Source organism: Anomaloglossus baeobatrachus, chromosome 4 (assembly GCF_048569485.1).
Source record: "Anomaloglossus baeobatrachus isolate aAnoBae1 chromosome 4, aAnoBae1.hap1, whole genome shotgun sequence".
In the NCBI taxonomy this organism is placed as follows: Eukaryota; Metazoa; Chordata; class Amphibia; order Anura; family Aromobatidae; genus Anomaloglossus; species Anomaloglossus baeobatrachus.
The window spans coordinates 446,704,386-446,776,474 of record NC_134356.1 but is presented as its reverse complement, the minus strand read 5'-3'; positions in this window follow the sequence as shown (position 1 = coordinate 446,776,474).

Below are 72,089 nucleotides of genomic sequence, written 5' to 3'. Positions count from 1 at the left end.
GCTGCATCCATTATATGCGACTGTCCCGGGACTGTACCCGGCCATCCCGAATTGCCCTGGTGCGGTGGCAATTGAGGTAAGAAGGAGTTAATGGCAGCAGCCCATAGCTGCCACTAAGTCCTAGATTAATCATGGGAGGTGTCTCCCCGAGATACCTTCCATAATTAACCTGTAAGATTAAGAAAATGAAGACATACACCCAAAAATCCTTTATTTGAAATAAATAACAAAAAAACAACCTCTTTCACCACTTTATTCAAGACCCCAAATACCCTTCTATGTCCGACATAATCCACAGAGGTCCCTCGACGCTGTCAGCACTGCTACATGGGAAGCTGACAGAGAGCAGTCACAGACCACGACCGCTCTCTGTGAGCTCCCCGCAGCGACTGAAGTGAGTCGCGCTATCAGCGATGACATCACTCAGGTTACCCTCGGCCACAGCAGAAGTCCTCCTGCTGAGATCTGTGGCTGTGGGTAACCTCAGTGACGGCACCGCTGATAGCGTGGCTCACTGCGGTCACTCAGGGGATTTGCGGTGAACGGTGAGACCTTCACCAGTGACCGAAAATCAGGCCATGCCACACAGACAGAGCCGCGGGATGACAATGAAGTCGGGTGACGTTCATCCGACTTCATTCTGGTCGTGGGGCTCTGTCTGTGTCTGCTGTCAGCGGCTATTCAGCTCTGCTACATGGCTCTGTCTGTGGCTGCTGTCAGCGGCCATGTAGCAGAGCTGAATGGCAGATGACAGCTGCTGAGAAAAAAAAAGGATCACACACGGATCACACACGTATTACACACGCCATGCAAGTCATTAAATAATTAAAAAAAAGCATTTCACTTGCGTTGCACTCTGACCTAACGTGAACTAAAAACGGCCGAGTTTTTTTCATGCAAGTCGGACCGATTTTACACGCATAAGTGTGTTTCCAGCCTTATATATAGTCCAGCAGGGGCGTAACTACCGCGGTCGTAGAGGTCGCCATTGCTACTGGGCCCGGGAGGTTAGGGTCCCGGCGGCTGCCCGGCAGATCAGCAGCCAGCTCCTTTCAGTGAGAGAGGAGCTGCACTGTTCTGTCACAGACCATGCAGCCGCTATATGACTCAGTGCCGCCACTGACACCGGGCCCCCCTGCCCTGTCACCGTGCACAGTAATGATGAAGCATAGAGCGACCGGTGCTACTCTGTGAATCATCATTCTCCCCCTGTGCCTGCACAATGACGTCACTCCTGTGCGACTGCTGTGTTGAGTGCACAGAGTGCAGGACGGGAGGATGCCAACCGGAGCAATGGGAGAACGAGGAGAGGGGAGGACGGAGCAGCGGTGGAAGAGGAGAGCAGTGAGGACAGCAGCAGCGGGGAAATGAGGAGAGAGGTGAGGACAACAGCGGTGGAACGAGGAGACATTAAGACAGAGCAGCAGTGGAAGAAGGAAGAGAGAGGTGAGTACTTGTTTTTTTTATATATATATATATATATATATATATATATATATATATATATATATATAAAATAGTGAGTACACGGTGGCCAGAGGCCTGGAGAGGCTGCAATATACATGGAGGCCTGGGGAAACTGGCTGCATTATTATACATGGAAGCCTGGAGAGGCTAGCTGCTATATTACACATGGAGGACTGGAGAGGCTGATCCTATATTATACATGGAGGCCTGGAGAGGCTGGCTGCTATATTATACATGGAGGACTGGAGAGGCTGGCTACTATATTATACATGGAGGCCTGGAGAGGCTGCATTATTATATATGTAGGCTGCATTATTATACATAAAGGCCTGGGGAGACTGGCTGCATTATTATACATGGAGGCCTGGAGAGGCTGGCTGCTATATTATTCATGGAGGCCTGGAGAGGCTGGCTGGTATATTATACATGGATTCCTGGAGAGGCTGGATGCTATATTATACATGGAGGCCTGGAGAGGCTGGCTGCTATATTATACATGGAGGCCTGGGGAGGCTGGCTGCTATATTATACATGGAGGCCTGGGGAGGCTGGCTGCATTATTATACATGGAGGCTGCATTATTATACATGGAGGCCTGGAGAGGCTGGCTGCATTATTATACATGGAGGCCTGGAGAGGCTGGCTGCTATATTATACATGGAGGCCTGGAGAAGCTGGCTGCTATATTATACATGGAGGCCTGGAGAGGCTGGCTGCTATATTATACATAGAGGCCTGGAGAGGCTGGCTGATATATTATACATGGAGGCCTGGAGAGGCTGGCTGATATATTATACATGGAGGCCTGGAGAGGCTGGCTGCTATATTATACATGGAGGCCTGGAGAGGCTGGCTGCATTATTATACATGGAGGCCTGGAGAGACTGGCTGCATTATTGTACATGGAGGCCTTAAGAGGCGGACTGCATTATTATACATGGAGGCCTTGAGAGGCTGGCTGATATATTATACATGGAGGCCTGGAGAGGCTGGCTGCATTATTATACATGGAGGCCTGGAGAGGCTGGCTGCATTATTGTACATGGAGGCCTTAAGAGGCTGACTGCATTATTATACATGGAGGCCTGAAGAGGCTGGCTGCTATATTATACATGGAGGCCTGGGGAGACTGGCTGCATTATTATACATGGAGGCCTGGGGAGGCTGGCTGCATTATTATACATGTGTGGCGCCCCTGACCTGGTCAGGCACCACTGAGTACTGCACCCATGCTGGGGACAGTACAAACAGGTAATCCAGAAGGCTGACCGAGGTGTGACTACACAGGCGCATAGTGATCAGGTCTCACACATGTACCTTTGGGAGGACCCCTGGGGATCCCAGGAGGGGGCGAAGCCGGTGCGAAGCCTCCATCTCCACTCAAGGGGTGTGGTAGAGAGCCTGGTTGCTAGGTGGCGTAGGCAGGCACAAAAGGGAAAAGAGAAGGAGGAGTAAACAGTCTGAAGCAGAGTGTGGAGGAGTGAGGAGCATGGAAGTGGAGCTCAGACAGGAGCAGCAGTGCAGGTCCCACGAGTGAGCCAGTTTAGTGCAGCAGTCCAGGAAGAGCAGAAGCAGACCCTGGAGCTGTTGCAGTCTAACAGCGTCCGCGCAGTGACTACCGACGGGGGAGAACGGTCACCTGGTAGTGCTGCCTGAACCCCACACACAGCTAGAGAGAGCAGCGTAGTGGAAAGTAAGGAGACTGTCAGGGAGTACCAGGCCCAAACGGGCGGCAGATCCCGATGCGGGGATAGATCCACCTTTCCTTGCTAAACCTGCCGGTGTGGGGCCCTTAAAGCCCACGCCACAACACCACAAAAGCCGCAGCCACGTAGCCACAGTTAGGGCCCATAGTTCACAGGAGGCAAGCAGCTGGAGTGATCTGGTCCAGGCGACAAGCAAACGGCGAACAAACGAGGGGAGCAGCTACTTCCCTGGGTGACCCCCATAGGGACTAAAAGTCGGGGTTACCACAAACCACAGAAGGGCTAAGGAAGGCGAGTCGGTAGCCACCCTCATCAGTCAGCCTGAAGGACACCTGGTTCCAGCCTGGTTCATCCCAGCTACGCCCAGGTTACTCACCCTGCCATCTTCAGTGAGTAAAACCCCTGAAAGACATTCTGCCTGTGTTGAGTTATTCTGCGCCTTGTGGTTCTACACACCTACACAGGGCCCTGGGGCTTGCCTCACTCTCAGGAGGCTATCACAACTGACTGCACCCACCATCAGCCCCAGGCATCCCTTAATCTGCAGTGGCGGTCCCCACTGACCGCAATTCTGAGAGTGGCGTCACGACAATCCTAAAAGAAGATCTCCTACCTGTGACAAGATCCAGCTGAGTGGAGTCCCTGAAGGTAATGCACCGACACAGCACTTGTGGGGCTTCACACATGGAGGCCTGGGGAGGCTGGCTGCATTACTATACATGAAGACCTGGGGAGGCTGGCTGCATTAATATACATGGAGGCCTGAGGAGGCTGGCTGCATTATTATAGATGGAGGCCTGGGGAGGCTGGCTGCATTATTATACATGGAGGCCTGGGGAGGCTGGCTGCATTATTTTACATGGAGGCTTGGGGAGGCTGGCTGCATTATTATATATGGAGGACTGGGAGGGGCTGTATAATAAACATGAAGGACACCTTATACATGGACTATAGGGGGGTATTATACATGGAGGAGTATGGGGCTGCATTATACAATATGAAGTTTTATGGGGTTGCATAATAATACATATAGGACTATGGGGGCTACATTATAATACATATAGGGCTATGGGGGCTACATTATAATATATGGAGGACTATGGAGCCTACCTTATACATGGACTATGGGGGTGCATTCTAAAACATAGAGGACAATAGGGCTATATATGGAGGAGTATGTGGTGCAGTATAATATATGGAGAACTATGGGGTGAATTATAATACATAGAGAACTATGAGAAATTCATTATAATAATTGAAGGGCTACTTTATACATGGAGGATTATGGGGTGCATTATAATATATGGAGGACTATTTGGTGCAGTATAATATATGGGGGACTATGGGGTGAATTGTAATACATGGAGAACTATGGGAAATGCATTATAATACATGGAGGACTATGGAGGTGCATTCTAATATATGAAGGGTTATGTGGGACCCTTCATACTATTTGGAAGGCTCTGTGGGGGGCCATTATAGTATTTGGAGAACTATATACAAGGGAGGACAAAGATACAAGCATGGGATGGGAACGTTTTGTGCTGAGGGAAAAGGCTCTTTCCTTCAGCACCCAGCTTCCCCATGCTCTGCTATACATCTTCTCTCCGCACCCAGCTTTTCCATGCTCTGATATGGGAAAGCTGGGTGCTGAGGGAAAGATGTATAGCAGAGCATGGGGAAGCTGGGTGCCGAGGACAAGATGGATATCAGAACATAGGAAAGCTGGGTGCTGATAGAGGGATTTAAGATCATGGGAAATCTGGGTGCTGAGGGTAAGAGCCAAGTGTCAGCATCATTATCCTGTACCCCGAGTGTCAGTGTCATTACTCATTATCCCCCACCCCAAGTGTCGGTGTACGTGGAGAGGGGGGGGGGGGCAGGTCTGAACTTTGCACAGGGGCCCATCAAACTCTAGTTACGCCACTGTAGTCCAGGGGTAGCCAGAGACATAAAAGGGCCCTGTTCATGAACAGTGAGTATTTAATCGAAATGCACCACTTTAAGTACTATTTTGGAGGTGGAAGTGCGCACTATTACCTATTGGACCTCTGTGAGGTTGCACAAGTTTCACCAATGGTATGTCCGCCCCTGATATAGTCATTGTCTTTCACTCCCAGTACATAAGATTGTAGAATTTCTAATCCTATTTAGATGATAGTCTACACGGTAAATCTCCTTAGGGATTCCAGTAAATAGGCCAGATCTCATCTGCATTTCTGTTCTATAGCTTTCCAAATCTGTATCTAGGTCAGAAAATAAAGCTTATTGCTGTAGTTCATTTGTGCACTCTATACCTTAAACTCAACTAAAAGAATATTCATTAAAAGTGAAAGAAAGCTAAAAAAATAAAATGAAAAGAGAGCGTCTTTGTCCGTTTCTGACACAGCCCATGACATGTCCCCAATTTGCACCCTAATGCTGTCATATGCGTCCCCTCATAGAATGAGCTGCTGCCCATTACTGGACCAGCTGAGATTTTCCATCCAGTAAGTTCTGATCACATTTGCTATAGAGACTCCATGACGACAACCTAACAAACCCCATTATAGTCATTGGTGTTTGTCATGTGATAGATCTGGAATTTCCTTAATTCTCTCAGTTGTGCACTGATGTTGTAGCAGAAAAACAGAAACAAAAGCACAAATAAAAAACAGACTTTAACTTCGTGCACAATTTTTCGGACTATAAGACGCACCGGACTATAAGACGCACCCTGGTTTTAGAGGAGGAAAATAGGAAAATAAAACTTTAAGCAAAAAAATGTGGTCATGACACACTGTTATGGGGCGAGGATCTGCTGCTGACACTGTTATGGGGGTAATGTCCCCAAATTATCTACTAAGGTACCCCATCCTGGTAATGATCCTCCTGCCTTGTATATGATCCTGCTATAAACCCCCATCCTGCTCATATACCAACATCCTGCTCATATTCCCTCATCCTGTTCATATACCCCCATCCTATTGATATACCCCCCATCCATCCTATTGATATTTCCCCCATCCATCCTGCTCATATACTCCCATCCTGCTCATATACTCCCATCCTGTTCATATACCCCCATCCTGTTCATATACCCCATCCTGTTCATATACCCCCATCCTGCTCATATACTCCCATCCTGTTCATATACCCCCATCCTGTTCATATACCCCCATCCTGTTCATATACCCCCATCCTGCTCATATACTCCCATCCTGCTCATATTCCCCCATCCATCCTGTTCATATACCCCCATCCTGTTCATATACCCCCCATCCATCCTGCTCATATACTCCCATCCTGCTATATGCCCCCATCGTGTTCATATACCCCCATCGTGTTCATATACCCCCATCCTGTTCATATACCCCCATCCTGTTCATATACCCCCATCCTGTTCATATACCCCCCATCCATCCTGCTCATATGCTCCCATCCTGCTATATGCCCCCATCGTGCTCATATACCATCCTGGTATATGGCCTGTATCCTATAAGACAGAGAAAAAAAACCAAACGTTTATACTCACCTCTTCCTCACTCCCTCCAGCACCGATCATCTTCCTCTCAGCGGCAATGACCTGTGTGTGTGGAGCCGTTCCCCTGCAGCGTCGCGATGTCTTCCTGTCTGTGCCGATCAGCTGATCAGCACAGATCAGCTGACGGGCACAGACAGGAAGACATCACGTGCTGCAGGGGGACGGCTCCACACACGGGAACGGGTGAGTACACTGATTCACTGCACCCCGCGCTGATGATGACGCGCGGGGGGCAGTGAATACAGCCGCACATGATCACTCCAGGCTGTAATTGCCAGCAGTGATCATGCGGACCGGCTCTTTACTATGCGCACGTCCCAGCTCATCCTCCCGCCCACCTGTAGCGCCGGCTTCAGCGCTGAGAGATGGGTGGGAGGATGGGCGTGCATATGTAATGAGCGGGCCCACGTGGTCACGGCAGGCGCTGCTGCTGCCTGCTCGTGCCCCCGATGACCCGCTCCACTGCAGCACCCTCGTTCCCGGCCGCAGCCCTATAGTCAGACCATAAGACGCACCCCCAACTTTCCCCCAACATTTGGGGGAAAAAAAGTGCGTCTTATGGTCCGAAAAATGCGGTATAGATAAAACATTTTCATTTACACGCTTTTTCACAATGCCATGTTTTTATTGTCATAATAAAATTTTAATCCCATGTGGAGTCATCAATTATTAAAGAAGACAATGTCCAGAATAGAGATGATTGAATCTTTTCAATCATCTCTATCATCTCTTTACAAAAATATTTGCAGTGAATCAATTTACCATGAATTGTCAGTTCTACTAAGAATGTAATTGCCCACAAATGATTTCTAACACTATCAGGTCTCCAAGCACTGTATTGAACCACTTTTGAACTCTTTATTGGAAGGACAGCCTTAGGAATTTCAAAGTGTTCTCAGCATAGAAATAACCAACTGCCTGTTTATCAACACACAACACTAACGTTTTTTATGCACTTGTAATTGCAAAAATGGTCCAAAAATTATCCCTTTTTTACCTGCTTTGTAGGTGTTTATAGACAGGCAGTTAAGCCTGCTTTACACGTTGCAATTTCGCATATGATATCGTATGCGATTTGCAACGCCCCCATCGTATGTGTGGCACGTTCAATTTGTTGAATGTGCCGCACAAACGATTAACCCCCATCACACGTACTTACCCGTCCATACGACCTCGATGTGGGCGGCGAATATCCACTTCCTGGAGTGGGAGGGACTTTCGGCGTCACATCGACGTCACGCGGCAGCCGGCCAATAGAAGCGGAGGGGCGAAGATGAGCGGGACGTAAACATCCCGCCCACCTCCTTCCTTCCGCATTGCCGGCTGAAGACGCGGGAGGCAGGTAAGATCTGTTCATCGTTCCCGGGGTGTCACACACTGCAATGTGTGCTACCTCGGGAACATTGAACAACCTGACGTGCAATTCGTCAGGATTCAACAACGTGTATGCGATGGATGTTTTAACGTTCAATCGCAATCGCACGTACCTGTCACACACTACAATGTACCTTACGATGCCGGATATGGGTCACTTACGGCGTGACCCCGCCGAAACATCGTAAGATATATTGTAGCGTGTAAAGCGGGCTTTAACATGGTAGAAGATGTGTCTTTCTCATAACAGAGGGTGCAAAAATTAAGCCTGTTTTGGGGAGAATCAAAAGGATTGTTCTTTACTAACTGAAGTGATGGCTTTTTCACAAGCAATCCAAAAAATTATCAGTTTTGGGATCAGTAGACAGCAACATGTTCACTGTTTAAATAGAGAAGAAGCTATGGAAAGTTGTTGACAAGCCATACAAAAATTATTCCAATATTCAAATCTATCACAGGTTTGCTACTTGCAAAAATGAAGACACAATGCCATATTCTCAAACCGTACACAAAGTTCATGTTTACTTAGAGGTTAGCTCTTTTCAAAGAGAACGCGCAATGACAAACCATGCAAAAATGATACTTATTTTGAAAGAAAATTCATTTTTGTGTTACTTGAAGAAGGCACTCCTCCCAGCCATAGTACAGTATAGCAGTACAACACACTGGGTAAGCACAAAATATATGTGACATCGACTGGCAGTGGCAGCAATTGCACAGTATAGAGTATGATATGCCAGGTAAGAAAATATCTGGTTGTGTAGGGTCTGCTATGGAAGTCCCAGCAGCAGCAGTACAGTATAACAGTATAAATCACAGTAGGCAGACAGGAGATGTGTGTCTCACATGGCCATCCAGCGGCTTTTACAGTGGCAGTGGCAGACGCCACACAGTATAGTGTGACACACAGCAGTGACCCAGGGTGTGCTGGGAAGCAGAGAGTGTGTATTTGCCTTTACAATAGGAAAGGAGTGTCTGTTTGTCTCGCTCTGCAAAGAAGGTGCAGTCCTCAGAAAAGTAGTGTATGTGTCCTGAGAAAAGTGAAGCTACAGAGATCTGCCAGTTCAGGACAGAGACTGCCAGAAGTGGAGAACAGCTCAGTATAATTCAAAAGCAAACTCTGTTGTGTAGCAGAAGTATAGTGTAGTGAAGTGACCACAGGACTCGCCACTCCCCCCACCTCACTGCAATGATTAGGTACAGTGTTTTGCTCTGTGTACATCCAGTATGTAAGGAGAAAGACTCTGTGTAAAGAGAGAAGATAATCTGTGAACAGACTGTCATATATGTTACTCTGGAAACCCTTTGTGAAGATTATTAATGCCTTAAATCTACTATTGCCTGGAACAGTGTTATATAGCTGTGTGTTTGCTGAAAACTGTTACAACATCCCATCCATAATAGATGCTGGTTAAAGCTAGTGTCGAGGGCGGAGGCCAGCTTTCCATGTCGCGGGGGCTGCTCGGGTAGACCGCGCTCGGATCCGGTGCCTTCTCCTCGGTGGCTTGAGCGGGCCGGACCCGGGGCTCGAGCAGCGCTCCTCGCCCACGAGTGAAAAGGGAGGAGAGTTGGATTTCTGGGGATGGATGGAGTGTTCGTGACGCCACCCACGGGTTGGATTCCTCAGGATGGGTTTTGGCAGGGTGCAGGGTCGCGGTGCAGCGCAGCGCGGTGCCGGATGGCACTGGTGTACTCACTCAGACACAGATGGACAGAGTCTCTGGTAAACCAAACGGCTGGATGGACGGGGCCCGCAGCCGGCTGAGATGTTCTCCCTGGACGGGTTGATGGTGGCTGTCGTTCCCTGCATCTGTGTTTTGTGTTCTGACTCCAATGCCTGGCCACCGAGAGTCCGCTCCCCGACGTATATGTGCCGGAGGAGCCCTTTGCCCGCAGACGCTGGCCCTTTGGATCTCTGGCCCTTGGCGGCGGCACTTATCCGGAACGGTTGGGCTATTGCCTTCAATCGGGACTTGGGTAGGAATGAACCCCTGAGGTCCAGACAGCACTCAGAGAATTTGACTAGAGGTTGGCTTTAAGCCTAGTCGGGGTCTGAGTACCCTACCTGGTGCTTGGCTCCAATCTGCTCCCCGGTTCGGTACCGGCGGGCCACCGCCCGACCCCGGTCCTACGGTTCCACTGACCTTCGCCAACTCCTGCAGACGGCCACCACCGTCTGCCGACCTTGCTGGATGTGCCTGGGTTCCGACCCAGACACCAACAGTTTTCACTCCTCACTCACTACAGACCACAACAGGACTACTGTGTTTTTCCCGCCTCCAGACTGTGAACTCCTCGGTGGGCGGGGCCAACCCACTGGTTCCGCCCCACCTGGTGTGAACATTAACCCTGGAGGGTGGCAACAAGGGTTTAATGTTTGACTGGTGTTCCCTGTCGAGGGAAGGAGGTGTCTGGTGTTGTGTAGTGACCTGTGACCCCTGGGTTCCAGGGCATCACACTAGTTTCACACTTGCGTTGAACGGCATCCGTTGCATTGTGCTGTGTGACGGATGCGTTGCATATACAATACTTCGTGCTCAAAAACATGTGCAGGAGACTTATCCAAGTATAAAAAAATTTATTTTCAAATAGACATACAATAGTTAAAAAGTTTAACTTTCCATATAATGACATTACATGAGGTAGCAGGTGGATTCTATCATACCCACCCACCAAAGAACTAGCGCAGTTTATCTCATCTCTACTCCATATAGCTTAATAGCATCATGGGTTAAATAACAATTTTGTATTAATGGAGGTACACTACAGGATCATATATTAAGATTCAATTACATAGTAAATAATCTTGTGAACTTACCCATAGTGTGTAGATAGGAAACCTAATAGTGCTGGTTCAGAGGTGGGTGAGGAATTGACCTTATCTCGGATGCACGTGTTGCGTATGCTTCATCAGCGGGCTGACTCGCACGTGTTTTTGAGCACGAAGTATTGTGTAGAATTTGGGAGTAAATTCCACATTATATTATCCATACAGGGAGTTTGATATAACTTAGTATGATGAATTTGAAAAATTACATATATCCCGTTTGGTCTATGACCTATTTGATAGCGGATGCGTTGCATATAGAGGCACAACGGATGCAACGGATCATACAAAACAACGGAATCTGCTTTTTTTTTTCTTTTTTTCTTTACAGTTTTACCGGCGGCAGACTAATGTGAACGATCAGCTGATCACCCGGCTGCCGGGTGATTAGCTGATCGCTCACAGCAGCCGGCCACCGGGTGATCAGCTGATCGCTCACAGCAGCCGGCCACCGGGTGATCAGCTGATCATTCGGCCGCTGAGAATGTGTGCGGGGGGCGGAGTGCGGGGTGGGTGGAGCGGGGCCATGGCGCTGAGGACGTCAGTGCCAGGGACTGCATGGCTGGGGACAGGTGAGTGTGTGTGTGTGTGTATGTGTGTGTGTGCCCATGTGCATCTGTGTGTGTGCGTGTGTCTGTGTGTGTGCGTGTGTACATGCAAAGTGGAGTGCGGGAGGGGGCGGAGCCGAGCGGGGAAGTGTCGGGCTTCCTGCAGATGTAGCCAGGGTAAATATCGGGTAACTAAGCAAAGCACTTTGCTTGGTTACCCGATATTTACCTTAGTTACCAGCGTACACCGCATAGCGCTGGCTCCTTGCCCACGTAGCCAGGGTTAATATCGGGTAACTAAGCAAAGCGCTTTGCTTAGTAACCCGATGTGTACCCCGGTTACGTGTGCAGGGAGCCAGAGAGAGCATGCGCAGCGAAATCCTAAGGATTCCGCTGCTCAAAAAACGTTACATGCTGCATTCCTTCCGCCCGGTGGAAGCAACGCAGCGTCGGCCAGCGGAAGCAACGCAGGTCCCTCAGTCGCAATCCGTCATCCATACAAGTCTATGGGAAGCAGCGGAATCCGTTAACGGATTCTGCTGTTTTCCAAAACAGTGAAGGAAAAAAAACACAAGGGTGAAAGTAGCCTAAGTGTGCCCTGAGTTAATCCTCCAAATTTTCAAAGAACTCATGTTTACTTTGCCTAGCCTCCCAATACAGAGTGGTGGACATACAACAATAGGATATGATGGGGTACACAAGGAGTTACCTAGCTTTGTGGGGCGAGCATTAACAGATGAAGCAGCAGCAGTACAATGAAAAATTCATAGTTAAAGATGTTCAAAGAGTAAATGCCCAGCTGGGTATGAGCCATTGGCACTGGTGGCAGCAGGACAGTGTAGAAGACAAAAGGCAGGCATGTAGATGCAACAATCGATCTAATCATTGGCATCAGGTATAGGTGAATGGGAGTTGGCACTTATTCATTTTGATAAATGAAATAATTTCTATGTTTGCCCTAGATAATCTGGTCAGCTTGAGCATGACAAAGTGATCAATCTTGCTGCATAGCCCTTCTGACAGGACACAGGAGGCTGATCATGACAGTACACCCATAGCAAACGGAGTAAGTTCTGTTGGAGAAAGAACATTTTCCAGATACAACTGAACCTGGCTGTTCCATCTATACTGACGTGCATCAGGTTGTCAGCACCAGACAAATAATCATGTCCATCGTGTCAAATCTTTTGTAGTTGATGCTGCGGCCTCGGCTACGTGTTCCCATTTATAGTGACACAGACGGGATTGCATTGGTTCTCAGTGAAGTAGGATCTCCTTGTCAGCCGTGGATTTGACATACATCTGCTCAGCTTTGCCAATTTAGGCTGGTTTCACACATCTGTTTTTTGCCATCAGGCACAATCCGGCAAAAACATGAAAAAACGGATCCGGCGTCTGTTGCCGCCGGATCCATTTTTTTAAACTGAGCATGCTCAGTATCACGGATCTGTCAAAAAACTGAAGGAACTGATGGAAAAAACTGATGCAACTGATCCGTTTTTTCGCCGGATCCGTTGCATCAGTTTTTTCGCTGGATTGTGCCTGATGCCAAAAAACTGATGTGTGAAAGCAGCCTAAGGGCTTTCGTTCTCAAGGCACAAAAAATTCACCCAGTGTGCTTTAAAGAATGTGACTCACCCCAGGGCTATGGGTTACTCGGTCCTGGTCAGTGTACTACTGGGATGTGTCACTGGGTGGCCGTTGCCTGGTTCCATGACCCTGGGGGTCGGTTTAAAAGGGGGTTATTGTCAGGGGAATGTTTAATAAAGTTTGTCATGACGCCACTTGCAGGTTGCAGTTATAGAGATAGAACCGCCACTGCACAGTCTGTCCGCTGGGGCTGATGTTGACGGCAGCCTGGATGTTGGGCCCTCCGCAAGTAGGGCCAGGGCCCCAGGGGTAGATGATGGAGTTAGGCGCGGAAAGAAGATAGGCCACACAAGGGATTGCAGTGTAACTGGTTCTCTTTACTCACAATGGTTGGTAACTGGGGGTCCCCTCCTGATTGTCTCTCAGTCTCTGGTCCGTACGGCGGGCAGTGTGAACCCTGTAGGGACGGTGGTTGGTTCCGGTCCTTGGTTCTCCCGTTGCTGCTGGTGATCCTGGACTTCTAAGGTCAGTGAGGTCCTGGATTGTCCCCTCACTTGGCAGATTTTATCAGGTCTGCCTGGTGCGTTTACCTGACCTAGGGCTCTGTACTCCATTGGTGCAATGTTTCCGGGAGCACTTCACCGTACTCCACCGGCAACCACACGCCTAGGCCCTCAGGTCTCCATTACACTCCCTGTTAGAGCAGTTACGTCCGTCTCCTCTCACTTCCACTTACTAACTGTCTGACTGTCCGTCCCCTCCTGCATGGTTGTTGTCTAGTGGACTGGATTGGCTCCACCCCTGGGTGGCCATCCATTGGGTCCACTCTAGTCTGTCACCAGAATGTGGATGGGGAAAAACTGGCATTTTGGTGTGTTTTGCTGTTACCGGCACTGGTCTTCAAGGTCCCTGGGGATAGGCCATGCATCTTTGACAGGATGCAGTACCTTGTAGCTCCCTGATGGGTTCAGGAACGCTACACATGCCTATCTATTAGTCATCCCTTTGCTTGATAGTAACGATATGCCTGTTGTCCAACAATCATTCTAGCATGCAGCTTGCTATGCTTGCCAACAAGTTCAAAGGCCCTGTTGGTTAACTTTCTGCACCCTGTTGCATCAGTTAGTCATCATCATTTTCACTCTGATTCACAGTATTGTCCCTTCCCAGTACCATGGATGACTCAATATCCCCCTCCACATCCACCTGCTGCTCTATCTCGACCTCCCCTTCTTCCACATCCTGAAGCATGTAAAATAAACCTTTATTGTCTTCAACAGCCCCAGGACAGCAAGGAACATGTACAAGTTACTGTTCTTCCTCCATCACATACCATCCTGGTGTTTTTCCAAGATCTATATAAGGAAGACAACATTGTTGATGCCACTATTGTCCGTAATGACAAATTTGATGGTGGTATTTCATGCATCAGAAGTGAGGGTGGGAGCTGTATTGTCTCAAAGTCCATCTCTTGGCAAACTGCATCCATCTGGCTTCTTGTCTAAGAAATTATCTTCAGCGGAATGTAATTACGATATTGGTAACAGGGAATTACTTGAAATCAAAATAGCATTTGAGGAATGGTGACACTTTCTGGAGGGAGTTATCCATCCTGTTACAGTAATTACCAACCATAAAAACGTTCTTTACCTTGAGTGTGCTAAACGTCATACACCGAGAAAAGCTCAGTGGTCATTGTTTTTCAATAGGTTTAAATTTTTTGTAACTTATCACCCTGCATCTAAGAATATTAAAACCAATGCTTTGTCCAGGAGGTTATTGGGAAGAGGGGGAATACTGTGAGGGACCTGTCCCCATTCTTCAAAAGTGGGTTCTGGTGTTGGCGCTTAGTACTGATATTAAGTCTGAAATAGGCAAGGCTCAAGGTGATGTGCTGTCTGGGGTTCTAGTGAATAAGATATTTGTTCCCCTTAATCTTGATCTTATGATTCTGGGAGATGGTTCTGTTTTGACTGGTCACCCTCAGGTTAAAGGTAGTCTTAATCTCATATTGCGTCGCTTTTGGTGAACCAGGATCTGTAGCGATATGGTAACCTATGTGTCTGTCTGTGCCACCTGTGCTCGCTGAAAAGCATCTCACCTGCATCTTTTGGGATATTTGCAGCCTTTGAGTGTTCCTAGCCAACCTTGGAAAGACATTTCTATGGATTTTACAATGGATTTACCCTCCTCTGCTGGTCATTTTGGTAGTGGTGGATAGGTTTTCAAAGATGACATATTTTATTGCTTTACTGTCTTTACCTAATGCTAAGAGGTTAACCTAGGTGTTGTATGATAGATTGTCACACTCCATGGAGTTCCTTCTAATATTGTTTCTGTGGCGCCCTGGGCAAGCCAGGACGTCACAAGTACTACACCAACACACCCCACACTCCCGGTCAGGCACACCGAAGTCAGACAAAAACCCTTGTTGCCTTCCTCCAGGGGCTGATGTCCACACCAGGGGGTGGGCCAGGCGGTTGGTCCCACCCACCGAGGAGTTCACAGTCCTGGAGGCGGGAAAAGTAGAGAGTTGAGTTTTGGAAGTGAAAGTGAGAGGAAGGAAAGTGGTAGAGGAGCAGAGAGAAGTGGTACGGGTGTGTGGCCTGGACGGATCAGCAAGGTTGGCAGACGGTGGTGACCGTCTGCAGGAGAGGCCTATTGGAGCTAGCCGTAAGGACCGTGGATGGGCGGTGGCCCGGCGGTACCGGACTGGTACACAAAGAGAAGCCAGCACCATCCGGCAGGGGCTTACGGACCCCGACAAGGCTAGGAGTCGCTGTGAATTTGTCAAATCCGTTAGCGAAGGGAACCTCCTGGGTTTCCCAGCAGCCAAGTCCGGACAGAAGGCAACCGTCCAACCGAGAGAGGGAAACACAGTCACCGCCAAGGCTAAAGTTCCCAGGGCCAGAGCCTGAGGGCAAAAGGGGCTCCTTCAGCATCCTTCAAGCTGGGGAGCGGGTTACCGGTGGGAACCCATTGGAACCGTACACACTACACAGGTGCAGGGAAAGGCAGTCACCATCAACCTGCCGGAAGGAGAAACACCGCAGCTGTCTGTGGGACCCGTCCATCCAGCTGTTTGTTTTACCGGAGACTCTGTGTACATCATTGGCTGAGTGAGTACCACCGTGCCGTGCGGCACAGTGCTGCCCCCGCGACCCTGCACCTCGCCAGGCCCCGTAACCCGCCTGCAATCCATCCCTACCCCATCACCGGGGCCCCGGGACAACCAACCCCCTACCCACGGAGGGGAGAACTAACATCCAGGCTGCTCCCTGTCATCGCTCCCGGGATCCCTGTTCAGAGCAGCGGTGGTGTCACCAATCTCACCACAACCGTGGGTGGCGTCACGGACAATATCAAATCCCCACAATCAATCCCCACCCTTTTCACTCACGGCCGAGGAACGCCGCTCGAGTCCCCGGGATCCGGCCCACCGCTCGAGCCACCACCGAGCAGCAGCCGCAGCAGCAGCAGCCGGACCCGAGCAGTGGGAGAGCGCAGCGTCCCCTTCTCCGCCAGCGACATTTCAGATAGAGGAACTCCAGTTTATTGCCAAGTTTTGGAGAGTTTTTTACACTCGGTTAGGGATTAAGCTATCTCATTCACTGGCTTTCCACCCTCAGTCTAATGGGCAAACTGAACATGTATATCAGAATTTGGAGCAGTATTTGTTGTTTTGCACCTGATAATTAGTAAAAGTGGTGCTCTTTCCTTCCTCTCACTAAATTAGCCATTAATAGTTGTTGCTATAAATCTTTTGGAGTGTCTCTTTTTTTTCTGTCTATGGTCAACATCTCCAGTTCTGTACATTTCAGGAGGAGCACTTGTCAAGAGTACCTGGGGAGGACTGATTTGTCTCATGTTTATAGGAGAAGGTTCAGCAGCATTTGCGTGATATGGGTTTTAAGTATAAATGTGCAGCTGACTGTACACTTATGCCCTGTCCGGACCTGTGTGTGGGTGATGTTGTGTGGTTATCTACTAAGCACATTAAGATTAAGGTACCTTCATTGAAGTTAGGACCTCAGTTTATTGTTCCATACAAAATTACAAAGCTCTTTAATCCTGTTGATTTCAGTCTGGCATTACCGACAACTTACAAAATCCATAATGTATGCCACAGATCTCTGGTAAAGAAATATGTGGGTTCCAGAACCCCTCTTCCCTTACCTCTGCATCCAGTCTTAGTCGATAGGTCTTTAGAATTCCACATAGTTATCTTGTTCACTGTTTTCGACTTGTTCACTCTTCATTATAATACGTGGTTCATTGGCAGGGTTGTGGTCCTAAGGAGAGGACTAGGGTACGAGCCTCGGATCTCTATGCTGAGTGCTTGGTTAGGACATTTCATTGTCTTCATTCTTAGAGACCAGGTCCTGAGGATCCAAAGGCCCCTCTTAGAGGGAGGGGTACTATCACACAGAGATTTTCACAAACTTTGCCAAGTGTCATGGTTAGGCTCAGATTATAGATTCTGACACCCCCCCTGTGAAATTCTCTGGTGTCTGACATCACCACAGGCAAACTCAGGTGTCAACCTCCTGTGTGCTGATTCATATGCAGACTAGCAAGAGGTAATCTCTGCTCATCTGCTTGTTAGGCTGGCTTACAAGTTGTGATCAAAGAGAACTAGCACATCTTCTCCCCTCGTGTATATGCTGGCTGGGTCCTTTTACCTATGACAGCTATAGTTTATTTTACTTGGTCTTGTGAGGTGTGGTGTCCCAGACTATCTGGTGGTTGTAGAAAACTCAAGATGAAAGTAAATGGATGTATACCCTGCTGTAACTAAATAAAATCTTAGTGCAGATACATAAACATTGGGAACTTAGTAAACACTATTTTTGATCAAAAAAGCGTAAAGCCATCCCACCGCGACAAGGTGTACCTAAATTGGGATGGTACCTAACTCTCTAGTATTAAAACCTTTCCATGTGTCAAAACAGACCTCAGTATGAATAAGGGTAGAGAGTGACAGGGTCCTGACTATGGACACACAGCCACGGGAAGCACTATAGATAAAATGCCCAGCTCAGTGAAAACCCTATTTGTACTGAGTTTTTGAATGGCCTTTTCTTAAAAATCCTAAAATCCTATCAAGGCTGCAGTTATTTTGGTTGCTTGTACCACACTTTTTCCTTCCACTCAACTTTCCATTAATACAGTTAGGTCCAGAAATATTTGGACAGTGACACAATTTTCGCGAGTTGGGCTCTGCATGCCACCACATTGGATTTGAAATGAAACCTCTACAACAGAATTCAAGTGCAGATTGTAACGTTTAATTTGAAGGTTTGAACAAAAATATCTGATAGAAATTGTAGGAATTGTACACATTTCTTTACAAGCACTCCACATTTTAGGAGGTCAAAAGTAATTGGACAAATAAACCAAACCCAAACAAAATATTTTTATTTTCAATATTTTGTTGCGAATCCTTTGGAGGCAATCACTGCCTTAAGTCTGGAACCCATGGACATCACCAAACGCTGGGTTTCCTCCTTCTTAATGCTTTGCCAGGCCTTTACAGCCACAGCCTTCAGGTCTTGCTTGTTTGTGGGTCTTTCCGTCTTAAGTCTGGATTTGAGCAAGTGAAATGCATGCTCAATTGGGTTAAGATCTGGTGATTGACTTGGCCATTGCAGAATGTTCCACTTTTTTGCACTCATGAACTCCTGGGTAGCTTTGGCTGTATGTTTGGGGTCATTGTCCATCTGTACTATGAAGCGCCGTCCGATCAACTTTGCAGCATTTGGCTGAATCTGGGCTGAAAGTATATCCCGGTACACTTCAGAATTCATCCGGCTACTCTTGTCTGCTGTTATGTCATCAATAAACACAAGTGACCCAGTGCCATTGAAAGCCATGCCTGCCGATGCCATCACGTTGCCTCCACCATGTTTTACAGAGGATGTGGTGTGCCTTGGATCATGTGCCGTTCCCTTTCTTCTCCAAACTTTTTTCTTCCCATCATTCTGGTACAGGTTGATCTTTGTCTCATCTGTCCATAGAATACTTTTCCAGAACTGAGCTGGCTTCATGAGGTGTTTTTCAGCAAATTTAACTCTGGCCTGTCTATTTTTGGAATTGATGAATGGTTTGCATCTAGATGTGAACCCTTTGTATTTACTTTCATGGAGTCTTCTCTTTACTGTTGACTTATAGACAGATACACCTACTTCACTGAGAGTGTTCTGGACTTCAGTTGATGTTGTGAACGGGTTCTTCTTCACCAAAGAAAGTATGCGGCGATCATCCACCACTGTTGTCATCCGTGGACGCCCAGGCCTTTTTGAGTTCCCAAGCTCACCAGTCAATTCCTTTTTTCTCAGAATGTACCCGACTGTTGATTTTGCTACTCCAAGCATGTCTGCTATCTCTCTGATGGAGTTTTCTTTTTTTTCAGCCTCAGGATGTTCTGCTTCACCTCAATTGAGAGTTCCTTAGACCGCATGTTGTCTGGTCACAGCAACAGCTTCCAAATGCAAAACCACACACCTGTAATCAACCCCAGACCTTTTAACTACTTCATTGATTACAGGTTAATGAGGGAGACGCCTTCAGAGTTAATTGCAGCCCTTAGAGTCCCTTGTCCAATTACTTTTGGTCCCTTGAAAAAGAGGAGGCTATGCATTACGGAGCTATGATTCCTAAACCCTTTCTCCGATTTGGATGTGAAAACTCTCATATTGCAGCTGGGAGTGTGCACTTTCAGCCCATATTATATATATATATATATAATTGTATTTCTGAACATGTTTTTGTAAACAGCTAAAATAACAAAACTTGTGTCACTGTCCAAATATTTCTGGACCTAACTGTATGCTTGGATACAGCACTCTGTGAACAGCCATATTCTTTAGCAGATTCTAGAAAAACATGGCACTTCTGTTGATGGTGCTTAAGTAGGATCCAGTTCTATAACCAATATAACAGAAAACTTGGCACTCAAGAGTTGATGTGAAAGAACGGTGATTTTTATTCCAAGACACTACCAAGCACAAATATTTCGGTCCGAAATAGACCTTCCTCAGTGTGCATTGGTGGTAGAGTGTCTCTGTTTCCCAGGAGAGGCAAGCGTTACAGTGATTTCTGTGGTGTCCACCAATATACTGAGCAAGCTTCTTTAGCAATGATCTTTTTGGGCTTACCTTTCTTGTGGACTGTGTCAATGACTGCCTTTTGGACATCTGTCAAGTCAGCAGTCTTCCACATGATTGTGTAGCCTACTGAACCAGACTAAGGCTACTTGCACATTGCTTTTTTACTTATGTTCAGTGGTCCCGTCGGGGCATCCATCCGAACCGCCCCTCCCTTACCCCGCAAAATGTGTTTCGGACGCATGTGCCGACAGGGCCATTGACTATAATGGAGCAGACTTCGTTAGCGTGTGCTCTGTTTTCCACCATTTTCGCTCATATACGTTTTCTGCAGGTGACACCCGAATGTAGTCGACTACGTTCGGGTGTCACCTGCAGAAAACGTATATGTGCAAAAATGGTGCAAGACAAAGCACACGCTAATGGAACGGAGTCTGCTCCATTATAGTCAATGGCCCTGTCGACACATGCGTCCGAAACACGTTTTGCGGGGTGGGGGAGGGGCAGTTCGGATGAATGCCCCGACGTGACCACTGAACCTAAGTAAACAAAAAACAATGGCCTAAGGCAGGGTTCCCCAACTCCAGTCCTCAAGGTCCACCAATAGTGCATGTTTTCAGGATTTCCTTAGCATTGCACTGCTGTTGGAACCAGCACCTGGGCAGGTAATTACAGTAACACCTGTGCAATACTAAGGAAATCCCAAAAACCTGCACTGTTGGTGGGCCTTGAGGACTGGAGTTGGGGACCTCTGGCCTAAGGGACCATTTTAAATGCTTAGGAAGCCTTTGCAGGTGTTTTGTGATAATTATTCTAATTTTCTGAGATAATGACTTTTGGGTTTTCATTGGCTGTAAGCCATAATCATCAATATTAACAGAATACTGTTAATACAACAGAATATTAACAGAATATTCTGTTAATATAATACTGGATCCAGTGACAGCGGGTAACCTCTGTGACAGCTCAGCTGATCGCACGGCTGTCTTCATTAGCTGTGTGGAGGTGACCGGAGCGGCGGTGTCTTCTGCAGCTCCTGTCACCTCCATGCAGCAGCGCTGGATGCGACGCTGGAGCATCCTGGATGACGCCGGACATGGAGGGCTTTTTCGGGATGATTAAAGTGGTGAACCAGGGTATATGTGTGTGTTTTTATTTCTAATAAAGGATTTTTTCTGGTGCGTGTGTTTATTTACTGTCACTTACAGATTAATCATGGAAGGTGTCTCATAGACGCCTGACATGATTAATCTAGGACTTATTGGCAGCTATGGGCTGCCAATAACTCCTTATTACCCCGATTTGCCAAAGCACCAGGGCAAATCGGGAAGAGCCGGGTACAGCCCCAGAACTGTCGCATATAATGTATGCGGCAATTCTGGGCGGCTGCTGACTGATATTGTTAGGGTGGGGGGCTCCCCATAACGTGGAGCTCCCCATCCTGAGAATACCAGCCTTCAGCCGTATGGCTTTATCTGGCTGGCATTAAAATTGGGGGGAACCGCACGCCGTTTTTTTTTAATTATTTATTTATTTATTTTACTGCACAGTATAGACACGCCCACCGGCTGCTGTGATTGGGTGCAGTGTGACACCTGTCACTCAGCGTGGGGGCGTGTCTCACTGTAACCAATCATAGGCGCCGGTGGGCGGGGAAAGCAGGGAATAGGAGATTGTTTAATGGGCGGCCGGCTTTTTCAAAACAGTAAAAGCCGCCGCAGCAGTGTGAATGCCGTGCAGCGCGGCGCCGGAGATCGGGGAACGGTAAGTATGAGAGAGGGGGGGAAACTGACCGACAGACTGTGAGAGAGGGACAGACAGACAGAGAGACCGACAGAGAGACTGACCGACGGACTCAGGGAGATTGACGGACATACACAGAAATAGAAAGAATAGCCGACATCACTAGAAATAAAAACACCAAACGGACACGGACTATAGGTAGATGCATACGTGTTTACTAACGTGTGTGCACATACCCATAGACTTTCATTGTGTCCACGTGTGCGTGCTCCGTGCAGATAACGGACATGCATCCGTGCCAAACGCAAACACATACGGATCACGGACACGCACACACGGACATAATGAAATAACGGACGTGTGACCACAATCATAGATTAACATTGGTGCACGTTTGGCCGTGTCTCCGGTATATACGGAAACGGACCAAACACGCACGTGTATCACGGACGTGTGAAGGGGGCCTTACAGTGGAGACTGGGATCACAGACCGGGTCACGCCACCGTGATACTTACTGAAGTGACCCTTGGCCCGGATCTGAGTACCCCTATTCCTGGGCGACACATAGGATATTCAAAGAACAGTGGACTTATGATTACGTTTTCATGCAGTACAAGGAAAAAGCTGTGTGTTTGATATATCAGAATATAGTGGCTGTGTTCAAAAAATACAATTTGCGTCGACATTATCAAACTCAACATAAAGATAAATATGATTGTTTGCTTGGAGATGTAAGAAAAGATAAAATATTAAAACTGAAACATTCATTGACAACTCAGCAAAATACTTTGTGAAGCAGAAGCAGCTAAATATTTCATCACTGCGAGCAAGTTTTCAAGTTGCCAAGCTAATAGCGTGCACTGGCAGACCATTCGTGGAGGGAGAATTTGTTAAAGAGTGCCTTCTTTCTGTTGCCAAAGAGATGTGTCCAGAAAAGTCAGACTTATTTAGTACAATTAGTCTTTCAGGATCTACAATTACACGAAGGATTGAAGAAATGGGAGACAATTTGCATCAGCATTTGCTAAACTCCGCAAGAAAACTTTCTTATTTTTCCTTGGCACTTGACGAGAGCAATGATGTTCGTGATTCTGCACAACTTCTAATTTTTATTTGTGGGATGAATGACAATTTCGAAGTCATGGAAGAGCTTGGTGCACTGCAAAGCATCAAAGGAGCAGCTACAGGAGAGGCTATCTATGAAAAGCTTTCCCAAACTGTGAAGGATTTGGAGCTGGACTGGGCTAAACTAGCCAGTGTGACTACTGATGGTGCGCCTAGCATGGTGGGGTCTAAGAAAGGAGTAATTGCTCGCATTAACCAAGAAATGGACAAACGTAATCATTCTCATTCAATAGCCATACATTGCCTCATCCACCAACAAGCGCTATGTAGTAAATCACTGAAGTGGGACTCTGTTATGAAAATTGTGGTATCTTGTGTTAACTTCATTAGAACTAATGCACTAAACCACAGACAATTTCAGGAATTTCTATCTGAGCTAGATGTTGCCTATGAAGATGTTCTGTACCACACAGAAGTCCGTTGGCTGAGTCGAGGGAGAGTTTTGAGACATTTTTATGACTTACTTCCACAGATTACAGATTTTATGCTTTCAAAAAACAAAGAAGTACCAGAGCTCAATGATGCAGAATGGAAATAGCACCTCGCCTTTCTGACAGATGTAACAGAGCTACTCAACAGTTTAAATGTGCAACTTCAAGGAAAAGGGAAGCTCATCTGTGATATGCAATCACATGTGAAAGCATTTGAAGTAAAATTAGGCCTCCTTATCAAACAAGCGAAGGAGGAAAATTTCTACCATCTCCCCTTAACTCTAAGGGGCACTTTGCACACAACGACATCGCAAGCCGATGCTTGCGATGCCGAGCACGATAGTCCCCCGCCCCCGTCGCAGCAGCGATATCTTGTGATAGCAGCTGTAGCGAACAATATCGCTACGGCAGCTTCACATGGACTCACCTGCCTTGCAACGTCGATCTGGCCGGCGACCCGCCTCCTTATTAAGGGGGCGGGTCGTGCGGCGTCATAGCGACGTCACACGACAGGCGGCCAATAGAAGCGGAGGAGCGGAGATGAGCGGGACGTAAACATCCCGCCCACCTTCTTCCTTCTGCATAGCCGGCGTGAGCTGCAGGACACAGGTAGGAGATGTTCCTCGCTCCTGCGGCTTCACACACACAGCGATGTGTGCTGCCGCAGGAACGAGGAACAACATCGTACCTGTCGCCGTCACGTAATTATGGAATTCCCAGGCACTACACCGATGATACGATTACGACAATTTTGCGCTCGTTAATCGTATCATCTAGGATTTACACACTACGATGTCGAGTGCGACGCCGGAAGTGCGTCACTTTCGACATGACCCCACCTGCGATGTCGTAGTGTGCAAAGTGCCCCTAAATCTGTTAGCAGAAAACCCCTTGATTGCATTCCCAAAAGAAACATGTGTGAATTCACTGGAAAAGTTGCAAAAGGAGTTTCAATTCAGATTTAAAGAGCTTCATCTCTATGAACAGGATATACAGCTTTTCCGTAACCCATTTTCTATTGACATTGAAAATGTGGATGCAATTTACCAAATGGAACTGGCTGAATTGCAGAATTGTGACTCTTTGAAAGATGCATTCAAGGCAAGCAGCTTGCTTAACTTCTATGCATCTCTCTCCTCTGAGACCTATCCTAATCTCAGGAATCATGCACTCAAAATGGCAACAATCTTTGGCAGCACTTATGTTTGTGAACAAACTTTTTCCAGAATGAAACATCTGAAATCTCCAACCAGATCTAGACTAACCGATGTGCACTTGCATCACTTGTTACGGCTAGCAGTGACAAATATGGAACCGTACATTGACCATCTCATTAGCCAAAAGCAGGCCCATACTTCACATTGAAATAATGGTGAGTTTGTTGACTTAAATTTACTATTTCTTTATTTTGAATGTTGTATTTGTTCCCATTTTGTTTTACTTTAAAATGAGATACGTGTAATGTGCATAGGGATTTTCATAGTTTTTCTTATAGTCCGGCCCTCCAACGGTCTGAGGATCAGTGAACTGGCCCCCTGTGTAAAAAGTTTGGGGACCCCTGATCTAGACCCTCAGGACCCAGTCTCTCTAGATTGAGAAGTTGAAAAGTCCTAACCAGGTTCTCAGAACTGATATCATTGGCTGGTACCAAATTCCTCTCCTCAAGACCCTAAAGGGGGCTTTACACGGTAGCGATATCAGTAACGATATCGCTATCGTTCGTACCTGCCCCCATCGTTTGTGCGACACAGGCATATCGCTGCCTGTCGCGCACGAAATCACGCTCCTCCGTCACACGCACTTACCTGCTCTGCGACGTCGCTATGGCCGGCGATCCGCCTCCTTTCTAAAGGGGCGGGTTGTGCGGCGTCACAGCGACATCACACGGCAGCCATCCAATAGAAGCGGAGGGGCGGAGATGAGCGGGACGTAAACATCCCGCCCACCTCCTTCCTTCCGCATTTCCAGTGGAGGCAGGTAAGGAGATGTTCCTCGCTCCTGAGGTGTCACACACAGCGATGTGTGCTGCCGCAGGAACGAGGAACAACATTGCTAATGAGAGATAAACAATTTTTGGTTTTAGGACGACCTCTCCACGGCAAACGATTTTTGCCAGTTTTGCGATCGTTTTAGGTCGCACAAAAGTGTCACACGCTGCGATAACGTTAATGACTTCGGATGTGCATCACTAATGACGTGACCCCGACGATAAAACATTAACAATATTGTAGCGTGTAAATCCCCCTTAACCCAGCCAATAAACCAAATAAAAAGGTGAGTAAAACGAGAATCAACAATCTTGTATACCTGGAATTCTAATGATCCATCGACTAAAGGCCACTTTACACACAGAGATAAATCTGCGGCAGATCTGTGGTTGCAGTGAAATTGTGGACAATCAGTGCCAGGTTTATGGCTGTGTACAAATGGAACAATATGTCCATGATTTCACTGCAACCACAGATCTGCCAAAGATTTATCTATGCGTGTAAAGTGGCCTTAAGACTAGAGGCGAAGGTAAAGGGAGAGAAGTTCCTGAAGCCATATATTTTTTTAACAGGGCTCTATGGAATACATTATGGATTTTGAAAGATGCAAGTAATGCTAGATGGAAAGTAACACAATTAATAACTGCTGTAATAGTGTAACAACCAATAAATTGGGGGCTAACTTCAAGTATTTTAAGTTCAATGTTTTTATTAGATAACCACACCAGATCATCCACACATAGGTCCAGACCAGCCACATGTCTACAGTCAGCTACATGTTTATACTTAGATTTCATGTCCTCAAATGCTGCTGAACTTTCTCCCATGTAGATGATAATGATGACACAAATAGGCCTTGACAAGTGCTCCTCCGGAAATGTACAGAACTGGGTATGACAACCATAAACACAAAAAAAGGAGATACCCCAGAAGATTAATGACAACGATTATTAATGGCAAATTTGGCGAAGGTAAGGTAAGAGGATGACTCTTCCTGATTATCAGATGCAAAACAATGTAAATGCTGCTCCAAATTCTGATCTACACATTATGTTTACCTATTAGACTGAGGGTGGAACTCCAAAGTATGAGATAGATTAATCCCTAACCAAAGGCAGAAAGCTCTCCAAAATGTGATAATAAACTGAGTTCCTCTATTCGAGACAATATTAGAGGGAACTCCATGGAGTTTGGCAATCTCAGGAACAAAGACCTGGGCTAAGGTCTTCGCATTAGGTAAGAATGGTAAGGCGATAAAATGTGTCATTTTTTAAATAATAATCTATCCACCACCACCACCAAAATGACCGTATTACCAGCAGAGGAAGGTAAATCCGTTATAAAATCCATAGAAATGTCTGTACAAGGTTGGCTGGGAATACTCAAAGGCTGCACACATACTGATTCCTGAAGGAGGAGATTGAGATGCCTTCAAGCACGCACTGGTGGCACATGCAGGCACATAGGTTACCACATCGCTCTGGATCTTGGGCCACCAAAAGCAACAATATATGAGATCAAGAGTACCCTTAACCCCAGGGTGACCAGCTAGAACAGAATTATGATGCTCTCCCAGAACCTTAAGATGAAGATTCAGAGGAACAAACAACTTATTTACTGGAACCCCAGATGGCGCATCACCTCAAACCTTAGTGATTTCAGACTCAAAATCTGTACTGAGTGCCGATACTACAACTCCCTTCTGAAGAAGAGGGACAGGTTTCTCACAGGGTTCCCTCCCGTTCAGAAAACTCATGAATAAAGCATTGGCTTTAATGTTCTTGAATCAAGGGCGATAAGTTACGAAAAATTACACCTATTGAAAAACAACGGCCACTGAGCTTGTAGTCTCATTCACCAACATCACTCATGACATCAAACTGCTCCATAGCTTATTGCAGAAAAAGCAGATCTTTGCAATTAAATCTTTTGGCCGGACATTGGCTCTGGTCTTGCATCTGAATCAAGTCTTCCAGTTCTTGGAGCTCCATGTCATCTAATTAAAAAGGTGGACTCTTCATCTCTTTCATTAAATCTACTGGAAGAAGTTGTACTTGTGTCGTGGGCGGAGGAGGGGACGCCGCGCTCTCCCACTGCTCGGGTCCGGCTGCCGCGGCTGCTGCGGCCTGCTGCTGCTCGGTGGCTCGAGCGATGGGCTGGATCCCGGGGACTCTAGCGGCGCTCCTCGCTCGTGAGTGAAAGGGGGTTTGGGTGTGGGGATTGTTTATTGTCCGTGACGCCACCCACGGTTGTGGTGATTTGTTGACACCACCGCTGCTCTGTATGGGGATCCCGGGAGGGATGGTATGGAGCAGCCAGTTGTTGTGTTGCCCCTCCATGGGTAGGGGTTGGTGATCCCGGGGCCCAGTGATGAGGTGGGAGATGGAGGGCTTGGTGGGTGCAGGGACGCGGGGGCAGCGCTGTGCCTTGCGGCACTGTGGTACTCACTTAGCCTGAGACGATGACACAGTTCTCGGTAAAACACACGGCTGGAAAGACGGTTCCCACGGACGGCTGCACTTGCTTTCCCCAGTAGGTGACGGTGACGGTCACTTTTTCCTGCACCTAAGATGATGATGGTTGCGATGGGTTCCCACCGGTAACCCGCTCCCCGGCTTGGATATGGGCCGGAGGAGCCCTACTTTGCCCGCAGGCGCTGGCCCTGAGAAACTGGTGCCCTGGCGGTGGCGGTGTCTCTCTGTAACGGTTGGACTGTTGCCTTCAATCGGGACTTGGTTGTTGGGAGACAGTCGTCCCCTTCACTGACGGATTTGGCAAATTATGGCGACTCCTAGCCTTGCCGGGATCCGAAAGGCCCCTGCCCTGGTGCTGACTGTTCTTCGTATACTGCTCCAGACCGCCGGGTCACCACCCGTCCGCGGTCCTTCCAGCAACCTCCGAGCAGTCCCCCTGCAGACTATCACCGCCGTCTGCTGACCTTGCTGTCACAGTCCGGGGCACACACCCGGACCAGCTTCAGGCTTTCTTAACTGTCACTTTTTTACTCCTTCTCTCAAGCTCCTCTACCACTTCCTTCTACTTCACTCCCCTGGCTTGAACTGCCTGGTTCTCCCGCCTCCAGGGCTGTGAACTCCTCGGTGGGCGGAGGCAACCTGGCCCACCCCCTGGTGTGGACACCAGCCCCTGGAGGAAGGCAACAAGGATTTTTGGTTAGCTTTGGTGTTCCTAACTGGGGTGTAGGGTGTGGTGGTGTTATGACCTGTGACCCCTGGCTTGCCCAGGGCGTCACACTTGCGAAGTACTTTCCTTGATCCCAGAGTGTTGCAGGTTAGAGATCTAAGGGACAGAATGGATACAGATGTCATTGACTTGAAATTCCTCTGTATGCTGTGTTAAGTGTTATGGTGATAGCGGAGGTGAGCTGAACAAAACACTGAGTCAAGCTGATGGTGTTGCTGTCAGCAGCTACTGCATCCTGGTGGGATTGAGACAAGGAATGTGACATGTATTTCATTACTCTCTTCACTTCCAAGAAAATAATATGCTTGCCAGATTCAAAAGGAGGGCAAGTGTGACAAACTTTTGGTACTAAAACTGCTGGTGATAGTGCTGTTAACAGCTCTGGCTCCCGCATTTTTAGCAGTTTTTTTTTCTTTCATGCTACCATGTCCAATCCTAGTGCCACTTTTCCATTTCACATACATTTTGGATGAAAGTATAATGTTTACATTGTTTCCCCCAAATTTATATCACACATTTCTAACGCAGAAAAGATATGTAATCAACTAAGAATGCTTGAGTGTGTTGAGAGTGTACACATGACTGCCAAAAAGGCTAATGCAATGCTAGCCTGTCCATTATATTGATTTGGAACAGTGGCGGACATATTGTCAGGGCAGCTGCACCAGGGCTGATAGGTGAAGGAATAATGAGGGCAATCTGGCCTGTTGTTTGGAGCCCGAGGCTCTATGGGGCCCATCGTCTATTATAAGCGGTGCACCGTGCAGGAAGCTATCATACTCCTCAGCTGCACAGTCCAGGCAGTGGAGCCACAGGAATCCATCTGTGGCTAGAATGCAGTTGACCCAGGAGATGGGGATGTCACCTGAGTAGACGGGGCTTCCTCCTCCAGTGCGGAGCAGATCCCATAATCTCACTGCTCAATGTTGTGCTGTAGCTGCTGGAGATGAGCTCAGCTGTGGAGAGGTCACACTGAGGGGCTGCACCATGGAGCAAGGGCTAACGATGAGTAATGTATTTGTTTTTATTGGGGCACAGGATAATAATAAATATATCATTTTAAGTGTATATTTATACATGGGGCTGCATATTGGGGGATTGTACAGGCAAAGGGGTGATTCTACATACATGGGGCTGGATGGGGAAAGGGGTAAACTTGTATGTGTGAGGCTGGGGTTGTGCAGGCAAGGAGGTGATGTTACTTCCTTGGGGAAGGAGGGGGGCTGATGTTATAGTTCTGGGGCCGTGTGCTGGGGGGCTGAATGGGGAAGGGTTAGGTTTACTTGCGTGGGGCTGCAAGTTCGGGGGCTGCGTGGGAAGGGGATGTTGCTTGCTGGCGGGCTGCATGGTTAAGGAGGTGATGTTACTGTGGCACCCCAGGGTTGCCACAGTAACAACACAAAGGGTTAACTCCCCACACACAACACCAAGACCTCCTGGCCAGAAGGGGGAGACCAAGCTGCTTCCCTGTATATTCTGGTGGGGAGGGGAAATGGTCAGTAGTTTCAGTTTGGAAGTTCTGTGCAGAGCACTGAGGAGAAAGGATCTCTGCAGGTTGGAAGCTGGCTTTAGCTCACCTCAGGATCCACTGACCAATTCCAGGCCTAGCTGAGGGTCTGAGGAAAGGAGAAAGCGTACACAGAGGAACATTCCTGGGAGGCAGAGCATTGCTGAGCTCATCCCAGTGGAGCACACAGAACGGATGCTGGATCCGAGACTGCAGGTTACATACTGTACAGTGAACACCAGAGAAGTGAGGATTCCACATTCTCTATCTGTACCACAGACACAAGCAACAAACGCAGAGTTCAGGAACATATTAGGAAGGACTCGAGTTGCCTGTCAGGTCGGTACCTAGGAGCAGAGCAGAGCAGAGCCGGCTGCATAGTTCACACAGCAGCAGGGCCACAGACACAGTGCAGACAAGGAAGCCAAAACGGCCCGGCTGGGTGGGAGAAGTCCTGAACCCCTCACAGACTCCGTGGACAGTACTCTGCTGAATACCATCATCAGTAAAAGACAAAGAAACTGCAAAACCGTGAGTCTGCCTGTTTATTGTGCTCGTGTCCTGCACTCCCCCCATAGACTAACACACTGCCCCGGGGAAAAGGCTCTACCCGTGGGGAGCCGTCCCATCTCAAGCTGCCTTCCATCACCCCGGAGGTTCTGCAGCAGCGGTGGTCATCTCTGATCACATTCCACGGGTGGCGTCACGAACACAACCCCCCTTTTTATTGTGGAACCAGGGAGCACGGACCGTGTCACGACACCGTGATCCCCTTCCAGAAGCAACCCCTTGGCCCGGTTCTGGGTATCCCCTTAACCCCTGGCGACACAACTTTGGCGTCACGAACAGGATGCGGACTGGACCCGGCTGCAACCCGGGTGACGTGTGCCTGTAAAGACTTATTGCATCGCATAAAAGACTTGCACTGTGAATTGTTGCAACAAAGAATGGACTTTAAACTTCTCAAAGATACCTGGAAAAATCCAAAAACATCGTTGGTAAAATTTTCCAGGCGCCATCTTTAATCGCGCCATTAGCTGCTACGCGCGGGAAAACATCGCGCCTAAACTAAGACTCCGCCCACCGCTTGCAGAGGAGGTGCGCTCGGTGCTGCGACCCGAACGAAAACGCAGAAAAGTGTCCCAGGCTTGCTGTCAAGAAGACTGGTGAAATTAACTAAGGGGGCGCAAAGATGTCGCAGCAGGGAGACGCTGTTGTACCCGGCGGTGCAGCGGCACCTATCATGCCGTTCCTGATGCCGTACACCCCGGGTGCAGTGTGGCTGCCGCAGTACTCAGGTGAGCCTAACACACTTAATGACTTTATCGTAAAGCTAAAAATCTACTACAGCATGTACCCCCTGACAGAAGCCCAGCGTGTTGGTATGCTTATGGGACAGTTAACTGGCAATGCCCAGCGGGAGGCTACATCCTGGCCGGACGATGCAAAGGACACTGTAGAGCATATAATAGCTGGACTAAAAGCAGCTTTTGAATCCACTGCCGGCAGCCGGGCTAAAATGAGGTTCTTTGGATGCAAGCAAAAACCTAGAGAGAGCGCAAGAGACTTTGCCTTAAACTTGCAGGAGGCGCTCAGAGCACTTAAATTAGCAGAACCTGCCTTAGCCCCTGGAGCAGATAAGCTGCTGATAGACCAATTCCTGGATGGACTCTCATCCCCTTCCCACCGGGGACAACTGAGCATGATGGTGATCCAGGATCCAGGACTAACGTTTGTCCAGCTAAAGGATAGAGCCATCCGCCTCCAGCAGGTGGAGGAGCCGCAGGATATAGACTCTGTTCAACACCTTACAGTGGCACCCCAGCAGCCAGTAGTGCCGGTGACATCGGCCGTGTCAGTGGCTGCTGCTAACCACCTGGAGCCGATCACTAATGAGGCTCTACATCAAAGGCTTGATGCCCTGACAGACACTGTTGCTTCCATGGCTAGAATCGTCCAGGAGCTGCGTGGATCCAAGTCTGCACCCAAGATTAAGTTGGCGACCAGCAAGGAGGATGTCCCATGGATGAGGCCTAGGAGATACCAAGCGACGAGAGGATGACCCAGCAACCGCTACCAGCCGGATGGACAGCCCATTTGCCGCCATTGCAATGAGCCAGGTCACTTTGCCCGTGAATGTGCTTTAAATGGGGATCCCCTGGGGAGGCGGGCCGCTCCTCAGGAATGAACTCTCAAGGTCCTTCACCCTGGCACGACAAGTATGTGGGGGGAACGTCCAGTCATCCCCATCGTGCTGGATGGCATTCCGCTCAATGCCTTGCTGGACACTGGTTCCCAAATAACATCAATTCCGCATGTCCTTTATAAGAGGTACTGGGCTGATTCAGACGTTAGCAGTGGTCCATCTAATGTTGCATTGAATATATGGGCTAGCAATGGTGAATTAGTACCACAGGTTGGTTTCAGAGAAATGACCATTAAGATTGGGAGAGTAGAATTGCAGAATCAGGGTATTATCATTGTTGATGTTGACCGACGAGAACGTGAACCAACTATGCTGCTAGGAATGAATGTAATTGAAAATTGTTTTGCAGAGGTACTAATTACTGTCTTGCAGCAGATCGTCGAGACTGCCAAACCTGGGCAACAGAGACTCCTGCAGAAGGAAATTAAAGCCTTGATGCTGAAGCAGCAGGTAGAAATGTCAGGAGGTGAAATTGGCAGTGCAAGGGTAAGTGACCCAATACCTATTGTAATTCCTCCCAAAACAGAAATGCTGGTCTGGTGTAGAGCCGCAATAGGCATCAGAGGGCGAGACTATCAGGCCTTGGTAGAACCCGTGTACTCAGACAGTAGGCCCACTGTACTGACGGCCAGAGGAATAGTTGAGGTACATCGGGGAAGAGTGCCAATACGCCTTCTAAATTGTGGGGAAGATGAGGTCACCCTACCAAAGTATGCTACCATGGCTAAGCTATATACGGTTGATAACAACGCCATCACCACCGTTGAGCCCTTGAAGCCGTCAAATCAGGCGGAAGACAATGGCTCAGAGGGAAAGCTGGAGGATTGGTGCCAAAAGCTACATGTAGGCACCGATTCTACACCCTCCCATCAAAAGCATGGAGTATACAGGCTAGTGAATGAATATGAACAAATATTCAGCAAACACCCATTAGACTTTGGGCAGATCAAAGGTGTAGAGCACACTATACCCACAGGTAACCATCCACCAATAAAGGAGAGGTATAGACCAGTACCACCAGCTCACTACCAATGCGCCAAAGACATGCTCAAAGAAATGAAAGAAGCAGGGGTAATAAGAGACAGTTGTAGCCCCTGGGCAGCCCCACTAGTGCTAGTTAGAAAAAAAGATGGGACCATGAGGATGTGCGTAGACTACAGACGGATCAACCGCATTACACACAAGGATGCATACCCATTACCTAGGATAGAAGAGTCATTGGCTGCATTAAAATCCGCTACTTACTTTTCCACCCTAGATCTGACTAGTGGGTATTGGCAAGTTCCTGTGGCAGAGGCTGATAAGGAGAAGACAGCATTCACCACGCCGATGGGCCTCTGTGAGTTCAATTGTATGCCGTTTGGACTCTGCAACGCACCTGGTACCTTCCAGCGAATGATGGAGTGCTGCCTAGGACATAAAAACTTCGAAACTGTCCTCCTGTACCTGGATGACATCATAGTCTACGCCAAGACCTATGAACAGCATCTACAAGACCTGGCAGAAGTGTTTGAAGCCTTATCTGGATACGGCATGAAAATGAAGCCATCCAAGTGTCACCTTCTAAAGCCAAGGGTACAGTACCTGGGACATGTCGTGAGCTCAGAAGGGGTAGCACCAGATCCTGAAAAGGTTACCGTGATCAGAGATTGGCCGAGACCCACCGGCGTGAAAGAGGTGAGGCAATTCCTGGGACTGGTGGGCTACTATAGAAGATTTATAAAAGGGTTCACGAAGCTAGCAGCACCCCTACAAGACATCCTGGTAGGACAGTCAAAGAAGTCTGCAGCCCGAAATCCTCCTTTCCAGTGGAGTGATGAAAGAGAAGAGTCCTTTAAGAAGTTGAAGTGGGCACTGACAGGAGAAGAGATCCTGGCATATCCAGATTACCATCAACCCTTCATTTTGTACACGGATGCCAGCAACGTAGGACTGGGAGCAGTATTGTCTCAAAAGCAGGAAGGCAAGGAGAAAGTTATTGCCTTTGCAAGCAGGAAGCTCCGGCCTACAGAAAGAAACCCAGAGAATTACAGCTCCTTCAAGTTAGAACTACTGGCAGTAGTTTGGGCTGTAACAGAGCGTTTCAAACACTACCTGGCAGCTGCAGAATTTACCATCTTTACTGACAACAATCCGTTGACCCACCTGGACTCTGCAAAACTAGGTGCGCTGGAACAGCGATGGATAGCCCGACTGTCAAACTACAACTTTGTCATCAAGTACAGGGCAGGCCACAAGAATGGGAATGCAGATGCCTTATCCCGGATGCCACACTCGGGGAACGTGGAAGAGGAACCGGAGGGACTGGAAGAAATTGAGCTGCCGGCCTTTCACCATCCTAAGGTGGGACAGTATCAACCGAGTGTCTACCAAAAACAACAGCAGGCAACTCTCAACCCATTAGCACACCACGGATGGGCTGACACACAAGACAGCGATCCAGCTGTGAAGCTAGTGAAAGAACTGCTTACACAACAAGGTGCATACCCTAATCAGAATGCCCCAGCTGAGACACAACATCTCTGGAAAGAGAGAGGTAAATTGTTCCTGTACCAAGGGAAGCTCTGTAGAAGGCACACCAATCCAAAAACACATGAGTTGATCTGGCAGATCATCGTGCCCAAGAGAGACGTCAAGATGGTTCTGGAAGCTTACCACGACGGTGCTGGTCATTTTGGTTGGAAAAAGTTGGAAGTGCTCTTAAGAGAAAGATTCTACTGGGTTGGCATGAGAAAATCAATTGAAGATTGGTGTAGAAAATGCGGACCGTGCAACCTCAGAAGAAAGGATCAACAGAACCAGAGAGCTCCACTCCAGTCCATAGTAACCAAGCAACCACTCGAGCTAGTCGCATTAGACCACGTCAAGTTGTCACCAAGCCGGTCCGGCTATGTCTATGCCTTAACCATCGTGGACCATTACTCACGCTTCTTAGTGGTGGTACCCGTGAAAGACCTTACAGCTAGAACAGCAGCTAAAGCATTCCAGACGTACTTTTGCAGACCCCATGGTTACCCAGAACAAGTCCTTGCAGATCAAGGTCCAGCTTTTGAATCACAGATTTTCCAAGAATTCTGCAACATGTATGGCTGTAAGAAGATCCGCACAACAGCATACCATCCCCAAACAAATGGCTTATGTGAGAAGATGAACCATATTGTGATTGACCTGTTGAAGACCTTACCAGAGTCAGAAAGAAATCAATGGCCAGAGAAATTGCCAGACTTGGTGGACTTGTACAATCATGTCCCTGTGAGTTCTACAAACTGCACCCCCGCTTACCCCATGCGTGCAAGGCCCGGTAAACTGCCAATTGATTTAGATATGGGAATTCTGAAGCCAGATGCAGAAGTTCAAGAATCCAATTGGGATACCCTACGTCAGCAACAGTATCGCCAAGTACAAGAGTGCGTAGAGAAAAGTCTCCAACAAGCTAGGGGAAGACAGGAGAGAAACTTCAACCAGCATGCTCTAGCAACCCCATTGCAACCTGGTGACCAAGTTCTCAAGAGGAAGCGACGCACGAACAAATTGGATAATCAGTGGGAAACCACCCCATATACAGTCTTACCATCCAGTATGGATAATCCCAAAGTGTGTCTAATCAGTAAGGATGAAGGAAGGACATCAGCTGTCGTGTCAAGAGATCAACTCAAACCGTGTCCTGAAACCCTGAAGACACCAGAAGTCACCTTACCCATACAGGTACAACCTGTCAAGAAGGAAGAAGATGTATTCCATACAGTCTTAGGAGATTTCCCAAAAACATGGCCGAATTACCATGGAGCAGTAGTAGTCCCAATGATCGCCTTCCCTCAAGTGGCAGAACCAACATCAGAATCCATACCACAAGAAGTCCCAAGACATGAAGAACTGGAAGTTGAAACCGTAGAGGAAGAACAGATTCCTGGTCCCAGTGGGCTTGCCAGTCCTACAGTCAGTACCCCATCCTCACAAGTACCAGAAACACCAAATAGGTACACTTCCACCCACACCATTATGCTAAGTACACCCATTACAGCAACAGTACGCAGATCACAGCGTAGTACTCAGGGTCAGATACCAGCAAGATATAAAGACTAATGTGGAATTGCATATAAAATGTACATATGTTATAATGTTTATATGAAAAACCGTAACAGTTTAGTGTACAGAAAAGGTGAGAGAAGAGTGGTGTAAGGTGGCAGCACGGAGAGTTACAACTTGATCACATTGTTGGTGGCCCGAGGGCCGTGAGGCCTACTGCACTTACGACCAGAGTAGAGACACCTGTAAGAAGCGTTTGGTTGTTTAAATGTTTTATATAATTGCAACGTTAAGACCAATAAGCCCAGTACCTATAGAGACTATCCTGTATGAACACTTATATATTTTTGAACATTTTGGACTCTTTTTGAGCTTTAAGGTTTTTGTATTTTTTCCTTTTGAGACTCTGTATATATATAATTGTTGTGATAACTTGTTTGTTTGTTTCACAGTCCCGGAGTACTGCTCTTCACTAAGGGGGAATGTGGCACCCCAGGGTTGCCACAGTAACAACACAAAGGGTTAACTCCCCACACACAACACCAAGACCTCCTGGCCAGAAGGGGGAGACCAAGCTGCTTCCCTGTATATTCTGGTGGGGAGGGGAAATGGTCAGTAGTTTCAGTTTGGAAGTTCTGTGCAGAGTACTGAGGAGAAAGGATCTCTGCAGGTTGGAAGCTGGCTTTAGCTCACCTCAGGATCCACTGACCAATTCCAGGCCTAGCTGAGGGTCTGAGGAAAGGAGAAAGCGTACACAGAGGAACATTCCTGGGAGGCAGAGCATTGCTGAGCTCATCCCAGTGGAGCACACAGAACGGATGCTGGATCCGAGACTGCAGGTTAGATACTGTACAGTGAACACCAGAGAAGTGAGGATTCCACATTCTCTATCTGTACCACAGACACAAGCAACAAACGCAGAGTTCAGGAACATACTAGGAAGGACTCGAGTTGCCTGTCAGGTTGGTACCTAGGAGCAGAGCAGAGCAGAGCCGGCTGCATAGTTCACACAGCAGCAGGGCCACAGACACAGTGCAGACAAGGAAGCCAAAACGGCCCGGCTGGGTGGGAGAAGCCCTGAACCCCTCACAGACTCCGTGGACAGTACTCTGCTGAATACCATCATCAGTAAAAGACAAAGAAACTGCAAAACCGTGAGTCTGCCTGTTTATTGTGCTCGTGTCCTGCACTCCCCCCATAGACTAACACACTGCCCCGGGGAAAAGGCTCTACCCGTGGGGAGCCGTCCCATCTCAAGCTGCCTTCCATCACCCCGGAGGTTCTGCAGCAGCGGTGGTCATCTCTGATCACATTCCACGGGTGGCGTCATGAACACAACCCCCCTTTTTATTGTGGAACCAGGGAGCACGGACCGGGTCACGACACCGTGATCCCCTTCCAGAAGCAACCCCTTGGCCCGGTTCTGGGTATCCCCTTAACCCCTGGCGACACATTACATACAGGGGGCTGCGTAGGAAAGGGGGTTATGATATGCGTTGGGGCTGCATGGGGAACGGTAATGGTTACTTGTGTAGGGCTGCATGGGGAAGTGGGTGATGTTACATGTTTATGATATGGTCCTGATAGAGTGCTTCCCACCTCACAATTTATTATATGGTCGTGATAAGAGTTTTCACTCCACCCCACTGTTCATTATTAGACTCTGATAGCAGCTTCTCCTGCCCCTAATTAATGATGAAGTTAGCAGGAATTAATTGTGGGAGGTGGATACAAGACCAGCATTAAGGCTTTGTGCACACATTCAGAATTTTGCAGCAGAAAATTCTGTGCAGGTGTCTCTGAACTTTAGAACAATGTACCACAACTCCAGAGTCTGCTAAATCTTCCTGAAGGTCTGTTGCAGTCAAAATGGGGTTCTGATTTGCCTCCCTAGCAATCTTAGGAGCAGCTCTTACAGAAATTTTACTTGGTCTTCCAGACCTTATCTTGAACTCCATTGTACCTGTAAACTGCCATTTCTTAATTACATTTCGAACTGAGTAAAGGGAAGCTTGAAAAATCTTTGCTATCTTCTTATAGTCTCCTCCTGCTTTGTGGGCCTCCATCATTTTAATATTTCCCTCACCCTATGACGGCACCATGAGAGAGAGGATCCGCCCATCAAGGACAGGAAACCTTCAGGATAAAAAGGGGCGGTCCTCTCCCCGCCTCAGTTGGTTTCCTGTCCTTGACGGGTACCTCAGGGTTCGGCAATGGAGGGCCGTGGATTTCTATGAAGTTCTTACCCGATCCCGGCGGGCGGTTCTGGCGGTGGCACGGGTCCTGCCTCGCTCCGCTCGGGTTCCTGGAGGCGCCATGGCGGACCCCCGGGGATTGCGACCATGAGTGGGAGCGGGATGCACCCAGTGGCAGGTAAGTGAAGCAGCTTGCTGGTCCTTCCAGGGCGGTGGAGCTGCTAGTGGTCGCGTGTGCTGTACGCCTGCTCCATCTTGTGGGGGCGTGTCTTGGCGTGCTGCGCGTGCGTGGCGCCCGCAAGTAATCTGCGCTGGCGTCGGCGATCACGTCAGACCCGGAAGTGGGTTAGGAGGCGCGGGGGGGAACCAGGAAAGCCGCGATCAGTTTAAAAACAGTGCCTCTGGGATATGGCAGTGCTCCAGTCCTCTCCTGCATGCATGCAGCCATGGACAAAGATGGGCACCGTGAGGAGGATCGTACCTCAGTGCGTGAGTCCTCATCCCCCCTGCCAGTAAAAAGGAAAAACATCCTAAGCGTCGCAGGAGCGACTCTGGTTCGGATGCCAGCCTGTCCAGTAAGCATGGCACCTGGTCCAGTAAGCAGGCCCGAGAAGCATCTGATGACAAGGTCGCCTCCAGAGGGAAGTCTTCGGTGATGAAATCTCCTTCCCCAGAACTGGTACTGGCCCTTCATCTTCTTGTGGGTGAGTGATCTTCGGGCATGTGTACCTGTTTTTTCATTATTCTCCTGGTGTTGTGTCCCCCCCCCCCGTCCCTGTCGTACCTAGGTAAAAAAGCCACGGAACTGTACTTGCAAGTCAAATAACAGGGAATGCGCCCTCTGTAACTGGGGACTGGCTCAGTCCTGGTCCAAATGGCTCTGCAAGGACTGTATCCAGCAGACCATTTCGGATGAGACCCCCGGGTTTGCCAATGATCTTCGCGCCATTATCCGGTCCGAAGTTTAAAGCTCTCTGCAGTCCCTGAAAGAGCATCCTCGTAAGTGGCATAGACATGCCTCCTTGGCCTCGCCATCCAGCCGGTCTGAGGGGGCATGTGGGTCTTCTGGTTCTGCATCCTCTTCATCTGATAGTGAGGCTCATTCATCAGTTCATCAGTGCTTCACTGTAGAAGGCATGAGCAAACTAATTAAGGTTGTCAGAGACACTATGGGCATTACTGAGGAGAAACTGCAGCCTTCAGTTCAGGATGTCATGTTTAAGGGTCTGGAGCATAGAAAGTGTAGAACCTTCCCGGTGGTGGACAAGGTGCAGGCATTGATCTCCAGAGAATGGAAGAAATCGGATAAGCGGGGTTCTCTTCCGGGCGGCTTCAAGCGCAAGTATTCCTTTGAGGAGGCAACCTGTTCCCACTGGGATAGGGAACCCAAATTGGATCTAGCGGTGGCTAAAGAGTCTAAAAAGTTTTCTATTCCCTTCGAGGACATGGGATCCTTAAAGGACCCTATGGATCGGAAGGTGGATGTCTTCCTTAAAACCGCTTGGGAGTCCTTGGCGGGTGCTCTCCGTCCTGCCATAGCAGCTACATGTACTGCACGGTCTTTGGCAGTATGGTTGTTCGAGTTGGAGGATAAGCTTAAGAACAAAGTTCCACGTGAAGATATTATTTTTTCCCTGCCCAAGCTGCAGGGAGCTGCGGCTTTCATCTCGGATGCATCTGCAGATTCCACTAGACTAGCGGCTAAAACAGCGGCTCTTTCTAATGCGGCACGTCGGGCCTTATGGTTAAAATGTTGCCCGGGGGATCTGCAGGTTAAATCTAAGCTGTGTTCCATTCCCTGTCAGGGCGAGTTTCTCTTCGGGTCAGTTCTGGACGATGTTCTTGAGAAGGCTGGGGACAAAAGAAAGAACTTTCCGGCCCCGTCCTTTCCCTCCTTCAAGCGGTCCTTTCATATAAAGCAGTACACCCGTAAGTTTTTCCCCAGGAGTAGAAATACCTGGTCAGATCGGAAGAAGGAAGATAAGGGGTTCTTGTTCAAGGGCTCTTCCCAGTCCAAGAAGTCTTCCCAATTTGGGGGGAGATTGACCTCCTTTCTTCTGGCCTGGGAACACATTTCTTCAAGTCCGTGGATTCTCAACATCATCCAATCAGGTCTGACGTTTCCATTCCGCAGTCTTCCTCCCAGGTGTTTTCTCCTGACATCCCCAAGGGCTCCCCCGAGCGAACAACATGCTTTGGAGGGGGAAATGAAGACCCTATTACACAAGGCGGTCCTGACGGACGTCCCATTGGCGGAAATGGGAGGAGGTTTTTACTCCCCTCTTTTTCTGGTTCGGAAACCGGACGGCACCTTTTGTGTCATCATAAACCTCAAAGGTCTAAACAGCCACCTGCAAATCTTGTCCTTCAAGATGGAATCGATGAAGTCCACGATAAAGTCTCTCTACCCAGGTTGTCATATGGCTGTCCTGGATCTGAAGGACCTGTATTATCACGTCCCCATCGCTCCTCATTTCCAGAAATATCTCAGGGTGGCGGTGCTTGTAGACGGGTCGGTGCATCATCTGCAGTTCAGAGCCTTACCATTCGGCCTGGCGATTGCGCCCAGAATCTTCACGAAACTCGTCCTGGAAGTCACAGTCCACCTACGAGAGGACAAGATTCTCATCATTCCGTATCTCGACGACTTCCTCGTGGTAGGGATTTCGGCAACCCATTGTACTGCTGTCCTTCAGACTGTCTGCTCAAAACTGGAACGTCTAGGCTGGATTTTGAACTTGGAGAAGTCGAGGTTGCTTCCAGCCACGGTGCAAGTCTTTTTGGGACTTACTTTGGACTCTCTCCTACAGGATTGTCGTCTCCCACCTTCCAAAGTGGAGAAGGTTCGCACTCTGGTGTAGCAGGCGGTGTCAGTTCCGCGCATGTCCCTGCGAAGGGCTATGTCTCTCCTGGGCTCACTGACATCCACTCTCCCTGATTTCCTATGGGCCCAAGGGCATACCAGGGCCCTCCAGTGGGACATTTTAGAAAATCAGAAAATTCTGGGAGACAGGTTGAACAGTCGGATTACTCTGCGCTCCAGCTCCATCACTGGTGGCTGGTTCCTGCAAACCTCACAAGGGGAGTTCCATGGTCTGTCCCGGTGTCCCGAATTGTGACCAGAGATGCCAGTGTGTCCGGATGGGGGGCTCACCTGCTGGACCGTCCAATCCAATGTCTCTGGTCGCCCCGGGAGGCGGCTTCCTCCTCCAATATCAGAGAGCTGCTAGCTGTGGAACGGGCACTGACCGGACTTCTCCCTTCACTGACAGGTCACCATAACTGGGTGTTGTCAGACAATCAGGTGATGGTAGCTTATCTGAACCATCAGGGGGGCACAAGATCCAGGTCCCTTATGACTATAGCCGAAGGATTCTGTTACTAGCAGAAACTCACCTTCTGTCCCTCACAGCCGTTCACATCAGGGGGAAAGACAACCTCGCGGTGGATTTTCTGAGCCGCACTCGCCTGCACCAGGGGAAGTGGGCACTCAACCAGTCAGTCTTCAACCTCATCACGGCCAGGTGGGGGACTCCGGTCATCGACCTTTTTTCCACCAAACAGTACAGGAAGGTTCCTCAATTCTGTTCTCTGGATCCCAAAGAACATCCATATGCAGTGGACACCCTGTCGACCAAGTGGGACTTTCCCCTAGCATGTGCATTTTCCCCGCTCGTTCTTCTCCCCTCGGTCCTGAAGAAAATCAGAGACGACAAGGCCAGAGTTATTCTGATTGCTCCCTTCTGGCCAAAGCAACCATGGCTTTTTTGGCTGGTTCAGATGTCCCTTACCAACCCATGGGTCACCCTGGAGGTTCCGGATTTCCTGTTCCAGGGACCAGTGTCCCATCCTCCCACAGTCAAATTGCACAGGACGGTATGGAATTTGAGAGGGCATTACTGATCAGTAAGGGGTTTTCCCACAATTTAGTTTCCACGCTATGATGATGTAGAAAGCTTGTGACCACCAAGATCTACTGTAGGACTTGGAGAAAGGTTCCCATACGTCCCTTCTTGGAATTTCTGCAGAGTGGGTTGGACAAGGGGTTGGAGGTTAGTACACTCAAGGTCCAGATCTCCGCATTAGCAGCGCTCTACAATTATGATGTTGCAGGGAACCCTTGGGTGGCTAGGTTTATCAGGGCCAGTTCGCATCAGCGGCCTAAATGTGTCGTCTCCCTTCCTCCTTTGGACCTTAACCTGGTCTTAGCAGCCCTGACGGGTCCTTCATTTGAACCCATGAACTCCATCTCTGTTAAATGTCTCTCCCTTAAGACAGTTCTTCTGGTAGCTCTGACCTCGGCCCGTAGGATCAGCGACATTCAGGCCCTTTCTATCGACCTTCCTTACACTCAAATACTGGGCGATAGGGTAGTGTTGCGCCCTGACCCTGCATACCTCCCCAAGGTGGTTTCTCGGTTTCATACATCCAAGGAAATTCTGCTGCCTTCCTTTTGCACTAACCCGACACGTGCTGAGGAAAGGCGATGGCATTGTCTGGATGTGCGTCGTTGTCTCATCCAGTATCTTCTTGTCACCAGTTCCTGGAGAAAGGACAAGTCCCTGTTTGTCTCTTTCCAGGGACCTCAAAAGGGGGTTAAAAGTTCTAAGTCCACGCTGGCCAGGTGAATTAGGGATGCCATTACGTTGGCTTACACGGCTAGGGGTGCTGACGTTCCTGTGGGTCTGAAAGCCCATTCCACGAGGGCTATAGCATCTTCTTGGGCGGAACGGGCAGATGTTTCCATTGCACAAATCTGTAAAGCTGCCACGTAGTCGTCACCCTCGACCTTTTATAAGCATTATAGGTTGGATCTTTCTTTCTCCGACCTCACCTTTAGGAGGCGTGTTCTACAGGCTGTGGTTCCTCCCTAACTCTTTTCGCTGTAATTCTTTAGTGGTGCCGTCATAGGGTGAGGGAAAAATACGTAATTACTTACCGGTAATGTGTTTTTTCCGAACCCATGACGGCACCCTTATATTCCCTCCCTGCCCTGGGGGTTGTTGGTTGGTTCACCTTCCTTGTTTCCTTATCCCACATATTCTGGTGGTGGCCTTATATTAACCTGTTGTTTTTTTCGGAGGTCCTCTCGTGCTCTGTAATCAATTGAAGCGGGGAGAGGACCGCCCCTTTTTATCCTGAAGGTTTCCTGTCCTTGATGGGCGGATCCTCTCTCTCTTGGTGCCGTCATGGGTTCAGAAAAAACACATTACCGGTAAGTAATTACGTATTTTCTTGATGCTAGCAGCTGCTTAGGAGAAGCCATGTCTGCTGTTTTTTGGCACAAAGTTAGAGAAGGCTATGTTTTTATAAAGCTGTGAAATTTGTATCACCTGGCCTTTCCTAACGATTATAGTGAGCAAGCCATAACCCTAATAGGCTAATTAAGGTCTGAAACATTGGTCAGTTATTGTACCACAGTAATTTCCAAGGTTGCTCAAACTTTTGCATCAATTTATTTTCTTTTTTGGAATTTTTAAATGAAAAAAAAAAAAAAAAATAATAATAAATATATATATATATATATATATATATATATATATATATATTTTGGCCTAAAATACAAAGGAAATGTGTCATCTTTAGCGATATGCCTTGTAGAGATCATTTTATCTTCAATCTGCTTAACTGTTCACAATAACAGTAATTTTGATCAGGAATGCTCAAACGTTTACATGCCCCTGTATCAATAAAGCTTTGTCAAAGGCAAATACTAATACGTATCAAAAATAAACCATCTTTGTTTGAAACATGACATACTTAGCTCTAATGTGAGCCAGGTGTTGGTCGGTTACAGTTATTGCTCACTATGGACAGATAAATAGTAGAATCTTCAGCTCACCTGCTGCCCGGACTGTTCAGCCTTGCGGGTGCCTGGAATCCAACGGTCTATCCCAACCGGTAACGAAGATGTGAGAAGGAAAGAGGGAGCGATCCAGCACAAATCCTCCTTATGTTAAAACATTCGAGTCTTTATTTAAACATTATTAAAAACATAGTGAAGGCCGAAAAATCGCTAAGTTATGATTAAGGACTTGTTGGTTTTATTATTAGTCCGAAACGCGTAAAGCCCTCATGAACTGTACCTTTACCACCTAAGCGATTTTTCGGCCTTCACTATGTTTTTAATAATGTTTAAATAAAGACTCGAATGTTTTAACATAAGGAGGATTTGTGCTGGATCGCTCCCTCTTTCCTTCTCACTATGGACAGAGCGGTGACTGAAACCGCGCAGGAACACTCCTATGATTGAAAGCCCGAGGCTGTTGGGAGGAGTAAAGTAATTTCCTGCTGGCAGCGGATTTCTCAGTGTGAGGGCTGGGCAGCTTTAAAACACTATTAACTGACAGATTAACCCATATCTACAGGTTAATAAAGTTTTTTTTACATGACAGATTTACTTTAATAGGGGGGAATAGGTCCACCCTCTGCCCATTTGCAGAAGGATTCAAAGTTATGCAATAACTATTTGTGACCATGGAGAATTTGTTACTCTGTAACCAGAGGGGTGGGGGCAGCCATAATAATAATAATAATAATAATAATAATAATCTTTATTTCTATAGTGCCAACATATTCCACAGCGCTCTACAATTCAGGAGGATCATACACAAACAAGTAACAGTTATAGAAAATACAATATTTAGAGGGAAAAAAGACAACCCTGCTCGTGAGAGCTTACAATCTCCAATGAAATATGGGGGAGGGGGGGCAAGGTACAAGTGCTTATTTACAATGACAATCCTGCCATCTCAAGGATATGGGGGATAGATAATAGCTGCCTGGACCAGTTGGCCAGAACCTTGAGATGCATTTGGGTGCCATAGAGTTTAACGTGGGGTTATGTTGTGAGAAGTTGTAGAGGGATTATGTGAATTGAATTTGACTAGGGAGTGTGATAGGCCACCATAAAAAGTTGCGTTTTTAGGGTGCGTCTGATGCGGAGTAATTGTGATTCTTCTTAACTTCTTGGGGTAGAGCGTTCTAGAGGATTGGTGCAGCTCGGAAAAAGTCTTGGATTCGGGAGTGTGAGGTTTGAGTTGACGCGGGCGGAGGAGGGGACGCTGCGCTCTCCCACTGCTCGGGTCCGGCTGCTGCTGCCGCTGCTCTGTGGTGGCTCGAGCGGTGGGCCGGATCCCGGGGACTCGAGCGGCGCTCCTCGCCCGTGAGTGAAAAGGGGATTTTGATTGTGGGGGTTTTGGTTATTGTCCGTGATGCCACCCACGGTTGTGGTGATATTGGTGACACCACCGCTGCTCTAGACGGGGATCCCGGGAGCGGTGACAGGGAGCAGCTTGGTTGTTATTTCTCCCCTCCGTGGGTAGGGGGTTGGTTGTCCCGGGGCCCGGTGATGGGGTAGGGATAGATGGCAGGCGGGTTACAGGGCCTGGTGAGGTGCAGGGTCGCAGGGGCAGCGCTGTGCCGCACGGCACGGTGGTACTCACTCAGCCAATGATGAGGACACAGTTCTCGGTAAAACACACGGCTGGATGGACGGGTCCCACAGACGGCTGCGGTGTTGTTTCTCCCGGCAGGTTGATGGTGACTGCCTTTCCCTGCACCTATGTACGGTAGATGGTTCCAATGGGTTCCCACCGGTAACCCGCTCCCCAGCTTGGATATGAGCCGGAGGAGCCCCTTTTGCCCGCAGGCTCTGGCCCTGGGAAACGGTTGCCTTGGTGGTGGCGGTGTCTCCCTCACTTTGGTTGGACTGTTGCCTTCTGTCGGGACTTGGCTGTTGGGAAACCCAGGAGGTTCCCTTCAATAACGAATTTAGCAAATTCACGGCGACTCCTAGCCTTGCCGGGGTCCGTAAGCCCCTGCCAGATGGTGCTGGCTTCTCTTTGCGTACCGGTCCGGTACCGCCGGGCCACCGCCCGTCCACGGTCCTTACGGTAGACTCCAATTAGCCACTCCTGCAGACGGTCACCACCGTCTGCCAACCTTGCTGTCTCGCCCGGGCCACACACCTGGACGCTGTCAGTTAGTTGCTCCACTACCACTTCTCCTCCTTCCACTTTCACCTCCAAAACTAATCTGTCTGTTTTTCCCGCCTCCAGGACTGTGAACTCCTCGGTGGGCGGGACCAACCGCCTGGCCCACCCCCTGGTGTGGACATCAGCCCCTGGAGGAAGGCAACAAGGGTTTTATGTCTGACTTCGGTGTGCCTGCTGGGAGTGTGGGGTGTGTTGGTGTTGTTCTCTGTGGCCCCTGGCTTGTCCAGGGCGCCACAGAATTACTGTGAATGTTAGTCGAAAGTCATTTGCAGAGCCTAGAGAACGGGTGGGGTGATAGACAGAGAGGAGGGTGGACATGTAGGGGGGTGCCGCACTGTGGAGAGCTTTGTGGGTGAGAACAAGCAGTTTTAATTGGATCCTGTGATATATGGGCAGCCAGTGCAATGACGACTGGCACAGAGCAGAGGCACCTGAGTAGCGGTTAGCCAGATAGGTGACCCTGGCTGCTGCATTAAGGATGGACTGTAGAGGAGAGAGTCTAGTTAGGGGGAGACTAAGTAATAGAGAGTTACAGTAGTCAAGGCGAAAGTGGATCAGGGCCACGGTGAGGGTTTTTGTCGTTTCCATTGTGAGAAAGGGGCGGAATCTATAGATGTTCTTGAGGTGCAAGCGGCAGGAGCGGGCAAGAGATTGTATGTGGGAGGTGAAGGAGAGATCAGTGTCAAGTATAACACCCAGACAGTGGGTTTTCTGCCTAGGACTTTTCGTTGTGCCACACACAGAGAGGGAGATGTCAGGTTTAGGAAGGTTGGAAGACGGAGGGAAAAGAAGAACTTCAGTTTTGGAAAGGTTAAGTTTCAGATAGAGAGCAGACATGATGTTGCAAACTGGAGTCAGGCAGTCACTTGTGTTCTGTAGTACAGCGGGGGTGAGCTCAGGGGATGAGGTGTATAGCTGTGTGTCATCAGAATAAAGATGGTACTGAAAGCCAAATCTGCTGATGGTCATTCCAATTGAGGCAGTGTAGAGGGAGAAAAGAAGAGGGCCAAGGACTGAACCTTGAGGGACCCCAACAGTGAGAGGAAGAGGAGAAGATGTGGAGCCACCAAATGATACAATGAATGAACGGACAGAAAGATAGGAAGAGAATCAGGAAAGCACAGTGTCCTTTAGGCCAACAGAATGGAGCATAAAGAGAAGGAAATGGTGGTCAACAGTGTTGAAGGTGGCAGAGAGGTCAAGAAGGATAAGCAGAGAGTGGTCACTGTTACGTTTTGCTGTCAATAGGTCATTGGTCACTTTGACAAGGACAGTGTCTGTTGAGTGTGGTACTTTGCACGTTGCGACATCGCTACTGCGATATCGTCGGGGTCAAATTGAAAGTGACGCACATCCAGCGCCAGTAACGACGTCGCAACGTGTAAAGCCTAGATGCACCGATAAACGATCGCAAAAGCGACGAAAATCGGTGATCTGTGTAGTGTCAGTCATTTCCATAATTTCGCTACAGCGACAGGTACGATGTTGTTCCTCGTTCCTGCGGCAGCACACATCGCTGTGTGTGAAGCCGCAAGAGCGAGGAACATCTCCTTACCTGCATCCCGCCTGCAATGAGGAAGGAAGGAGGTGGGCGGGATGTTTATGTCCCTCTCATCTCCTCCCCTCCGCTTCTTTTGGCCACCTGCCATGTGACGTCACTGTAACAGAGAGTAGTAGAATGAGGGTTTCCAGGCCGCGCCAATGACCAGCCGATATTAGGATGTTAGATTAATGTTGCTTTTATTCCAATGTACAGGTCTACGCGTTTCGGAAGGCACCCCTTCCTTCTTCAGGACCACATGGCAAGAAAACATAAAATCTGCTGTACAGGGATACCTTGCAGTACTATATACCCCACTAATGAGGTCATGATCCACCCACTTTTAGAAAAAATCGGCGGGAAATCTATACATTAAACCAATACAATGACGTAGTATATTGTACTTCACAAGTTTCATGGATAAATCACTTAAAACCATTTCTTTATATCCCAAGGAACGGAAGGTGAATGTTAAAAATGAAAAATAAAAAATATATATAAAGTAGTGCAATATGTGTGTGAAGTCTCTTTATTTATATTTGTCTGTGTCAAGAAAAAGATATGTATATATATATATATATATATATATATATATATATATATATATATATACCTATAAGGTGTCAACCTTGCCTAGAACCCCATATAGAAACATGACATTAGATCAAGGGTGTTGAGTAAATACCCCATATGCGGCAAGCGACACAGAGGGGTTGTTGTTGATTATATGAAAATTCAGGGAAAATATAAGTGAACATAGTGAACTAATTCAGAAAGAAAAGGAACGTAGGATCAAAAGTTTAAAGAGCTGTCCCAGAAAGAACAGGGAGAGCACTGTGGCGCCCCTGAGGCTTCCGTCGCCACAGGTCATTGCACCCCATCCAGCGGTGTGATGCCCCATTCTGGGAGAGGAAGAGAGTGAACTCCGGTCCCCTGGTAAATCCACACTACACCCATTGCGAGGAACACACTGGGACCAGGGAAAGTGGCAGACAACCCTCCCATGCTGCATGCTGGGAGGGGTCGTAAGACCTATCCCTGCTCCTATAGGGTAGAACAGGGCAATTGGGCAGGTGGGAGGAGCCATCTGAAAGCAGACACAGAGAGGAAGGTCAAGTTTAAGTAGTCTACCTCAGGGAGTGAGAGGGTGAGGAGCCAGCATGTAGTTGGAGAAGGAGAACGAGAGAAAGTGGGGAAGGAGGAGGAGGCCTGCTGGAGGCAGGCAAGGAGGAGAAGAAGTAACGGAAAGAAAGCTCCAAGTCAGTCAGGAGCTGAAAAGGAAGAAAGAGACGCTTCCTGGTGAAGATCCTGGGACTCTGAGGGTCCAGGTGACACCACGCAGAGAACAGAAAGGGTCCCAGGGCCACGGGTAGTCCTAGAGGTGCCACGGGTAGTTGTAGAGCTGCGGTGGCCTGCTCCACAAGAACATCGGTGGAGGGATCAAGCTGTAACAGGGGACGGTCCCTAGAGACTGGAGGAGTGCAAAGATCATCTCCAAACAGTAAAAACCGAGGCCCAGGGAATGTTGTAAACTCACCGGGCCAGAACCCATCGCAGACCTTTCATAAAAGGGGTAATCAGCCGACAGGTGACCCCCCAGCCTGGAGGCTGTAGTGGAGGCCAAGCCAGGTTTATCCTATCAAAGGCAAGGCTAAGGAAGACAGCAGAAGATAGAGACACTAAAGAGAAGGGCACCGGCTTTTACTCTCAGAATCACCCAGAAACGGCGGAGGTCCCTGACAGTGGTCCCAGCAGTCCAAGGGCCCTGGGCCCCGACAAGAATTGTGAGTAAAGAACTTGAACTGCACCCTTGAAGTTGCCTCTGTTATTTCATCTGCATAGACACTCACAAGCACCAACAGTGCCCCGGGCATTGCTCCACCTGTGGGGAGCAGTACCACCATTGCTGCTATAACATCCCCCGGAGGCCTCACACAGCAGCGGCGGCTTCATAGCCGCAGACCACAGGTGGCGTCACGAACACAAACTTAAATTCAAGCCACATACTCTACTGACACCCACGAGGGCCACGGAGCCGGGCCCAGCCACCACTGACTACCACCGGACTAGTCCGGCCCGGCACCGGGTGTCCCATAGCCCTGGGGTGGGCGAGTCAGCACCAAGAAACACCAGTGTGTTGTGTGCTATCTCCCAGTGACATTATTTAGACGGGTTTTCCCCAAAGAAAAATAGAACATAATATAAAGGAATTTTATACACAAGTAAAATGTCTCTGTATGTGAACCCTGTGTGTTGCCTCCTCAAGATGAGTTAAAATCGGACAAACTTATTGAAACCCGGTATAGGTATAACCAAAGAGATCACTTTACTAGGAACATCACTACCCATCACTAAATATACGTGTGGGTTCAAATGAGTTCACATACACTTCAGTATCGTGAAAGTTTATATCAGGTCAGGACCGTGGGAAAAAACAACAGCGCATGCTCCGACTCAGATATGTAGCAAGTGTAGAAATAGAATCCATTAAAAGGGTGAAGAAAGTTCAACAGCGTGGGAAAAGAAGCAGTGCGCATGTCTGCGATCAGTGCCTCAGAGAAAAGTATTGTAATACCCATTTAGTGAATTGTGTTGCGTGGTACGATCAAGATTTGTGTTGGGGAATGAAGTATTAAAAATAGCAGTTCATTATAAATTAAAAATCGACCTGATAGTGAAATTAGGTATCCCTGTACAGCAGATTTTATGTTTTCTTGCCATGTGGTCCTGAAGAAGGAAGGGGTGCCTTCCGAAACGCGTAGACCTGTACATTGGAATAAAAGCAACGTTAATCTAACATCCTAATATCGGCTGGTCATTGGCGCGGCCTGGAAACCCTCATTCTACTATTCTCTGTTATCTGCCAACCGAGGGACCGCTGCTGTGGCTTGGAATTACCTACATATATGCTGTTATAGGTGTTGTGACTGTCACAACCCCTATAGGTGAGTAATACCATATCTCTCTCTCCCCCATTGCTACTGGGGTAAGACCCTATTGCGCTTCTTTATCTCCACAGTATATCTTCTGTGTGACGTCACTGTGACGCTGCACGACCCGTCCCCTTAGGAAGGAGGTGGGTCGCCGGCCAGAGCAATGTCGCAGGGCAGGTAAGTGCATGTGAAGCTGCCGTAGCGATAATGTTTGATACGGCAGCTATCACAAGATATCGCATGTGCGATGGGGGCGGGGACTATCGCGCTCGGCATAGCTACAATTGGCTAGCGATGTCGCAGCGTGCAAAGTACCCCTAAGGGGTACTTCTCACATAGCGAGATCGCTATTGAGATCGCTGCTGAGTCACGGTTTTTGTGATGCACCAGTGACCTCATTAGCATTCTCGCTGTTTGTGACACTGAGCAGCAATCTGGCCCCTGCTGTGAAATCGCTGCTCGTTACACACAGTGCTGGTTCATTTTTTGGACGTTGCTCTCCCGCTGTGAAGCACACATCACTGTGTTTGACAGCGAGAGAGCAACGATCTGAATGTGCAGGGAGCAGGGAGCCGGCATCTGGAAGCTGCGGACGCTGATAACCAAGGTACACATCGGGTAACCAAGCGAAGCACTTTGCTAGGTTACCAGATATTTACCTTGGTTACTAGCGTACGCCGCTCTCAGGCTGCCAGTGCTGGCTCCCTGCTCCCTGCACACGTAGCCAGACTACACATCGGGTAACTAAGCGAAGCGCTTTGCTTATTAACCCAATGTGTACCCTGGCTACGAGTGCAGTGAGCCAGCGCTAAGCGGTGTGCACTGGTAACCAGGGTAAAAATCAGGTAACCAAGATATTTACCTTGGTTACCAAGCGCAGCATCGTTTCCACGAGTCACTGCTGGCTGGTGGCTGGTTACTGGTCGCTGGTGAGATCTGTCTGATTGACAGCTCACCAGCGACCATGTAGTGACGCACCAGCGATCCTGACCAGGTCATATTGTGATCGGAATCGCTGGTATGTCGTTTAGTGAGACGGTACCCTTAGATTAGAAATCTGCCAGCCACTTAGTGCTTAGTTACTTCAGAACATCATGCTATCCGATATGGTCTTCCTATTTGGTGCACAACACCCGTAATGCAGGTCTGCGAGGTACAGGAACGTAGGTCCATTCACTGCTCAATCTCCCTATTTTTCTAACAAACAGGAAATTGCTTTCCTGCGCTGGTCACACAGGTTTTGAAGGGTAAAATTTTTAGAAAAGTAAGAGGTGATTTTATATACATTCAATTGCTGCACTTGTGACGCCCTGGCTAAACCAGGTAGTCACAGATGGGCCCCTGCATAACACCTTCCCTCATTAGGAAACACACAGCCAACCTAGAAACCCTAGTCATCCCCCCCTTTAGGGAAAGATGGACACACCAGTGGGCGGGACCAGATGGTTGGGCACACCCACCTAGGGGTCTAGACAGCCCGGGGAGGGAAAACAGTTCAGTCAGTCTGTAGTTCAAGTTGAGAGGAGTGTGGGCTGGAGCTAGGTGTAGCTCCAGTAGAAAAAGTTCAAGTTGAACGGTGCCAAGGTTAGAGCCCTGGTACATTGGCTAGGAGGCAGATGGTGGTCTCCATCAGCAGGAGACGGGAAGACGGCTCGGCAGAACCGAGGTGGACTGGGACAGGGTTGTAGCTCGCTGGTACCGACACGGGGAACCGACCCGGAAACCGTAGCACAAAGGGGGGTACTCGGACCCTGAAGCCAGAACCGGAAACAAGCGGACTGGTTAATTCACCGATTGAGGCCAGGACTAGAGGTCCTGTCCCACCCAAAGTCCCTCATAAAAGACAACAGCCCACCGATAGGGATAGGAGGCCACCGCCAGGGCCCATAGATCCCACGGGCCAGGGTCTGTGGGCACGGCTCCTCAGGCCACATTCAGCCGGGAGCGGACTCCTGAGTTCCAGACAAAGAAGTCCAAATCACACAAAAACAGTGCAGAGGAAAGAGATAGAGGCCACCAGCTGGGTGGGGGATCCGATGCAACCGGCCGCGGCGGCTGGCCACCAGCACCTTGGTTAAAAGACTCGTGTGGTTTATTGACTGTGAGTACTCCAATACCTCTTTGCTGTCACTATACCCTGCACGAAGTCACCGGGCCCCGGGCAACTATCCCTACCCATGGAGGGGTTAACAGCTAGCTGCCGTAACATCTCTCCCGGGAGCCCCACAACAGCAGCGGTGGTGTTCCACTTCACCACACACCGTGGGTGGCATCACAAACTTAATACGGTCTAGCCCGTACATCTACAGCCCCCTTTTTATTAGGCATGTCCGCGAGACCCCCGGGTCCGGCGACCCTCAAGTCACAACCCAGAGAAGGCCCGGATCCGAGCAGCGGTAGCTGCTGGCACGGGGGCGGCACACACTCAGTAAAAATATAAAAAAAAATCCATGGTGTACAGTTTTTTCTCAAATACTAACTCCATAGGCTTTTTCGTGTACCATATCTCGACACCTTTGCATGACTGTGGTGGATGATTTTGTTGTCATTAGGTTGGGTAGAAATTATTGGATGCTGTGCTGTGATTAGCTGCTTTGGGCAGAGAAGACCTTCTTAACTCAGCTTTGTTTTGAAGTGATTATGATCAGGAGGGAGCCCCAAAATCATAAAGATGACTGTTATTTATTAGTGATGAGCGAGTACTAAAAAGCTCGGGTGCTCGAGGCTCGGGCCGAGCATCCCAAGATACTCGTGTACTCGGCCCGAGCACCGAGCCCAATGTTATCCTATGGGAGACCCGAGTATTTTTGTGAAATGACCCCCGGCAGCATGTAGAAACCCTAAAAATGTCACAAAAGTCTCAGAAGAGTGCTCAAATGACATGGCAACAGCATGGGGAAGACCCCTTGAAGCATTTATCACTCAGAAGTCACAACTGTGAACAATTTTGTCCGCGTTTTACGCCATTTTTACGGACTCACCAGAAAACCTTCAAAAATGACACCAAAATGAATTTTCATGGCGGAAATGTTAAGGGCACATACCCAATAGTGAGATAGAGCTAATGTATGTTACTTTTTGAGATTAATACATGAAAGATTTTACGTAAAACATTGTGTGGCACTCCGATGTCCCTGAGAAGAGACGTACATAAAGGCCTCTGAGTCTAATGTGCCCATTTTGAGGAAGTGAGTCTTTGTAGTATTTTCCTTTGCCAGGGCAGTCCAAAATTGTGAGGTTCACCAATGCCCCTGCATACAGACGTGCATGAGGGCCTGTAAACCTGAAGTGCCCATTGTAAGGAAGTGGGTCTATTGTAGTATAGCCCTTAGGCAGGGCAGCCAAAAATTGGGAGGCTCCACGTTGTCCCTGGATAGAGACGTGCATGATGGCCTGTAAACCTGAAGTGCCCATTTTAAGGAAGTGGGTGTATTATAGTATAGCCCTTAGGCAGGGCAGCCAAAAATTGGGAGGCTCCACATTGTCCCTGGATAGAGACGTGCATGAGGGCCTCAAAACATTAAGTGTCCATTGTCAGGAAGTGGGTGTATTATAGTATAGCCCTTAGGCAGGGCAGCCAAAAATTGGGAGGCTCCACGTTGTCCCTGGATACAGACGTGCATGAGGGCCTGTAAACCTGAAGTGCCCATTGTAAGGAAGTGGGTCTATTGTAGTATATCCCTTAGGCAGGGCAGCCAAAAATTGGGAGGCTCCACGTTGTCCCTGGATAGAGACGTGCATGAGGGCCTCAAAACATTAAGTGTCCATTGTCAGGAAGTGGGTGTATTATAGTATAGCCCTTAGGCAGGGCAGCCAAAAATTGGGAGGCTCCACGTTGTCCCTGGATAGAGACGTGCATGAGGGCCTGTAAACCTGAAGTGCCCATTGTAAGGAAGTGGGTCTATTGTAGTATAGCCCTTAGGCAGGGCAGCCAAAAATTGGGAGGCTCCACGTTGTCCCTGGATAGAGACGTGCATGAGGGCCTGTAAACCTGAAGTGCCCATTGTAAGGAAGTGGGTCTATTGTAGTATAGCCCTTAGGCAGGGCAGCCAAAAATTGGGAGGCTCCACGTTGTCCCTGGATAGAGACGTGCATGAGGGCCTCAAAACATTAAGTGTCCATTGTCAGGAAGTGGGTGTATTATAGTATAGCCCTTAGGCAGGGCAGCCAAAAATTGGGGGGCTCCACGTTGTCCCTGGATAGAGACGTGCATGAGGGCCTCAAAACATTAAGTGTCCATTGTCAGGAAGTGGGTGTATTATAGTATAGCCCTTAGGCAGGGCAGCCAAAAATTGGGAGGCTCCACGTTGTTCCTGGATAGAGACGTGCATGAGGGCCTCAAAACATTGTTCCCATTGCAAAGGAGAGGGTCTCCTGTCGTTGTAATGTCCATTCTGCAAAGAATGGGCGAAAAATTTACCACTGGGGGTATACCTGAAACAAAGGCCTAACTATTGTAACGGTCATCATGGTGGCACATGAGGAGAAGGAGGAGCAGTCCAGCGATTATCCAAAGTCCAGAAGTGTGTACCCATGGGTGAGTGGAGGTACATGGCAAATTCCCGTTACAAACTTTAAATTCCGCTCTCATTTGCTGGTGGTGTGGTGAAGTCTGGCCCAATCCAACCCTTGTTCATCTTGATCAGAGTCAGCCTGTCAGCATTTTCAGTTGACAGGCGGGTGCGTTTATCTGTAATGATTCCACCTGCGGCACTAAAAACACGCTCTGACAAAACGCTAGCGGCAGGGCAGGCCAGCACTTCCAAGGCGTAGAGAGCCAATTCATGCCACGTGTCCACCTTGGATACCCAATAATTGTAAGGCACAGAGGAATGTCGGAGTACAGTTGTTCGATCTGCAAGGTGCTCCTTGAGCATCTGGGCAAACTTAGGATTTCTTGTGGCACTACCCCGCACCTCAGGGGCTGTGGTACGTGAGGGGCTGAGAAAACTGTCCCACATCTTAAAGACTGTTCCCCTACCTCTGGCGGATTGGACTTGTGCCTCTCTCGGCTGTACGCCTTGGTTGTCCACTGATTCCTGACCTATGCCGCTAGCGTTTTGTGAGGGGAATGCTTTGCCTACTTCCGTGACTATGGCCTTCCGGAACTGCTGCATTTTGGTTGACCTCTCCGCCTCGGGAATAAGAGACATAAAGTTCTCCTTGTAGCGTGGGTCTAACAGTGTTACCAACCAGTAATGATTGTCGGCCAAGATGTTCTTAACGCGAGGGTCACGAGACAGGCAGCTTACCATAAAGTCAGCCATGTGCGCCAGACTCTTAACAGCCAGGACTTCAGTAGCCTGACCAACACGATGACTGAACACGCTGTCCTCCTCCTCCTCCTCCTCCTCATCTACCCTGTCCTCTGGCCAGCCACGCTGAACCGAGGATATGACTGGTGTGCATGTCATATCCTCAATTTGGCCGGAGAGTTGCTCCATGTCTTCATCCTCCTCCTCGTCATAGTCCTCCACTGCACGTTGTGATGAGACGAGGCTGGGCTGTGTGTTATCACCCACACCCACTACTGTTTCTTGCTGCAACTCATCGCGCTCCGCCTGCAATGCATCATGTTTGTTTTTGAGCAGAGACCGTTTTAGAAGGCAGAGTAGCGGTATGGTGACGCTAATAATGGCGTCATCACCACTCACCATCTTGGTGGAGTCCTCAAAGTTTTGGAGGATGGTACATAGGTCGGACATCCATCTCCACTCCTCAGGTGTTATGTGTGGAGTTTGACCCATTTCCCGACGGCTTAGGTGATGCAGGTACTCAACAACTGCCCTCTTCTGCTCACATATCCTGACCAACATGTGCAGAGTTGAATTCCAACGCGTGGGGACATCACACACCAGTCTGTGAGCCGGAAGATGCAAACGGCGCTGAAAGCCGGCAAGGCCGGCTGAAGCAGTAGGTTACTTTCGAAAATGTGCAGACAGGCGGCGAACTTTTACCAGCAGATCAGACAGCTCTGGGTATGACTTTAGAAACCGCTGAACCACGAGGTTGAGCACATGGGCCACGCATGGAACATGTGTCAGCTGGCCTCGCCTCAAAGCCGCCACCAGGTTCCGGCCATTGTCACACACGACCTTTCCTGGCTTTAGGTTCAGAGGTGTGAGCCAGTGATCTGCCTGCTGTTTCAGAGCTGCCAAACACCTCTTCTGCATTGTGGGGTTTGTCACCTATGCAGATTAGCTTCAGCACAGCCTGTTGCCGCTTCGCCGAGGCAGTGCTGCAGTGCTTCCAGCTTGGGACTGGTGTGGAGGGTAAAGTGGATGAGGATGCGCAGGAGGAGGCTGAAGAGCATGACATTCTGGAGCTGTAGAGTGTGGGTGAAACCCTGACTGAGGTAGGGCCTGCAAACCTTGGTGTGGGAAGGACGTGTTCCGTCCCTCGCTCAGACTGGGTCCCAGCTTCCACAATATTAACCCAGTGTGCCGTCAACGAGATGTAGCGGCCTTGCCCACAAGCACTTGTCCACGTGTCTGTGGTTAGGTGGACTTTGGGTGAAACAGCGTTGTTCAGGGCACGTGTGATGTTTTGTGACACGTGGTTATGCAACGCGGGGACGGCACACCGGGAGAAATAGTGACGGCTGGGGACCGAGTAACGTGGGACAGCTGCCGCCATCAGGTCGCGGAATGCTTCTGTCTCCACCAGCCTGAAAGGCAACATTTCCAGCGCAAGCAGTCGCGAAAGGTTAGCATTTAGAACTGTGGCATGTGGGGCGTTGGCAGTGTATTTGCGCCTGCGTTCAAAGGTTTGCTGAAGGGATAACTGAACGCTGCGCTGGGACAAGGACGTGCTTGATGATGGTGTTATTTCTGCGTAGGCAACTGCAGGTGCAGGACCGGAGGAGGCTTGTTCGCAGGCAGCATGGACAGGGGATTGGCTCGCATGCACAACCAGCGAAGACGTAGCAGTGACATCAGCAAGCACTGCTCCTCGACTCTGTTGTACTTCCCACAAAGTTGGGTGCTTGGCTGACATGTGCCTGATCATGCTGGTGGTGGTCAGGCTGCTAGTTTTGGTACCCCTGCTGATCCTGGCACGGCAGGTGTTGCAAATGGCCTTTTTAGAATTATCTGGAGCCAACTTAAAAAACTGCCAGACTCGGGAAGACCTAACATTTGTACAGGCACCTTGTGTCGTGTTGTTGTTCCGGGGAACGGTTGCCTGACTTCTGCCTGGAGCCACCACCCTGCTTCTTACTGCCTGTTGGGATGCTATGCCTCCCTCCCCCTGTGCACTGCTGTCCTCGCTCTGCATATCCTCCTGCCAGGTTGGGTCAGTTACCATCCACCACGTCGTCTTCCTCTTCCGCACCCTGCTCCTCCTCCTGACTTCCTGACAATTGTGTCTCATCATCGTCCACCCCTTGTTGAGACACTTTGCCAACTTCGTGAGAACGTGGCTGCTCAAATATTTGGGCATCTGTACATACGATCTCCTCATGATCCACTTCAACATGAGCTGGCGAGAGGCCAGAATGTGCGAATTGAAACGTGAACAGCTCTTCCGAGTGTCCAAGTGTGGGATCATTAATGTCCGAGGACGTGTACTCAGCCTTGTGGTAGGAAGGAGGATCAGGTTCTGAAATGTGCGGTGCAGTATCACGGCTACTGACACTTGACCGTGTGGAAGACAGAGTGTTTGTGGTGGTGCCGATCTGACTGGAAGCATTATCCGCTATCCAACTAACAACCTGTTGACACTGGTCTTGGTTCAAGAGCGGTGTACTGCTGCGGTCCCCAAGAATTTGGGACAGGACGTGCGAGCGACTAGATGTGGCCCTTAGTTGTGGCGAAATTAGAGCTTGCCCACGACCTCGGCCTCTGCCTGCACCACCATCACGTCCACTTCCTTGTTCCTTGCCAACGCCCTTGCGCATTTTGCAATGCTGTGCTGACGTGTATTCACTAGACTTGTGCGTTATATCCAAGTTTGTGCAAATCGTGCACCTGTACGCTGCCACCGACAGGCACACACGTGCGGTTTTTAAATGCAAGCACGGACGCACTAAGAACCTAACAGGTTTTTAGAAGCAAAAATTACTGAGAAGTCTGACACTATCAGCCACTGCTGACTGACGTGTATTATACACTACACTTGTGCGTTATATAATAGTTTGTGAAAAACGCACACAAGTGCACCTGTACGCTGCCACCGACAGGCACACACGTGCGGTTTTTAAATGCAAGCACGGACGCAATAAGAACCTAACAGGTTTTTAGGAGCGACAATTACTGAGAAGTCTGACACTATCTGGACTGTTTTAGACTGTGTACACCAGCCCCAGATATGATGAAGGCTGGTATACGGTCACCACTAGGAATGGCTATATACCCTGCCTGCCTGCCTGCCTGCCTGTATACTGCTACAATAGTCCTGACAAGGACTCTTCTGGTCAATAGCCTGTATTCCGACCTGGCTATACCCTGCCTGTATATAGCAACAATAGTCCTGAGAAGGACTCTGCTACTGTACTCCGACCTGGCTATACCCTGCCTGCCTGTATACAACTAGAATAGTCCTGAGAAGGACTTCTGGTCACACTGTTTGCAGCCCTGCTACGGAAATAGCTATAAAGGGCCGCAAACCTTTCCCTGAAGCAGCAACACTCTCCCTGCACTGACTGTCTGGATGGCTGTGAGCAGAGCACAGCGCGCTCGCCGGTATAAAGTCTCGGTCACGCTGTGCGGGCCGGCCAATCACTGCAATTCCACAACTAACAGGGCTGTGGCATTGCAGTGGTCTGCCAGCCAATCCCTGCATGAGGGCTGGCTCTCAAAAGAGCGCCAACATGCAGGGATGAAGACCACGAGTACAGCACGAGTATCGCGAGATTACTCGGTCCCCGCCGAGTAGCCCGAGTACAGTGATACTCGTGCGAGTACCGAGTAGTAACAAGCATGCTCGCTCATCACTATTATTTATATTTGTGCAACGTGGAAGGCTTCAACCTTAAAGATAAAAAGGAAAGTATATTCTCGGACCTCCCGTCTGCAAATTGCCCTGTGTCTCACGGTCCAGGAATACCTGAATTTTAACTTCCGGAGAAACTTGAATGTACACCTGATTCATAACATGAAGAGCAGGATTCTGATGAAGACTTTCACTCTAGTCTTAATGAGCCACAGCTTTTTTCACAGCTCAAATTACCCCTTAACCCCTGGGCGATTTCCCGTTTTTTGTTTGTTTTTTAATCTCCTTCACTTTTTTATTTTTCAATCTTGCCATATGAGGGCTTGTTTTTTTTGCAGGACCAGTTGTACTTTTAAATGAAACCTGTCATGATCTAGGACCGGTATTCCCCACTCCAGAGTTTCCCAGACCCATCCTGGTCATGTCAGGGGTTATCTTCCATCAGCCTCTTTCCGGTTTCAGGAGACACTATATCTGGGCACTGCACCAGCAGTCCAGCGCTGGTTATAGTTTTGCTCTGCAGCCAGTGACTGACTCTGGTGAGATTTCTTGTTTGATCTGACTTCTTGTTACCATGCCCTGACCTGTACCCTCCTCCGTTCATTCTTTCTGTTACAATGTTACTTTGACTCTCCTTGACTACACTGCTGCCACCTAGTGGGGAATACACTGGACTACTTCTCCCTAGCATGACAAAATCATAAGTTTTACCACATAGTGTACTGGAAAACGGCAAAAAAATGCGGAAAAATTGCAAAAAAGTGCGATTGCATGTGTGGGGCCCCGAGGTCCGGTGTCGGTGCAGCGGTGCATTACCTTCAGGGACTCCACGCGGCTGGATCTTGTCACAGGTAGGAACTCCTCTATGTTGATTGTCGTGACGCCACTCTCAGAATTGCGGTCAGTGGAGACCGCCACTGCAGGTTAGGGGTGCCTGGGGCTGATGGTAGGTGCAGTCAGTTGTAATAGCCTCCTGAGAGTGAGGCATGCCCCAGGGTCCCGTGTAGGTGTGTGGAACTACAAGTCGCAGAATGACTCACACGCACAAGCAGGATGTCTTTCAGGGGTTTTACTCACTGTTGATGGCAGGGTGAGTAACCCGGGCGTAGCTGGGATGAACCAGACTGGAACCAGGTATCCTTCAGGCTGACTGATGAGGGTGGCTACCAACTCGCCTTCCTTAGCCCTTTGTGTTTTGGGGTAACCCCTGCTTGAAGCCCTGCTGGGGTCGCCCAGGGAAGTTGCTGGTGCCTCTCTCCCCTTCTTTTGGCCCGTTTGCTTGTAGCCTGGACCAGGTCACTCCGGCTGCTTGCCTCCTGTGAACTATGGGCCCTCGCTTTGCTACGTGGCTGCGGACTCTGTAGTGTTGTCTTGGGGGTGTAAAGTGCCCCCTCATGCAGGTTTGGCAAAGGAAAGGTGAATCTATCCCTGCACTGGGACCTGCTACCCGTTTGGGCCTGGTAACTCCCTGACAGTCTCCTTACTTTCCACTCCGTTGCTCTCTCTTTAGCTGTGTGTGGATTTCGGGCAGCACTACCAGGTGACCATTCTCCCCCGTCGGTAGTCACTGCGCGTACGTTGTCAGAATTGTGTAGAGCTACAGGGTCTGCTTCTGCCCTCCCTGAACTTCACCACTCAACTGTCTCGGCTCACTCTTCCCTCCTCTCCTGTTCTTGCCTACGTCACCTAGCAACCAGGCTCTCTACCACACCCCTCGAGTGGAGATGGAGGCTTCGCCCCCTCCTGGGATCCCCAGGGGTCCTCTCAAAGGTAAATGTGTGAGACCTGATCACTATGCGCCTGTGTAGTCACACCTCGGTCAGCCTTCTGGATTACCTGTTTTGTACTGTCCCCAGCATGGGTGCAGTACTCAGTGGTGCCTGACCAGGTCAGGGGCGCCACATTCCCCCTTAGTTATCACCAGCACGTCCTCGGGCTGCAAGACAACATTTTAGAATGCGTAAAACAGTAAAACATGGTAAAAACGTTTTAAAACCAACAGGTACCATACATCACCACCCTCCACCCACAAGTCCGTTAACCCACCCTAAACCCTCTCAGGCGGCAGGTCACCGGTTTCTTTTGGTAACCAGGTCTGGGCCATCAGCTTCCCCAGACCTTTCTTCCCATCTGCCTCTCCCGTTGGCCGCGCCTTCAGCCACTTCTGGCAGGATGTAGAGGCGGCTTTCATGGTCTGGTGGTTTCAGGGTATACCTGGCCTGGTGGAGCCGCGCCTTCAGCCACTTCTGGCAGGATGTAGAGGCGGCCTCCACAGTTGGTGCTGACCAGGTACCCTCTTTGTGGTGGAGAGCCAGGCCCCATAAACAGGCGTGCTCCCTGGTAGTGGTTGTACCTCTGGGGTAACTATAAACACTGCGAGAGTTTGTGGCTATAGCCAGTTCATAGCCTTAAGGTTCATTTTTCAAAGTGCAAAAAGAGGTTTCTCACATTAGTTCATGTGGGCACATTTCTTGAACATGTAAACGTTGCAAAACTGTACTTTAACTTGCTGTACTTCTTATTTTACTTTACATGGACTTTGCTCCTTCTTCCTCCTTACCAGGGCTTGGGCCTGTAGGGCTGTGGCACCTGTCATCATCATCTGTAGTGGTTTCATCAATGAGTTCTTTGTATTTTCTTTCCTCTTCTTCTGTGTCTGTTTCTTTTTCTCTTTCTTTATCTTGTAGTGTTGAGACAGCAGGGTTACTGCAGGGATTTCTGGGGCAGGGTGTGACATCTAGTGCATACCATCCGCGTTCTCCTTGGTGCTTTGTAAATTCTACTGAGTCTCCTATCTGTAGGTTTCTTCCTGGATGTCCTCTAGGTAAATGGGCTCTAACATCCCTTCTGTTCACAAAGATGCCTTCTTTCATTCCAGGTACAACTATAAAGCCATATCCTGATTTTAAACTAAAGTCTTCCACTACTCCACGACAAAGGGGGCCTCTGACCTGGGATTTAGCTCTCCTTAATGACTGCTTCTGTGGCGCCCCTGACCTGGTCAGGCACCACTGAGTACTGCACCCATGCTGGGAACAGTACAATACAGGTAATCCAGAAGGCTGACCGGGGTGTGGAACACAGGCGCATAGTGATCAGGTCTCACACATGTACCCATGAGAGGACCCCTGGGGATCCCAGGAGGGGGCAAGCCTTCACCTTCACTGGAATAGTGGAGGGGGTAGAGCCTCCATCTCCTCTCAAGGGGTGTGGTAGAGAGTCTGGTTGCTAGGTGGCGTAGGCAAGAACAGGAGAGGAGGAGCAGTGAGCCAGTTCAGTGTAGAGTCCAGGGAGCTCAAGTGAGGAGCAGATCCCTGGAGCTGTGCAATCTGACAGCGTCCGCGCAGTGGCTATTGACGGGGGAGAACGGTCAACTAGGAGTGCTGCCTGAAAGCCAGCTTCAGCTAGAGAGTGCAACGGAGTGGGAAGTAAGGAGACTGCTAGAGAGCACCAGGCCCAACCGGGCGGCAGATCCCGAAGCGAGGATAGATTCACCTTTCCCTGCTAAACCTGCCGGTGTGGGGCTCTTAAAGCCCACACCACAACACTACAAAAGCCGCAGCCACGTAACCGCAGTGAGGGCCCATAGGTCATAGGAGGCAAGAGGCTGGAGTGGCCTGGTCCGGGGAACAAGCACACGGCAAACAACAAGGGGAGAGAGGCTGCAGCATCTTCCCTGGGTGACCCCCATAGGGACTCAAAGTCGGGGTCACCCCAAACCACCAAGGGCTAAGGAAGGCGAGTCAGTAGTCACCCTCATAAAGTCAGCCTGAAGGATACCTGGTTCCTACCTGGTTCATCTCAGCTACGCCCGGGTTACTCACCCTGCCACCTGAAGTGAGTAAAAACCCTGAAAGACATCCTGCCTGTGTGGTCATTCTGCGACTTGTGGTACTACAAACCTACACAGGGCCCTGGGGCTTGCCTCACTCTCAGGAGGCTCCTACATCTAACTGCACACACCATCAGCCCCAGGCGACCCTCAACCTGCAGTGGCGGTCGCTACTGGCCGCAATACTGAGAGTGGCGTCACGATCAAAAACAGAAGATTTCCTACCAGTGACGGAGATCCAGCAACGTGGAGTCCCTGAAGGTAACGCACCGACACCGACACAACACCGGCGGGGCTTCACATCTGGCGTCACGAACAGGATAAGGACTAGACCTGTTCAGACAGGTGACCATGTGCCTAGGCGGTCCGCTTGAAAAATTGGAAGCGCCGCCATATTGCCACCATGAAAAGCGCGCTGAAAAACAACAGCAGCCCGCGCTGGAAGAAGTTACCGCCCACGAAGAGGTGTGGCTACCCAGAGATCCCCTGCAGAGTTCGGACCTTGCCAGCTATGGGAGCGGAAGCGTCGAGAGACGGCGGAGCAGAAGAGAAGCCAGCAGCTTGCTAGAGAAAATGGAGTCCAGACGCGGATACCCAGAGCCAGGCTCTGCTGCCTGGTGGTGCCGGGAGCTTGCCATCTTCTGCGACCGGCTGGAGGCCGGGATTGTGCGACAGCTTAGGGAAGAACGCACGGAGCTCCTGGAGATGGCTGCGGCGGTGCGGACCTACGAGGAGGGAGCCGCGCGACGCATGCCAGACCGAGCGGCGACGACGCAGACCCCGATGCTGCCACAGATGGGTGAGTCAAGTGATGCCCCGGCCAGCGCAAGTGCCCCGACCCCTGCTGCCACGCCCGCGGTCCCAGAAGAGGCGCCCGGCGCGGCGCCACCGAACCAGGCCGCAGCCACGCTAGGTGCGGCCCGCCAAGCCCAGGCCGCTGCAGCGATGCCTCGCCTGTCCCGCCGGGCTCCGACCACCACGGCAGTGCTCATCCGTGCTGCAGGTGTGACGCTGACCCAGGCTGCCACCCTGCTGAACCCGGTCCGCCAAGACCCCAACGCAGCAGCGACGCTCGTCCGCGCCGCAAGTGATATGCTGAACCAGGCCGCAGCCCCGCCGGGTGCGGCCCGCCAAGCTCCGATCACTGCCGCGACGCCCGACTCAGCCTGCACGGACCCCATCGAGGCTGCGACGCCAAGTGAGACCGCGGCTGCAGTGTCCAGTCCGGCCCGCCAGGAACCGGCCGCGACAGAAACGCCAATTCAGGCCGCCGCCATACAGGGCGCGGCCCACCAAGACCAGGCCGCCGCCATGCCAGGCGCGGCCCGCCAAGACCAGGCCGCCGCCATACAGGGCGCGGCCCGCCAAGAGATTGCATCACTATTTTCCCCGGCCTGCAAGGCCAGAGCAGACACCGCTCCCCAGTCCAGAGAGGTCCCTGCTAGGAAGACCCTGATAGGAGAGGACCCCGAATACTGGAAGCTGAAGGCTGATCTGGAGGCCCAGTTCCCGCAAGAGATGGTGGATCGGTATCTGCTCCCTCCGCATACCCCCAAGGAAATACAGGCAACCCCTGCAGCTGCGCCGAAGAGTCCACCGCCTGGGCCAGCTGAAGAACACTCATCCCCAGCGCTGCCACAACCAGAGTGCAGCGAAGAACTAAGGGGGAGAGGAGGCCAGGAAGCAGAAGGGCTGACTCCGACGCCAACCGCAGCAGACCCCTACCCAGAGCCGGAGATGCTGCCCTATTCCCGCTGGGAGGAGGAAGACTTGACACCGTCAGCAGACGAAGATCAGCCCAAAGGCCTCACCTGGGAGCCTGCAGGCATGAACCCAGCCCGCAAGACAAGGCGTAGCAGAACAAAGTATCCTCCAACACCACAGTCTCCAGAGCAGAGAGAGGTCACAGCCAGAGACCTGGAGGAGAAAAGGTGCCTAAGAAGGTCCAAAGCCCAGGCTAGAGGACCCCTTTACAGAGGAATAGTAGAGGACTTCAACTTGAAAAGCGGTTACGGCTTTATTGTAGTAAAAGGAATAAAAGAGGGCATATTTGTAAATCGGAGAGATGTTCAAGCCCACCTGCCCAGAGGACATTCAGGCAGAAATTTGAAAATTGGGGACTTAGTACAGTTCACCTTGCATCAAGGAGAAAGGGGCTACTATGCCTTAGACGTAGCACCATGTCCCAGACAAGAAAGAAAAGACAGAGATAAAGAACCAGATGTAGAAACAGACGAAGATCAAGAAAGGAAAGATAAAGAACCTATAGATGAAACAACCACAGACAAAGATCCTACAGATGAAACAACCACGGACGACGACGGAGAGCAAGAAAGTCACAGGTGCCGGTGCCCTACATGCCCACGCCCTAGTGAAAAAGAGGAGTAAAGTAAAAGAAAGTAAAGAAATCCAGCAAGTTACCAGTTGAAGTTTTGACAAGTTTTGTTTGCAACGTTTAAGAAATGCGCCCACAAAAACTATTGTGAGAAATAAACTTTAAGGCTATGAACTTGCTATAGCCACAAACTCTCGCAGTGTAAATAGTTACACCAGTGGCACCACCACCAGGGCCAGCCTGTTTAGGGGCTTGGCTCGTCTGCAACCAGGGGGGCCCGTCCGTAGAAAAGGGCCTTGGCTCACCTGCGACCAGAGAGCACGCCTGTTTATGGGGCCTTGGCTCACCACCACAAAGAGGGTACCTGGTCAGCACCAACTGTGGAGGCCGCCTCTGCATCCTGCCAGAAGAGGCTGAAGGCGCGGATCCACCAGGCCAGGTATACCCTGAAACCACCAGCCCATGTAAGCCGCCTCTACATCCTGCCAGAAGTGGCTGAAGCCGCGGCCAACGTGAGAGGGTTTTGGGTGGGTTAACGGACTTGTGGGTGGAGGGTGGTGATGTACGATAACTGGTGATCTTAAAATGTTTTACCATGTTTTAATGTTTTATGCATTTTAAAATGTTGTCTTGCAGCCCGAGGACGTGCTGGTGATAACTAAGGGGGAATGTGGCGCCCCTGACCTGGTCAGGCACCACTGAGTACTGCACCCATGCTGGGAACAGTACAATATAGGTAATCCAGAAGGCTGACCGGGGTGTGGAACACAGGCGCATAGTGATCAGGTCTCACACATGTACCCATGAGAGGACCCCTGGGGATCCCAGGAGGGGGCAAGCCTTCACCTTCACTGGAATAGTGGAGGGGGTAGAGCCTCCATCTCCTCTCAAGGGGTGTGGTAGAGAGTCTGGTTGCTAGGTGGCGTAGGCAAGAACAGGAGAGGAGGAGCAGTGAGCCAGTTCAGTGTAGAGTCCAGGGAGCTCAAGTGAGGAGCAGATCCCTGGAGCTGTGCAATCTGACAGCGTCCGCGCAGTGGCTATTGACGGGGGAGAACGGTCAACTAGGAGTGCTGCCTGAAAGCCAGCTTCAGCTAGAGAGTGCAACGGAGTGGGAAGTAAGGAGACTGCAAGAGAGCACCAGGCCCAACCGGGCGGCAGATCCCGAAGCGAGGATAGATTCACCTTTCCCTGCTAAACCTGCCGGTGTGGGGCTCTTAAAGCCCACACCACAACACTACAAAAGCCGCAGCCACGTAACCGCAGTGAGGGCCCATAGGTCATAGGAGGCAAGAGGCTGGAGTGGCCTGGTCCGGGGAACAAGCACACGGCAAACAACAAGGGGAGAGAGGCTGCAGCATCTTCCCTGGGTGACCCCCATAGGGACTCAAAGTCGGGGTCACCCCAAACCACCAAGGGCTAAGGAAGGCGAGTCAGTAGTCACCCTCATAAAGTCAGCCTGAAGGATACCTGGTTCCTACCTGGTTCATCTCAGCTACGCCCGGGTTACTCACCCTGCCACCTGAAGTGAGTAAAAACCCTGAAAGACATCCTGCCTGTGTGGTCATTCTGCGACTTGTGGTACTACAAACCTACACAGGGCCCTGGGGCTTGCCTCACTCTCAGGAGGCTCCTACATCTAACTGCACACACCATCAGCCCCAGGCGACCCTCAACCTGCAGTGGCGGTCGCTACTGGCCGCAATACTGAGAGTGGCGTCACGATCAAAAACAGAAGATTTCCTACCAGTGACGGAGATCCAGCAACGTGGAGTCCCTGAAGGTAACGCACCGACACCGACACAACACCGGCGGGGCTTCACACTTCTCCTCCAAGTCTCTGGCTGTTACCTCGTCTTTTCTATCTGGAGATTGCTGTGCAGGGGAAAACTTTGTTCTGCTGCGGCGCCGTGTCTTGCGAGCTGGGTCCTGTCTGGCTGCTACTTCACTGCTTGCAGGCTCCCAGGTGAGGTATCTGGGCAAATCTTCCTCAGCGGAGGATGTCGGGCCCTCTTCATCCCAGCGGGAGTACGGCAGCATCTCTGGCTCTTGGACTGGCGCTGCATCCACTGCTGATGGCTCTGGGGTCAACTTCTCAGCTTCCTGGCCTTCCCTCCCCCTTAGTTCTTCTGGGCACTCCTCTTGTGGCAGCGCTAGGGATGGATTTTCATCAGCAGGCCAGGGCGGGGGACTCTTTTGCATGAATGTTGCAGGAGTCTTCTTGTGAGTATGCGGAGGGAGCAGATACCGGTCCACCATCTCCTTTGGGAAGTGGGCCTCTAGATCAGCCTTCAGCTTCCAGTATTCGGGGTCCTCCCCCAGCAGGGACTTCCTAGCAGGGACTTCCTTGGGCTGGGGAGCGGTGTCTGCTCTGGCCTGGCAGGCCGGGGTAAATGATTGTACAGTCTTGTCTTTGCGGGCCGAGCCTGGCGTGGCAGCGGCCTGGTCTTGGCGGGCCGAGCCTGGCGTGGCAGCGGCCTGGTCTTGGCGGGCCGAGCCTGGCGTGGCAGCGGCCTGGTCTTGGCGGGCCGAGCCTGGCGTGGCAGCGGCCTGGTCTTGGCGGGCCGAGCAGGGCATCGCTGCGGCGGCCTGGATTGGCGTCGCAGCTGCAGCCGGTCCTTGGCGGGCCGGGCTGAGCGCTTCTGCGGCCTGGATTGGCGTCGCAGCTGCAGCCGGTCCTTGGCGGGCCGCACCTGACGTGGCTGCGGCCTGGTTCAGCACCTCACTTGCGGCGCGGACGAGCGTCGCTGCTGCGGTGGGGTCTTGGCGGGCCGGGCTTAGCATGGCGGCGGCCTGGGTCAGCGTCACACCTGCGGCGTGGAGGAGGGTCGCGGCGGCAGCCGGATCTTTGCGGGCCGGGCTGGGCATCGTTGCGGCGGCCTGGGCTCGGCGGGCCGCACCTGGCGTGGCTGCGGCCTGCTTCAGCGTCGCCGCACCGGGCATCTCTACAGGGACCGCGGGCATGGCAGCAGGGGTCGGGGCACTCGCGCTGACATGGGCAACACAGGACTCACCCATCGGTAACATCGTCGGGGCCTGAGTCGTCGCCGCTCGGTCTGGCACTCGTAGCGCGGCTCTCTCCTCATAGGCCTGAACCGCCGCAGCCATCTCCTGCAGCTCCGCACGTCCCTCTCGGATCTGCTGCACGATCCTCGCTTCCAGTCGGTCACTGAACTGGGCAAGCTCCCAGGACCACCAGGCAGCGGAACCCGGCTCTGGGCTCCTATCTTCAGACGCCATCTTCACCACGTCGTCGCCGCTCTGCAGATCTTTTCTCAGCAGCAGGCCTCCGACTCTTCCTTGCAGTCTCAGTGCCAGTTCCTTCACTGCTTTGAACTCTTCACCCAACAGCAGGCTTATCAATTTCTGCCCTGCCTTTTCCAGCAGCAGACTTCTGGCTCCCTTTCCTTCCCGACGTCTCTGAACGCCTCCGCTCTCATCACTTGCGAGACCAGGACTCTCCAGGGGATCTCTGGGTAGCCACACCTCTTCGTGGGCGGTAACTTCTCCCAGCGTGGGCTGCTGTTGTTTTTCAGCGCGCTTTTCATGGTGGCAATATGGCGGCGCTTCCAATTTTCCAAGCGGACCGCCCAGGCACATGGTCACCTGTCTGAACAGGTCTAGTCCTTATCCTGTTCGTGACGCCAGATGTGTGGGGCCCCGAGGTCCGGTGTCGGTGCAGCGGTGCATTACCTTCAGGGACTCCACGCGGCTGGATCTTGTCACAGGTAGGAACTCCTCTATGTTGATTGTCGTGACGCCACTCTCAGAATTGCGGTCAGTGGAGACCGCCACTGCAGGTTAGGGGTGCCTGGGGCTGATGGTAGGTGCAGTCAGTTGTAATAGCCTCCTGAGAGTGAGGCATGCCCCAGGGTCCCGTGTAGGTGTGTGGAACTACAAGTCGCAGAATGACTCACACGCACAAGCAGGATGTCTTTCAGGGGTTTTACTCACTGTTGATGGCAGGGTGAGTAACCCGGGCGTAGCTGGGATGAACCAGACTGGAACCAGGTATCCTTCAGGCTGACTGATGAGGGTGGCTACCAACTCGCCTTCCTTAGCCCTTTGTGTTTTGGGGTAACCCCTGCTTGAAGCCCTGCTGGGGTCGCCCAGGGAAGTTGCTGGTGCCTCTCTCCCCTTCTTTTGGCCCGTTTGCTTGTAGCCTGGACCAGGTCACTCCGGCTGCTTGCCTCCTGTGAACTATGGGCCCTCGCTTTGCTACGTGGCTGCGGACTCTGTAGTGTTGTCTTGGGGGTGTAAAGTGCCCCCTCATGCAGGTTTGGCAAAGGAAAGGTGAATCTATCCCTGCACTGGGACCTGCTACCCGTTTGGGCCTGGTAACTCCCTGACAGTCTCCTTACTTTCCACTCCGTTGCTCTCTCTTTAGCTGTGTGTGGATTTCGGGCAGCACTACCAGGTGACCGTTCTCCCCCGTCGGTAGTCACTGCGCGTACGTTGTCAGAATTGTGTAGAGCTACAGGGTCTGCTTCTGCCCTCCCTGAACTTCACCACTCAACTGTCTCAGCTCACTCTTCCCTCCTCTCCTGTTCTTGCCTACGTCACCTAGCAACCAGGCTCTCTACCACACCCCTCGAGTGGAGATGGAGGCTTCGCCCCCTCCTGGGATCCCCAGGGGTCCTCTCAAAGGTAAATGTGTGAGACCTGATCACTATGCGCCTGTGTAGTCACACCTCGGTCAGCCTTCTGGATTACCTGTTTTGTACTGTCCCCAGCATGGGTGCAGTACTCAGTGGTGCCTGACCAGGTCAGGGGCGCCACACATGATGGTTTTTGGGATATTTTATTCATCGTGTTCACTATATGGTAAAATTGATATGTTGGTGTGATGCCTCAGGTCAGTATGAGTTTGTAGACACCAACTATGTATAGGTTTAATTTTATCTAAGGGTTTTTAAAAATTCAAAACTTTGTCCCAAAAAATGGTGCACTTTTGTGCCATATTCCGTGGCCCCTTAGGATTCTCACTTTTTGGGATATGGGGTCAGTGATGGCTTATTTTTTGAGTCTTGAGCTGACCTTTTTATTGGTATAACTTTTGCACAGATGCTACGTTTTGTTCGCCTGTTATTGCATTTTGCGCAAAATTTGCAACTACCAAAAAACTTAATTTTGGCTTTTGGATGTTTTTGCATCTACTCCATTTACTGATCAGGTTAATTTATTTTATATTTTGATAGATCTGGCATTTCTGAAAGCGGTGACATCAAATGTGTGTATATTTTTTATTTTTTTAACCCCTTAATTTTCAACGGAGCGAAGATTTGAACTTTTAGATTTTTTTATTATTTTTAAATTTTTTAAAACTTTTTTTTATTTTACTAGTCCCCCTAGGGGGCTAAAAGGATCAGCAGTCTGCTCATTCATTTCTCTAGATCAGAGCTCCACAGCTCAGATCTGCAGAAATGCTCGTTTTCTGTAACAGCCAGTGCCTTGGGTTGTCCGATGAAGAGGAAAGGAAAAGGTACAAGAATTAATTTCCAATAAACTAGCAGAATGAATGTTCAATAAATTTATATATAATATTCTGTACATTTTTGGTTAAAGATTTTTTTTGCTCATCTCAGTTGTACGCAATTTCACACTTGTTTTTCACACTTGGTTTGTGCAAAATCCAAACATGATGGTTTTAAATTTGAATTTTTTTTTTTATTTAAATCAGGGAATAAGAAAACATAAGAATTAGTCAATGCATTTGACAATGCATACCTGTGATTAATCCAATTTGAAGTTAACTAATTGTGTGCACACTATCGCACAGATAAAAACATCGCAATGCATACTATAACCATTAGGTCTTCAAGGATGCGTAGGAAGCTTTTTCTCTCCTTTAGGCTCTGTGCGCACTAGAAAAGTGATTTTTCTGAAGAAAATTTCTTGAGAAACTTCTGGGAGTTGAAGATTTCCGCACCTGCGGAAAAATCCGCGGGAAAAACGCATGC